The 69,819-nt window shown below is 38.4% G+C and overlaps 3 protein-coding genes across 4 annotated transcripts; all 3 read right to left on the bottom strand.

The window, feature by feature from the left end:
- Nucleotides 1-16,866: 16,866 nt before the first annotated feature.
- Nucleotides 16,867-45,325, bottom strand: LOC122066424 (haloalkane dehalogenase-like). 2 transcript variants are annotated; one of them, XM_042630227.1, is made up of 12 exons: nt 44,942-45,325; nt 44,541-44,616; nt 44,374-44,459; nt 43,760-43,853; nt 43,579-43,655; nt 43,242-43,369; nt 41,833-41,904; nt 32,063-32,133; nt 19,546-19,621; nt 18,880-19,023; nt 18,638-18,791; nt 16,867-17,178 (listed from the first exon to the last, which is right to left on the bottom strand). In XM_042630227.1, exons 1-11 carry the CDS (start codon nt 45,206-45,208, stop codon nt 18,749-18,751), a joined length of 1,134 nt encoding a protein of 377 aa, XP_042486161.1. In that variant the 5' UTR covers nt 45,209-45,325; the 3' UTR covers nt 16,867-17,178; nt 18,638-18,748. The 2 variants fall into 2 exon arrangements, with proteins under 2 accessions (XP_042486161.1, XP_042486162.1); XM_042630228.1 differs by having other exon boundaries at nt 44,541-44,656; nt 44,942-45,226.
- A 5,423-nt stretch (nt 45,326-50,748) lies between these two features.
- LOC122066423 (uncharacterized RNA-binding protein C660.15-like) lies at nt 50,749-60,398 on the bottom strand. Its single transcript, XM_042630226.1, has 8 exons — nt 60,228-60,398; nt 59,864-60,066; nt 59,673-59,762; nt 58,429-58,494; nt 57,551-57,616; nt 57,316-57,401; nt 57,155-57,200; nt 50,749-50,929 (listed from the first exon to the last, which is right to left on the bottom strand). The coding sequence occupies exons 2-8, from the start codon at nt 59,879-59,881 to the stop codon at nt 50,837-50,839; spliced, it is 465 nt and encodes a 154-aa protein (XP_042486160.1). The 5' UTR covers nt 59,882-60,066; nt 60,228-60,398; the 3' UTR covers nt 50,749-50,836.
- A 2,410-nt stretch (nt 60,399-62,808) lies between these two features.
- On the bottom strand, nt 62,809-67,487 carry LOC122066425 (triacylglycerol lipase OBL1-like). The gene is made up of 5 exons (XM_042630229.1): nt 66,861-67,487; nt 65,781-65,977; nt 64,756-64,789; nt 64,021-64,634; nt 62,809-63,261 (listed from the first exon to the last, which is right to left on the bottom strand). Exons 1-5 carry the CDS (start codon nt 67,174-67,176, stop codon nt 62,980-62,982), a joined length of 1,443 nt encoding a protein of 480 aa, XP_042486163.1. The 5' UTR covers nt 67,177-67,487; the 3' UTR covers nt 62,809-62,979.
- Between the last annotated feature and the right edge of the window lie 2,332 nt (nt 67,488-69,819).

Below are 69,819 nucleotides of genomic sequence, written 5' to 3'. Positions count from 1 at the left end.
ATAAATGGATAGAAAACATTTTTTTAAACACTTTTGCATAAAAAATTTGTTAAAAAAAGCTATTGATAATATGTATTATGCATAAACACTAAATTGAGGGTATCGTACTAAGAATTCAAGGTTTGTAGTTGTCCCATAAATGTAAAATCCTTGTTCCCAACCTTGATTTCCACTTTAGTTAGAGAGAAATATGGCTGACAGCAACTTTGGAACAAAAACCCTTCAAAAAATCGCGTTTTTCTGAAAAATTACCCATCTTGGCGATTATATGACCATAGCGCACTGTATCGGTACATACCGATACTCACCGATACGTATCGATACTTACCGATACGTACCGATATATATCGATACTCACCGATACGTGCCAATATATACCGATACGTACCGATCGATATATACCGATACTCACCGATACGTACCAATACATACCGAAACGTACATTTTACCTCAATTTTATAATTTTCATAGTCGTATCGAGGTATATCGTATCGTATCGATGTGTATTGGTGGTATATTGATACATATTGGTATGTATTGTAGGATATATATCGATACGAAAGGATTTTAAAAATTTCATGTATCGTATCGGTGTGTATCGTATCGATCGGCTAAATTTAAGATACGTATCGGAGGGTATCGTATCAGTATCGGAGATACTTAAAACCATGGTTGGGTGTGTTCTGCTGTCCTTATGCTCCGCGTCGTATCTGATCAGAGGATAAAAATCGTCTGTTTTTCCCTTTTCTGTTTTTCTTGTGTTTTGCTAGTTGTAGATGATGACACGTGTCATCAACGGTCAAGATTAATTCAGTTGGATGAGGGTTATTACATCTAGTTTGGTTTTTAATGCAATCTTGACCGTTCACTTAAAATAATGCCACATGTCGCCTTCTGAAAGTAGCAAAACAAGAAAAACATGGATGAAGAAAAACAGATGATTTTTTTCCTGGGGTGGGGTGGGGTGGGGGGGGATTTTGTTGCGGCAAAATACTGTTAGCATTGGGAGCACGCCACCTGGGTCAAGCACCGATGGCTTCGATCCCAGTCTAACCAATCGGCTTAGTCCCATCCTTCCTAGAATAAGCCACTTGACTGCAAAGCAAAAAGGGATGACGATCATGCCCAATAAATAGTCATAGTGGTTAGCCAAACCTAAGGATAAGTCAAGTGGAATGTAACGGCAGTGACCAAGCATGGCTTTACTACTCCAACTGGCCACAAATAGCTCGGTAGGAGTGGTGGGGGGGGGGGCATTTTGTTGCGGCAAAATACTGTTAGCATTGGGAGCACGCCACCTGGGTCAAGCACCGATAGCTTCGATCCCAGTCTAAGCGATCGGCTTAGTCCCATCCAAGCTACATCGTCAGTTGAAAACAATTATCTAGTTCGAATATGGTTCGACTGCCAACATAAAAAATTCAACCAGTTACCGAGCTACTAGTCTACACCAGCATAACACCAAGACCATAACTGATAGGTTAGCCTAAAGTTGCACTTGGAGTCTAGCAAAAAGTAACACATCACTAGGCCCTTGGGATAGGTGGGTTGGCCACCAAGTCACTAAACCTTAGTCGATCGGGGATGTAGGCTGGCAATTAAGCTGTCAAATTCAGGTCACTCAGCATTTGATGATTGTAGGATTCTCCAACGGTATGAGCCCCTCATTAGACATTCCTAATCTAGATCGTAATTTTTTTTTTTTTGTAGAATGCTCATATTCAATTGCTAGAACTGTTAGGGATTCTCCTCTATAGAATAATATGATCAACCCATAGTATTTAGAATACAAGAATCATAAAAGAGAATAACCATGAGTGTAGTCCCTAAAACAAAATCAACGATTTTTTTTTGGATCTTAAGAATACACAAACATGTAGATTTACCCCATCTATGATAACCAATGAGAGTAGAGGAACATCTGTGTGTAAGTTTAGAATCTCGTGAGTATTGATTATGAACTTTTATCCCATGTGCTTGAAGATTACTCCCATGAAGATGATAATAAAAAACTACTCAGTGGAGTTCCATCTGCTAAAATCCTCTGTAGCCTTTCACCTTAGAATTCTCTCACATATACACTACTCATGTGAGGGGAGTCCATGCTTCTAAAACCATGAAGGTATTAAAGTGACGGCTACAGAGGCTATTCGCTTCTATTTATAATAGAATCCCTAAACCCTAATTCATTCCCACAATGAATTGGGCTAGGAGTTTCCTAATCAGAGTGAGTCTATAACTGCTTGGGCCCAATGGATCAATCAGTATCAGTTAAGCCCACATAAAAGTCATAACAAGGACACCAATTCAAGCATTTCCTATCTATAAATACACGTTACTATACATCCATAAATATGTCCTCCGTTCTTGTCTAAGAATCACCTTGCAAGTTCTCCACCATTATGAAATAAGGTCTCTATAAAAATAAAATAAACCCATATTGGGCTGAGCTACAACAGCATAGTGAATAAATCCTACGAAAATTACATATACCATAATACACTACTAAGAAGAAAACATAAACAATTTGATAATCACAATAAATAAGATGAACAAAAATACACACACATAGCCCGCCAAGGGCTTCCTGCGGTCACACTCTGATTTACTTCTATGCCACAACCTTCCAATCAACTTCTTTGTGGAATCTCACTTCTTTCGTCCCTACTAAGTGAGAACAACCACAATTCCTCTCACTCCTCCTCCTGCTAAGTGAGGTATTCAAAATCCTCTCACTCCTTCCCTTGCTAGGTGAGGAACTATCCCCCATAATTCTTAAATACTTCCGCTCTTTCTTCCCCCGCTGAGTGAGGGATCCACCATTGTGCAACTTATTACATATAAAATTTCACAAACAATTATTCAGAATTACACAATAACTTATCCTCAAACCTCCTAAGGATAATTAAAGTAGGAATCACTCACCTTATCATATAGAATCCACAGCAATCCCAATATATGATTATTATAAGTTTCTTCTCGAGTCACACATTACCTAGAATAGAAAATCACTCAAAAAGTAGTTTGATAACTTTTAGTAAGTTCAAAACCCTAATCCCCATTAGGTATAGCTATTCCAAGTAGGCCAACTAAACTAACAAGGCTGATTCAGTCTCGTTAAGATCACCAACAGGTGTGCTAGGCCACCAAACCGATAAACAAACAGCTTGCTGGCACCCAACCCGACAGCCCCCGCCCTTAAAACCCTGTGGAAAATCAGTTTCCAAAGGTAACAGGTGAGGAACAGTTCCTCTGGTGGCGCATTGGCCAAAATAAACTGTATGCCACATTATACCCAAAAATTGATTTTGAGACCGGATCAGGTTCACATACGAGAACAATCTTGTACGTTTTTTGTCCGAGGATTTAGAATTCACCATCTCTCTCTTCATTTAATAGATTTTAAATCCATAGACAAGGGATGTATGAGATTGTTCTCATACATGAACCTGATCCAAATTCCTTCAATCCTCAACCCATGAACCAGAGCTCGTGCATAAGCTCAAATTCCTAATAACACTTAATCTTTATCACAATCCACTTAATATTGACAACAAGCATACATGATTGAAACCAATTCCTTGAATTGAACAAATAATCATCTCAAACCCTCTTTAATCAATTGGATTTCTTACCAAACCCAAAATTTCCCATTTTGCAGTATGACTAGATATCTTCAAAACTGTTGTGATCAACCCCTTGATTAATCTCAATCTTAGCTACAAAGTTGATGAACTATGCATGCATAGCAAGGATAAAGATCCTAGATGCTCCATGGCAGCTCCCACTTTCCAAACCCATCAAAAGTGAAGTTTCTTAGAGAAACCCGTCTGATATGTAGCTTGAAAACCCTACTCATCGAGTTTCACATCTTCATGCAACCCTTAATGCTAGATTTCCATCTCCCAAGTACTCACAAATCTTAACTTGTTGAGAAGCCCTTGATCTTAGCTAACCTCTCTCATCTCCAAATAACATCATAAAAGAACGATAAACAGAAGGAACCTTGGCCAAATTCGTCCTTCTCTCTCTTTCTCACAATCTCTTAACAAGGGCAAATGAAGAATATGAGTGTCTTTCCCTCTTCTTACCCTTATAGAGTACACAGTTCCTTAATTATCCCTATTAACATTGTTAAACATGTGACAAAAGTCCTATATCCTCGGTAAGGGATCAATGGTGGTGCATCCTATCTCGACAAGGTACCTTTTCTACCATATTGGTGTTGATGTACGATGTCTTGTATTCTGTCGCAGTTTAATCCAAGAAGTACTAGTGCAGGCGCCCTGACAAAACAAAACGGTGGTCCTGCTTGCCGGTAGGCGGGCCATGGGGGTGTGGGGGGGGTGCAGCCCCTCACTCGAATTTTTTATTTGAGGGCAAATTTGTACTTTTCGGATTAGGGTTTTTCATTATATATTTGTAGCGAGGTTTTCTTTCTTTGTAATGCAAGCAATACTGAGAGGTGTGAGGACGAGTGCTGTGACCTTATTCTCCAATGATGGTGAAGAGTAGAATCTCATCTCATTGAGGATGTAGGCAATCTTGTCGAACCTCATAAACTTATGTGTATTGTTTGTTCTTGTTTTTTCATCACATTCTGCATCGGTTTTAAGATTGCGTTTCTACAATTGGAGACTAAGTTCCTCTTGGATCCTAAGTTCCTTTCTATGCAAGTGGAAAAAAAATATAAATCTCCTCTCCCCCCACCCCCTAGGCGATTGGTGGAAGTTTCTTTAGAAACTCTGTAGCCACTCAAAGTTTAGGTATTTCTGTAAAGAGTTCTCCATAATAGCATATACTAGGGTAAGATATTTTTCTCGATGCTTGGTTAAATATTGACAATTCTTATGTGCTTTGTGGTAGACAATATGAAACTATTTTCCTCCTCTTCATATCTTGATTCATAAATGGCAATTCAATCTTTTCGATTGCGAATCATCTTTTTTGTTTCTCTTCTCTCAAGGGAGAAGACCTTACTTGGTGTTTCAGAATTTTTTATATCTATTTATTTCATTTGGTTTCATAAACATCAAATCCTGTATCATGCAATCCTACAATGATTCTCCAAAAAGTGCACCGTTGGATCAATGATTTGATGCTTTCTCCTTGCTCTAACATGTTTAGTTTCTCTCTCTTTAACACAGATGAACCGGACCAACATTTATGAAGATAGCCAACTCTTCCTTTTCTTTTTTTTTTCGTATCCCATTATGGTTTTTGCTGCTACTACTGAGATGTCAAAAACATATTGGAGCTGGACATATGGGATTTTGTTTTGAGGACAGTTTTTTAACATCGATAGAGGGACCACTTAAGGAAAACAACTGATAAAATCGGAAGATATCAACATCTTAGAAGGTCTGAACACAACGTATCGTAGGGTATGGACAGTCACTAAAGTTTGATTCTTAAATCAGGAGTTACTTAAGCTTATTCCACAACCTACTTAAGAAGCGTGGTTATGGACTTTCATATTTTCTTCAACATATATATATTTACTATAGTTTTATTTCTTCAAATCTATCAGCTTAAGCATGTCTGAGGCAGTTAAGTTCATCTCTTCTAAGTCGGCCAATATGTTATTTGGGAATAGCACTAGTACTTTTAACCAGGTAAAAACTCATATTTTTTTCTGCTTATTTTATTTTAGTTATCCCAAAAAAAAAAAAAAAATCATGAGAGTATAATTCCCATTATACCTACCTCTATACTTTACTATTAAGTTTGTCTCGAATTCTTGACCCATTTTAAAGATGGACCTGCTTCGACATATTTTGGTGGCGGTCTGAATGAAAAGTTTTATGAGATCTGTGATGGAAGCAGAGGGGTTGGGCCGCTACTTGGGTGTAATCTCTCTTCTACATGGTGAAACATCTTTTTCTTCACCGAGGACGTAGCACACCACATTAGTGTGTGAACCTTGTTAAATCTATGTGTTGTGCAGACTTGGTTTTGTTTATTTTTGCATTTGTTGGTATTTGCTATAACATATACCTATATATGACCATGTAGGTGCCATACTTAAATCCCCACCTCTCCCATATCATACTGAATTGAACCTAACTGACCTCTAACTCAACCCACCCAAACCAATCTCAACTAGATCAAACCTACAGTACCCTCTCCTCCCAAACCAACCCAGCCTACCCCTACCCATACAAACCAAACTCAACTAGACCAAACCTACACTACCCCTCCCCTCTCAAACCAAACTCACCCTACCCCTACTTCCTCTTTTCGGGAAACCTCTTCTTGCCCTGGCTCCCCTAATGCTGATTTGGTGCCCCCTTCCAACCACCTTCAACGGAGATTGGGAAGGCTCCATCATCCCCTTCCCTCTTTTCGAGACTCAAGTGAGACCATTGCCCCTTCTTCCAAGATTAATGCCTATTCCACACTTACAGAAAAGATTCCCATCATTTTCAGGGAAAAGATGTAGCCCCCTCAAATGCTAAAGGCCTCAGTGGCAAAAAGAAAAAGGGCATTCACTAACCTTTTTTACCTATACTAGGATTTGGGTTTCCTGTTTTGTATTTCAATTAATAGAATCAATCTTATGTTGGAATATAAGAGGATTGAATGATCCTTCAAAATAGGCAGAAGTTAGGAATTGTCTGCGGGTCCAACGTTTCTTCATGTGCATTCTTTTGGAAATGAAAATAAAGGAAAATAATGCTATTGCAGTTAGCTCCATGGTGCCATCATGGGTGTTACACCCATGCCCAAAACCCCGGGCTAATTTCAATATTTGGACACAGGTGATAACCACTGATAACTTTTGGATTGCCAGGCTTATTATATAGAAGGGAAGGATTATCCTACGTGTTGGTATGGATTAGGTTAAGATGTTGGAAAAGATTTAAACCCTTGAAGCTTTGGTGGTTAGTGTTATTGACTTCATGTACTTACCCTATATACATAAGCATACCATCACACATCGGCCCTAGGGACCATCAGTGCAGCTTACAGGGGAAGTCCTATTAGGAATGGGTATTTTTTACCCTCACCAGCCGATGCCCGCTAGTGATTCACCATTAGTAGGTTAGCATCCACCGGTGGGAATATGATTACAGTTTAGGTTATTTGGCCATGGGGCCCAAGCCCTCGCACTCGTGCACCTCAGACCACCTCCAATAGTTGGTATGACCTACCAATGAGTAGATTAATGTAATGGATCACCCATAGGTGGGCCTGCTAGTGTCGATTATGGAATTAACCCAGTAATGGTAGAAAATCCATCTATTTCCCAAGCAGTCCTTAGCTAACTTAAGTTACCATAAAAAGAGCTATTAATAGCTCATTCATGTCATACCTACCAAAGTTAAGACAAGAGAAGGAGAGAAGGGAGAAAGAGAAGAAGAAGAAGAAGGAAGGAAGGAAAGGAAGAAGAGGAAGGTGGGAGCAAGGGAGGAGATCATCTCCACTCACCTACACATTAAAGGTGAGTTGCATTCTGTCTCTCTACCTCTCATGTATACTTGCTCTCTCTCTCTCTCTCTCTCTTACACTATTTATTTGCCTAAACCAATGTGGCACCCCTAACCGAAATCCTCTCCACTCACCTTCTTGATTCAAAAATTAAATTGGGGTTTTTGTATAGGACATCTAAATTAGCTAGTTTATGTGCTCATATTTGAGTATGGAGACTCCACACATGAAAGCCAACTTAAATCTTCCAATTTAGGTAACCTAAACCCTAAATTTGAGGATTCTCTATGATATACCACCCTAACCTAACTATAAGTTGGGCGAAATGATGTAATACACGTAAAATAGGGATTGGGGTGATCATAAGTGAAATTAGAGATCAATACATGGAACCCCAACCGAAATTTCCAAAATTTGGGGGAAATGACCAAATCCCTAAAAATCCATGTAATCTAAACTACTATTTACACCATACCTAAACTAGTTAGTGCATTTAGCTGCTACATACATGAAATCTAGCCCTAAAACTCCAAACCCTAACTTGTAAACTAACCTAAAGTGGGTAAACTAAGAGGTGTGAGTAGAATCATCGCCTCAATTGGAATTTGGGGACATGCACAGTCAATCAAAAGGACCCTCATGACCTAGGGAGAAAATCTAGGCATAGAAACCCATGACTTGGCTCCACCAGTTAATCTGTTAGCACAGCACATCCGGTGGTGATCAATCGGTGAGTTTTATTGAGTGCATTTTTATTGGAATTTCTCTAGTGCACTTGCCTTTCTGGTTATGAGGTCTTGTGTGCGTCCATGCACACTAAGTTAGGGCATGCCTAACATACATGATTAGGTGGATATCCTTAATGTTAGGATACTTGCTTGTGTTTTCCTTGGAGATTTAAATCCCCTCAATTTTAATTGGCAAGAGTTATAATGACAAGTTTGATGATCTCTTCCTTCTTTACAGTGTACAACTACAATCTAGTAATCACTATACTGTCAATTCCCTACGATTCATCTATGATACACAACATTTATCAAATTAGGGCACGAATGTAACATATAAATTAAGGAATTATTACATGAATACCTATATCTAATGTTCAAAATAACTATAATAATAATAAATAAATAAAAAAAAAAAAAAGCAACCCAGTGCATGAAGCTCCTGTTACTGCAAGGCCTGGGAGGGGCAATTGTGTACGTTGCCTTACCCCCTGCTTCGAAGAAGAGACTGTTTCCAAGTTTTGAACCTGTGATCAACAGGTTGCAATAATGCAACTTAATAGTGTATAGCTGCAATATATACTCATGTCTCATTATAAGTTATAAGACATATCATTGAATAGCATCCAACACCTAAATTCATACACCACATAAGTCCAAAGTCTTATTGAGCAATGTGACTTGACTATAATGTTATTCATTGTTGTTAACATAGTCAACACACTCTCGAGTGATGCATGTTTAGTTGGAATTGGGAGTCATCACTTTAGAAACAATTTTCAACAAATGTTGTGTGTAGCTCAATTTTGGGGTCCGTGCATTGAATTCGAGTTGAAGGTGTTATCATGAGAAATATAGGTCATTGAGTTAGCTTCAAGTTGGCGAAAGAATTAGGAAGATCGGAGTTCAAGAGAGAGATATGGTCAATTAAGTAAACATTATGTTCAAAAAGTCAAGTCTTAAAAAGCCAAAAAATAAGGAATGTATTTTAAAAGCATTTTAAACGTGTTTAGAATGGGAATGCTTTTCGTTTGCCCTTTTTTCCCGTATCTTTGGGAAGCATACGACAAAACTTATTTTAAACAATAAAAAGACAAATACATGTTTTGATTGCTTTGACTAAGACTTGCGCTAAAACGTAATAGTACATCTCTATGATATGTAAGGCTAGAGTTTTGAAGTTCTTGCCATTGTAGAATGGTGGTTTATTATGTATAGATAAAGTTTGCTCATAATCACTGACATGTCTCGGAAGTACACTTTTTCTAAGATTGTGGTATTTTAATGACTGGACGATTGGGGTTACTGAATTTGCATGTTTTGACAAATGTTTAAAACTTGGGATTGATCTTATGATAGATCAGATAGGTATCGGTTGGGATTGGACTGGACCAAATAGATTTACCCCTTTCCTAAAAAAAAATTTGGTATTTTGAATCTTTTTACCCTTACCTTACTAGTGGATCAGTATTAGATGGTCAGGACTGGGCATCGTTCTTGGCCAATTCCAATCCGGGTGTTCCTGAAAAATCTAATTCGAATTTTAAAACTATTGTTTAACACGATAAATTGAAATTCTTCATTTCTGGTTCAGAATGAAATCATTCCCAAAGCCCACCAATCCAACTAAGTAATCAATTTCACTCGATCAAAAGGAGTTCTTGTTGGGATGCCTGATATGGATCAACAATTTGTGCATTGTGGTAAATTCTTATTCAAACAAAATTTCCCATCAAGGAAATAAGAATTCCTCAACCATCTCCACATTTTTTCCCAAAAGTGGGAATTTTGAGTGCTATAAATTTTTATTTTTTTTTTTTTGGTGCTAAGGAAGATTTTTAAATTTATAGTCCTAAATAGGTGTCTAGAGTAGTTATTCTTTTATTATAGCAAACTAAGAGTTGTTAAATATATCTGAACTCTTTAGCATCTAAACTGAATTGGTACTCGTTAAATTAATCTTTGCCAATTAGCCAGTGGTTGAGACAATGACTATCAATCTGGTAAAAAATTAGCATGGTTAAATTGTTGACATTGTCGAATGAGTTGCTTTGTGTTGTTTATGGTTGTCCTTGTTGGCAACCTCAGCCACATGGTGGTGATGATGTGGCCAGTTTGGATGATGTGGCAAAAAAGGATGATATGACAGTGTTCAATTTCATCGATGAGATAACAGAGCCACATGGTATGCATGAAGTGGGTTGATACATCCATGGTAGGTGGTGCAGTTTTCAGGGTCAAAATTGGTAAATTTTGCCTAATTATGTTCAGGGGTATTTTTGGCACTAAAAATAAGTTTTTTGGAAGATGGTTTCTTCATGAAAACATTATGTAATTTATCAAGTTCAATGCTTCTGATTTCTTTGTGTTTCGATATCGTATGAATAAGCTACGGCATCCGCGGTCAAAAGATGACTTTTGTGGCAGTCAGGGGTAGTTTTGGCATTGAAGATGAATGTTTTGGAATAAACTTTCTCATGTAACGATACGATAAAAATTCAATCTTTCTAACGCTTTTGATTTCTTCGCTTTTCGATTCCGTATTAGGGAATTGCAATATTGGAAAGGTTTAGGTGCATAATGATCTTTTTGTATATCTAATCTAGATGATGGGGTCTTCTAAAAAGTGTAGAGCATTGAGTTATGGTTCTAACGCTTTTTGTTTCGTCGCAATCGGAAATCATATGAAAGAGTTATGCAAGTTTTCTGGAAGCTGATCCGAAATTTCCAAAATCTGGAAATGAAAATGCTCTAGGTGTTGGTGGGGGAGGTTTAGAATTTTTATAAAGGGTTGAAGGGCTTATTTGTAATTTCTCAGAATTTGGCAAGGCATGAAAGTTTTTCTCAAAAGCATAGGGGCCTAAATATAATATTTAATGAGAACCCAATACGTGTCATTTCCACTTTATTGGGAATGCTACAAACATCTCATTGATTTATTAAAGAATTGTAGCTTTAATCATAAAGATTCAAGAAAGGGCTTCTTTATTGGCTGATGTCATTCAATGGTGTTGACTTCAAAGGGCTGTTGGTGAAGCATTAATTGAAGATTCCTTCTTCTTCGAATGACAATACGAACATGGCTTCCACTTTTTAAGATTAATGGTGGCCATTAGATGAAACCCATCTAAGGACTGAAATGAAAGGTCATTCTAGAATTTGTACTGGCAATGCTGCGTCGATCCAAGGGATCAAGACCGGTCAGAATAAATCTGATGGCTGCAGTTCTATTCCTGATTATATGATTCGCAGGTACACTAAATAGAATTCAAACGTTCCCTTCTAAGCTCCCTCAATGGCCAAACTTTGAAGTGCAATAACTTCCTCAATATTGGTCTCATTTAAGTGATCCAAGTTGCAGTCTCTTCATTTGAAAGAGCTCTATCCATATGAAGAAAAAGAATAGAGGTTAGGTGAAAGAAAAAAAAAAAGAAAATCAGTAGAGAATCTACCCCTTTTGTCTTGGTTGCAAGAATGTCTTATTAACTTCAAAAGAGGTGGTTTACGCTCCATGAAGGAAGCCTAAAAACAAGTCTTTGGTGAGAGGAAATCTATGGATTTTGTGAGAGAAGCTTCCCTCTTGTTGGTAGATCATTGAATGAGGTTTATTGCTTGATTGAAGTGCTTTTACTCCATTAAAGTGGGCTTGAGAAGGTAGTTGAGTCCGTTTGATGTTTCATTAATCAAAAGCCAAGAGAAGAGAGGGTTTTCTATTTATGCTTTAAAGTGCAAGAGGAAAGGGAGAAGACTTGTGGGATGCTATGGCCATATTAAGCTCATTTGAAGGTTCAAGTCTCCTACACTAGAGGGAAGTTGAGGATTCCAGTGTGTAGAGACTATGCTCTAAGACAACTCTGATAACACTAGACAAGAGTTGTGAGATTTTCTAATCCTAGAATTTACGTTATATGTATGTATGATGATACGTATATATGCTAGGTTAGTTGTGGATGAACTGTATACATGCTAGGTTAGTTGTAAATGAACTGTAAGTATGCTAGCTAGTTGTAGATGCACAGATAGGCAAGGCTTGACCGGGACTACGAGTGTTATTTGTGGGTGCTAGGTTAGTTGTATTCTTATATTGAATGCTTAATGGGTGCTAAGTACTAAGAGTGGGTGGTACACATTGTACCGGGACTACGAGTGTTATTTCAGCTTCGACTTAAGAAATTTGGATGTGGGTGCTCCCGATTGAGTGCAATCAAAATTAGTGTATTGAGTATATACGAAGCCTTTACAGGCACTACTCCGAGGACGTAGGCAAATTGTCGAACCTCGTAAAAATTTTGTGTTATGGGTGTGTTTGTTTTTGCATTATATATACATTTATATATTGGAAGTGCGTGAAATGCGGAAAGGGTGTGCACACTTGGAAGTGCCTATGAGAGGCTGAGTGTGTATACAACTGTGCGCGAATAGGGACAAGTACAGGGGCAGGTACATCAGGGTTTGGCTTGTCAGATATCAGACAGGTTTTTGGGCATCAGATTTGGACTAACTGATTCACCCCCTCTCAGTGACTGTCGTGTTACAATACTTTGATCCAACAAAGATTCACCACAACTAAAAATCGTGTAATTAGATCACAAAAATTCTTTCTTTTATTATAACAAACTATGAGGTCTTAATATCACTAAACACCATGGCATCAAAATTTAATTGTAAAATATTAAATTTGAGTTTAACAACAACTACTTAGACAAGTTGGTGTAACTGTGGTGTGTAAAACCCATTATCACCAAGAGGTCTCAAGTTCGGCCTCTTGGTTGTTATCTTCCCCTCCCTATCTTAAAAAAAAAAAAAAATGGTACTTATTAAACTCTTTGAATACCCCCAATCCTTGTTGTAGTTTTAATATGGGATCAAATATAAGTTTGACCCATGTTTTGAAAATGCAAGTGCACACCGTTATACATGTGCATTTGCACATGAAAGTTTTACAACAGGTGCGATCAATCGGGAGGAGCAGGAGCAACGGTAGCATCGGTAAATAGGTATAGTAGTTGTAGGAGAAAGAGAAGAGGAAAAGCGGGTCAACTGATCGAGAAGGCTCACCTCCTTGAATAAAAGGTTGCTCAGAAATGCTTACTCCACCATTCACCTTCGTTCCTTCTGCCATAACCCAAGCTCAGAGAAGGAAGAGATAAGAGGGCCCTATGGAGAATGTGGTCACAAATCCATAATAGAGACTGGGTTCGATAGGAGCAACATCCCCAATAATCTTCAGCTTGGTGCCTTCCCCGAAAGTGTAAAGATGTGAAGTGGTGGAGAGATAGTGGGTTCAGGAGCGGTGATACGTAAGAGATGGGCAGGGTCCCTATTAAATGGAGTGGCTCCCTCCTATAAAATGTTTCTATTGAATCAATGCAGTGGACCTTGAATCAATGGGATTTGCGTTGAGATCATAGTGCTTGTGTGCTCGTATGCAGCACATCCCTCTCTCTCTCTCTCTCTCTCTCTCTCTCTCTCTCTCTCTCTCTCTCTCTCTCTCTCTCTCTCTCTCTCTCTCTCTCTCTCTCTCTCTCTATGTATATATATATATATATAATTTTTCCTTTCTTTACTCCATAACACAAATAAAGTAGGTCTTGATGGAATTTTTAGCAATAGAAAGAAATTGTACCAGTGGATCGATTATGATGCCAGAACCAAAAAATTGGAAGTTAGATTAAGTGGTTCCGGTCATGTTGGTTGTTTGTTCCTCCTTTCTTACAAAATTGATCTATCAAAGATGTGGAAAGAGGAAGACATTTTCTTGGGTGTGAGCTTGTCCAATGGGAATTTTCCTCAGACCACCAATGTTTATTCTTGGAGCTTGAACGAGATATAATTGCATAAGGGAGGAGTGGAATAGAAGAAGCTCAAATGAGACAATATAATGCATAAGGAGTTCGATGAAAGCTTCTTCTATGTTTTTTTGTTAATTTTCAATGTTTTGTAATAGCCTATGAGGTGTACGATGAAATACTTAGGCATTATGAAATAAAGAACACATTTTCACTAAATATGTATCCTAACAGTGTTCACATTCTCAGTTAAATATGCATTCTGCATTTTGATCAGACTTTAACTCAGACTTGGAATTGAAAGAAGAGGTGGAATACGAAAATGATGAAGACTCGAATTTGGACTTAGGCTCGGACTTGGGCTTGGCATCACTCTCGTCTTCTCCTTCCGTGAAGAAGAATTTTGTCTTTGTGGTCCAGTTTGAATTATCCCTTCAACCGGGTGTATCAAGTCTTGAGGACTTGAAACTGTGCATTCTTTGAAGAGATCTCTTGTCCTGAGATCAAGCTATTTAATGAGGCAAGGTGTCTTTGAAACTCCCTTCTCCAGGTGATGTGAGCTCTAACCAATCGAAATCATCTGTAAATAAGAATAATCCTGAAATTAGTCTATTGGAGGTGTAATCAAACCAAGGTTCATTAAATACACTATAAGGAAAGTTTTCTCCTTCTTTGACAAAATATCCATTGAGGGTAGTTGATTTTTCCTTCTTTTGATAGTCTTCCACATCGGAGTTATATTCCAGATTGTGGTATCTCTCATTGGTGGGCAACTCAAGCCAAGTGGCTTGTTCTTGTAGGTATTTTCCTAAGCCCATGCTGTGGAAATATATATATAACTTTTTTTTTTATCATATTGGTAACAGCTGGATTAAATATTAGCTTTCCCTAGTAGAGGAAATGTCTCCTTCAGAGGATCTTCCACGTAAGTAGCTAAAACAAATGTGAAGTCGAATCCACTGAGCTGATAGTCAAAAGTAGTAGGGAACAAGATTGGTCCTCCCTTCTCAAAATTTTTAAGAGTGTTGACAAAGTCAGGATCAACCATAATGGTGACTGTCTTGTCTTCCAAGAGGAACTTGGGCTTTTGGTGCAACGAAGAAGGTACGACACCAATGGCGTGAATCCATGGTCTTCAAAGTAGCATGTTTAAAGTAGATGTATGTCAATGACTTGGAATTCAACATGGAACTTGGTTGGGCCTACTATTATGTCAATGGCTATGAGTTCAAGGATATCCCTTCTTGTGTTGTCATACGCCCTAACACTTTACATGGAGGGTTTGATGTTTGTCACATGTAGCCCCAAATGTTTAAGGGTCTTAAGTGGACAAACATTCAATGCTAATTTGCTGTCAATGAGGACATGTGAAATCCTCATTCCATTGCAATCAATGGTGATGTGTAAGGCCTTCGTGTGACCTGTACCTTCAGCCAATAGATCCTTGTCGTTGAAGAATAAGGTCGTAATGCAAAATCTACTCCTACAATCTCAAATAATTCAAGGGGACTGGTTTCGATTGGTACATGGACCTTGTTCAAGGCTTTTACACCGCATTGTGATGTTTAGTGAAGCCATTAGAAGTCCACAAATTGAGATGCTTGTTTGGGTATTTTTTAAGTTGTTTGAGTACTTCATTCTCCGGTTCAAAATGATTCCAATGCTAATTCCTTTTGGCTTTTGTCTAGCTAACTCAGTCGGGTTGGCCGCATTCAATTTAGGTGGTTTGAATGCTTTACCGCTCCTGGTTACAAAATTGTTGCACTCCACGGTAGAATTAAATACTCACTCCTTGTCAAATCCTGCTATTAGCTCATCTATCTACACATAGCCGTCAATGTAGATTAGGTCAATGCTAGGTTTACTTGGCAACATGGTTTGATTCATATCATCAATTACGAGCGCAAATCCAAGCCATCACATTGTTTGACTTTACTAAAAAAGGCCATTACCCAGTGCACAAAAGCTTCCCGCACTTAAGCATGGTTTTGGGAGGGTATATAAGTAGACAGCCTTACCCCTTTTACGGAGAGGCTAGTTCCCAGGACTCAAACCCGCATCACTGCGCAGGTGGAAAGAGCCCTTTGCCGTTGCTCCAAGCAATGGCCCTTATTGTTCGACTTTACTATGAAGGTTTATATATGTTTATATATGTTTACTTTCTATTATTTTAAAGCATTGGATCCATGTAGCTAACCCCATTCAGTTGGGATAAGGTTATGTTTGTTGTTATTTTAATAAGATTTTCCTAAAGTATCAAAGCCTGATATGGTTTATTCGCCCACCAAAATGACCAACTTAAATAGTCCAGCAAAAAATGCGATGTTTCGATGAAATTTCACCAATTTCGATGCATTTTGCTAATTTTGGTCTAATCGAAATGGCCTACCGAAACGAGATTTTGAACTATGGAACAAATTGGGAGAAGGCTATAAATAGGTAAAGAGAGATAGAGAATTATAAAATACACTGAAGCTTCATATAACCAAATTGTTTCTTTCGTGTTTTTCCCTTCCAACAAAAAGGAAAGGCAATAATCCCCTTGGTCTAGCCGGTATAGGAAGGATATCTAGTTTAGAGCCCTTATTTGTGCCATGTAGAAAGGTGATGTGGCCATTATAACCATTGGACAAAGAAGACATGGTCTGCATTAGCCATGTCATATTTCAAAGCTTAATTCAATCAACATTGGCATACATAGTCATGTGTGTCCATTTATGCTCAGTAACTCTACCACTCTTGGATCTCTCATAATTTTTCAATACTTTGTTTTGCCATTTGGAAAATTCTTTTTGGACTGAAACATGACATGTGAGCAAGGGACCTTTGCTTCTATTGTCCAAAAAAATTTCAGCCCCATCCAACCTACCACGTGACAAATATGATTGTGCAGACTAGAAATCCAGTCTAGGAATTCTGTGTTTGGAAAGCAAATATATGTTGTATTAACGTATTATTAGAATATGATGGCTTAAGATTCCATCTTGCCATGACCACAACCATTGTAGTGTGTGTTCATTTTTCACATTTATCCTAAACATGAGTATACCAAATCCACCAGCATTTTCAGATTTTGCAGTTTCCAAATAAGAATTAATACAAGACCCATTGCCTTATGTATCAGCAGACTTTTGGTATGTGCCTGGCACAAGTCCTAGAACAGACATGAGTCACAAACTACAGAAGGAACTATTTTGGAGATTATATGCTCCTTGTACCACACCTTGAGTGATCTGCACAGGATTCAGAAGAAACAACAAAGAGAATTTTCAGCCCTTAAGCTGCAGCAAGGTCATTTTCAGTAAAAGCATAGTCAAAATTAAGATATTTCCCATCAGATAAAGAATCAAGTTATTAAAATGGGTAATAGAATAAATAGTACACCACTCATTGTCTTTATAGAATATACATCACTCTATAGATTCATTTTCTATACAGAATAAAAAACACTTTCGATCATACTAACACTGTAATTGTTGTTGTTCTCTTCTTGATGATCACAACTTGACAAGTGACTATTTGATCTCATCAGAACATGCAAGTCTAGCCATTCATTGGAGACTAGAACTATCCTATTTGACTATTTTTCATTCTATCTAAAGAGTGTGAAACGTTAAATACTTAGGTCACAACATAGGATGCATGCCTAGGTGATTCCCTCTATGTGACCAATTAACTATTCAGAACCACAGAAGCAAGAAGGATGCTTATTCCATCATGAAATTGGAATTCTCTGAAATTCCACACTACAATCTCTCACATATTAATGATGTGGGAAAAGATCAATGCCAAAATGTCCATTATACTTTCTTCTCTTGGCTCTGCTTTTTCTTCGAGAACCCCCTAATCTAGTCACAACTGAGATAGATGAGAGCAGCCAAATGGTCATTCTTTTCACAATGTCTCCTTCTAATAGATAATGGATGAGTAACAGTTGGTATGATCAAGGATAAAGTATCGGTATCGGTTGCCAAAATTAGGATGCATATACGCACATAAAATGATAGAAAACACTTTTTTTATACACTTGCATATAAAAAAATAAAAAATAAAAAAAAGTAATATATAACATGTATTATGCACAAACACTAAAATAGAGAGTATCGCACAGAGAATCTAAGGTTTGTAGTTGTTTATGGGTGTAACATGGATTCTCAACCTTGATTTCAACTTTAGTTAAAGAGAAAAATCGATGGCAGCAACTTTGGAACAAAAATCCTTCTCAAAAAATTATGTTTTGCTGAGAAATGACCCATCTTGGCCATTATATGACCGTAGCGTACCGTATTGGTCTATACATATCGAATTATCAATATACACTGATACTGTATTGAAAATTAAAAACCGAGGTGAATGTATGTTTCTATATGTATCGTACGATACATATCAATACAAAAGGATTTAAAATTTTCCATGTAGCATATCAATAGTATCATATCGGTAAGGGCCGATACTGATACGTATTGGCTGATACGGTGCGATACATACAGATACTTTAAACCTTGGGTATGATTGTTAAAATAATCGAACATAGCCTCGGTCAACTTAGCTTGATCAGTAAAACAAAAATGAAACAGAAATAATTAAATTTAAACTGTAGGTTTATTGGATTGAAGCAAGCTGTATTAAGAACAGATTCAATTATGGAAGCACAACTGATAGAAAAGATGAAAATCTGAAAAGGGCGTTTACCTTATATGGACAAGCCCTTCCCGGTTTAGTCCCATGGAATTGCAGTATGGGCACAAAGTGTTCTGGCAAGCTCAGCCATGAGACATCAATTGTTCAATGCCATTCATGCATTCAGCGAAGAAATACTCTTAAAGCATCAACAACTTTCTCAGGCCTGTGGACATCGTATATATGTCAAGACTTCAAGAAAGAAGCAAGCTGTCAATGCTTTTCAATGAAAGGTTCAATAGACATTTATTTACCAATCCTCCTGTGGCATGTGGCCAGCACCTTCTATCAACTTAATCTTGACAACATCTGGATTTCCCTTCTGAAACATTTCTGCTTCTGATTGAGGCAAATACTTGTCTGATGCTCCCCAGGCAAGTAGTATTGGTTTATTCCATCTGTAAGTCCAAATTTTTTTATTTGTTGATAATTCAAAAGCAGGAGATTCAGAGATGTTAAATGAATGCAGAATCCCAAGATAATCCAGGAAGGAGATATAAAAAGCCTGACTTCTTCGAAAATTAAACCAAGTAAATTGGAGATTAAAGTTAAGGAAGTAAAGATTGGTCATCATTATTAACTTTGAAGGTGTTCTATGTCCAAAAAAATTAAAATTAATGTACATACATGCTTGAATAATCAACAAAATATGCAATCCATAGAAGTCTACACCAGTGTTGTAAAGGTTCACATCTGGAATTCCATGGTCAATTCATCATAACCTATAGCTGCTACAGTATACCAAGTCGCATGAAAAGAATTTCAAACTCCAATGTTGTTTCATCCAATGTGAACAGAGCAAACATTTGTTATTACTACCTGAATAGCATCAATGTATTGTACTTGTTTTTTTTGGGGCGGGGGAGGGGATGGGGATTCTATTTACAGTTTTCTAAAGTTTGAAAGGAAAAAAAAAATACCTTCCAGATGAAAACCCAGATGATATTCGACCTGATATATCTTTGAAGTTAGCTTTTCTTGCTGCTTCAAGCAATGCTGAAAAATATAACAAAAGAAGACAAAATGATATGGTAAGTAAAGTTATTGATGCAAAATGCCGTGAAAGTGAATCTTGCATTGCGTTTTGATATTTTCTATAATTGAATCGCTTTATGTGAATTTGAGAAACTTTAAAACTGAGGGAGGAAAAAACCTTTGGAAACTGAAGTTATGTTCAATTGCTTATTGAAAATTCTGTGACGTTTAAAACCCATGGCCTACATATGTAGCAGACATCAAGCATCCATTTAATAACAAAATGACCCATGCAAGTGTAATAGACTTGGTAGCACTTAGAAGTTATCATGGTAGGGATCAATTCTGAAAATACTTGATAATGCCAATGCATATTGGGATGGCAATTTAGTAAAAGAACAAAATCTTAAAGGGCTATTAAGATATTAGTACGGAGGGGCAGAATACAACAACTCAGCCTTATCCCAACTAAATGGGATTGGCTAAATGGATCCTTGCCCTCCAATCAGCTCTATTCAATATCATACTTGATACAAATTAGAATGTAAGGTTTGTGATTAACCAAGGGAGAAAGAGAAAAAGAGAGAGAGAAGAAGAAGAAGGAGTTGGAGAGGAAGAAGATGAAGCAGAAGGAAGATGGTAGAATGTATGTTGTGAGTGAAGTCTCACTAACACCAATATATTACTTCACTAACATATTTGCAAGACATTACACATACCTCCCTCAGGAGAGAATTACACATACCCCCCTAAGGAGGAAAAGGAAAAAAAAAAAAAAAAAAACTATGCCAAATTGCTAAACTACCCTTAGTAACATAACTAATATCTCTAACACTCCCTCTCAAGCTGGAGAAAATATCATGTATTCCCAGCTTGGACAGCATAGAACTGAACTAATGATGAACAAGACCCTTTGTGAAGATATCAGCCAACTGGTCTCCAATCCTCACAAAAGGTGTGCATATGCAGCCAGTGTCAATCTTCTCTTTAATGAAGTGTCTGTCCACCTCTATATGCTTTGTTCTGTCATGTTGCAAAGGGTTGTGGGATATACTGATGGCAGCCTTATTGTCACAATAAAGCCTTATAGGTGCCTCAGTATCATATCCCAACTCTTGGACCAGCCTTCTCAACCAGGGAAGCTCACACACTCCATGAGCCATGGCTCTAAATTCTGCCTCTGCACTAGACTGAGTCACCACAGATTGTGTAATAACCTGATGTAGATCTCCTATCAGAGACTAAGCCAGCCCAATCTGCATCAATTAAGCCTTCTATCCTCAGACGGTTATGCTTGCCAAGAAGTAGTCATTTTCCTGGAGAGGACTTCAAGTACCAGAGAATGCAGTAAACCGCATCCAGGTGCCCACTCTTGGGAGCATGCATAAACTGACTCACCACCCCCACTGCATAAGTAATGTCTGGACGAGTCAAGGGTAAATAGATAAGCTTCCCAACTAGCCGTTGATATTTCGCTGCATCAACAAGAGAAGGACCAGCATCTTCCCCCAACTTATGATCCTGCTCAATAGGAGAACTTGCAGGTTTGCAGCTTAGCATTCCTGTTTCTTTCAATAGGTCTAGAATAAACTTCCTTTGATATATATTTATGCCCTTCTTGGATCTAGACACTCCAATCCCCAGGAAATACTTTAAGAGTCCTAGATCCTTAATCTCAAACTGTTGGGCTAACTAGTTCTTCAGATTGGCTATCTCAGCTCTGTCATCTCCAGTTACCACAATGTCATCAACATAGACAAGCAGAGTTGTAATGGTGCCATTACCATGCTTAGTGAACAGAGTGTGGTCAGCCTAACTTTGAGAACAACCATTCTTCAGGATGGCCTGTCTGAACCTTTCAAACCAGGCCTTTGGTGATTGTTTAAGGCCATATAGAGCCTTCTTGAGAAGACATACCTTTCCAATAGCTGAAGGGAGCTTAAAGCTAGGAGGAGTTTGCATGTACACCTCCTCTTCCAGGTCGCCATGAAGAAAGGCATTCTTCACACCTAGTTGATATAATGGTCAATCCTCATTCGCTGCCAGAGATAAAAGGACTCTTCTGGTGCTATGCTTAGCCACAAGAGCAAATGTCTCCTGATAGTCAATCCCATACACTTGGTTGTATCCTTTTGCCACCAACCTTGCTTTGTACCTCTCAATCGTACCATCTAACCGGTACTTGATTGTGTAGACCCACCGGCATCCAACTGGAGTTCTCCCCCTTAGAAGGTCAACCAATTTCTAGGTAAATCTTTTTTCAGGGCCATCATTTCTTCAATCATGGCTTGCTTCCACTTAGGGTAGACATAGCTTCAGAAACATTCTTGGAAATAGAAGCAGATGAGAGAGCAATAGTAAATGCAACACCTGTAGGGGAGAGAGAGTCATAGGAAACAAACTATGCTATAAGATTAGTACAAGCTCTCTTTCCCTTCCTAATAGCAATAGGAAGATCTAACTCTAATGTGGAAGAAAGGATATTACCTGACTGAGGGTGGATCTCAAGAGTTGGATTCAAAGAGGACTCTTGGCAGGTCTTCTTATTCCTTCTTGTATACACAATGGTCATCTTTTCATTACCTGAACCTGAACCACCTCTTGAATGATCACTGTCATCAGTAATATCCACTTCTTTGTGTTTCCCAATGTCAAGCATAAAAGGAGAGATAGGCAATGGGGAAAGAAAAGGGATCTCATCAGTAGTTTTTTCACCTCCATTATGCTCCCCCTGAAAAGGATGCTGATGAGGGGAAAAGAAAGGTGTAGACACAAGGAATGTGATATATTTAAAGAGAAGCCTTCGTCTAAAAGAAGGATGATAACACTTGTATCCCTGGGTAGTGGAGGAATAGCCAAAGAAGATATATTTAAGAGCTTTGGGGTCTAATTTAGTCCGAGAAGACTTATTAACATGGACATAACAAATACACCAAAACACTTTGGGGGGAAGAGAGAAAGAAGAAGACTGAGGAGACAAAGTGTCCAAGGGAGTTTTGGAGCCAAGGAGTTGAGTTGGCATACAGTTGATCAAATAAGCAGCAGTAAGGAGAGCATCAGACCAAAAAGTTTAGAAACATGCATGCTAAAGAGAAGACTCCTACTGACCTCCAACAAATGGCGGTTTTTCCTCTTAGTTACCCCATTTTGTTGGGGTGTGTTAGCACAAGCTAGTTGATGGATAATGCCATGAACAGTAAAAAAATCTTAAAGACCACCATATATGTACTCCCCTCCTTTGTCAGAAAGGCATTATACACATCACTCTTGTGCTTCATCAGAACAGTCCAAGTAGCACGGGAAAAATCATCAACAAAAGAAACAAAGTAACGAAAACCAAGTAGTAGTAGAAGGCCCCCAAACATCAGAGTGCATAATGTGAAAAGGAACAGTAAATCTATTACCATGATAAGGATGAGAAGAACAACAATGTTTGGAAAAAATACATGGTTCACAATGAAAGACATGGGAACTAGGAAAAAAAGTAAATAAATGAGGTATCTGTTTCCTTATAACAACAAAAGATGAACGTCCTAAATCTTGGTGCCACAACATCACAAAATCCACATAACTGCTATCAGTACGTCCACACACATAAGACTGAGTTGTAGCCAAAAAAGGTAATTGAGGTTCAAGTAGGTAGAGTCCTTTCTCCTCACGCCCACTACTAATAATCCTCTTCATCACCAAATCCTAAAAGAGAAAATGAGAAGGAAAAAAAAGTGATAAAATAGTTTAAGGATTTTGTCAAGTGACTCACAGACAAGAGATTACGGGTAAGATCAGGAACGTGAATAACAGAATCAAGTGAAATGGAAGAAGTAATAGGAATGCTACCTTTACCAGAAATGGAGGTAAGGGAGCCATCGGCAACCCTGACCTTATCTCTACAGAAACAAATAGAGTACGTATAATAATAATGGGACATACCAGTCATATGATCCGTAGCACCAGAATTAATAACCCAAGATAGCAGTGGAAGGAATTGACGAGGAAACCTATAAGGCAGAAGCTGAGGAATCTGGCAATGTAAGTGAAGAAGATGATGAGCCTCCCAAGTGAGACATGACCCTACGGAATGCTGTAATATCCTCCCTAGTAAGGGAATTGTGCTCTGCCGAAGGGCTAGGAATAGACCCTGTAGTAGCATGCTCATCCTAAACACTGTGGGCTCTAGCTCCCCCATTACGTCCACCACGAGCACCACTAGTACCACCACGCATTCCAGGAGGTCGACCATAAAGAACCCAACATCTCTTTGGTGTGCCCAGACTTCCCACAGTAATCACGTCTGTCATCCGCCACTACACCAATCTCTCTGAGAGCTAGTAGTAAGGGTTGACCGCTCAGGGGAAGGAACATGCTTCATGGCCACCAGCCTGGTCTCCTCACTCTACAAATAGCTACACACTTCATCAAGGGATGGAAATGGAGACCGGCCCAATATCTGTCGGCTCATACTCGGGATTCAACCCACCAAGCAAAATAAGAACCCGTTCCTTCTCAAGTATCTAGTAAACCTTAGCTTCATCCTTATGATTGGACAGTTGGAGCTCCCTATAGTGATCATACTCCTCCCAGGGACTAATGACAGTGTTGTAGTACTCAGAAATGGTCATATCCCCTTACTTTATGCCAATGACCTTCTGAAGTAGTTGATAAACTTTGGCTGAGTCACCCACACGGTCAAAAGTTTTGGTAACACTGTCCTAAATATCCTTGACAGTTTCTTTCCTCATAAACCTTCTTCCAATCCCAAGTTTCATGGAAAAAATCAGCCATGTCATAACAATGGAGTTTTCAGTCTCCCACTTTGGATATGTTGAGTCATTTGGTTTAGGAGCCTTAATAGTACTTCTAACATACCTGAGCCTTCCCCTACTCCACAAGGAAAGCTTCACAGAATGAGCTCAATCCAAATAGTTGGTGTTGTCCAATGTCACAATAGAGATCTGAGTATGTGGGTTATCAAAAACCATAGGAGTAAGAGGAGCACTACTCGATACACTGGCTGAAACATCACCAAAGAGGGCTCAAAGTCCACTATTTTCAGATATGATGTGGATGAGGAGTCACAAATACAATGGGGAGTACACACTCTACCTAAAAATTTCTTCCCAGATACTCAGAAATAAATCCCACTAAGGGTAGAAACACTATGCCAAAGAAAAAACTGATTAAGGCATACTTTAAGAGAAGTAAGATAGGTCATAACACTCCACAAGACCCAACAAATACATCTCACAATCCAACATAGCAGAAATCCACCATAAAACATATTTTGGAAGCCAACAGGAACAAAAAACGGGGGAGGCGGTACTTGAAAAATAGTAGAAAATGGAGTTGTGAGCCCACACCTCTCTCCCCATAGAACCGAGAGCTTAGAGACCTAGTAAAGAGGCCTTCGGTGATTCAAATGGGACATGCACCACCTGATGGCTAGATGAGAGAGAAAGAAGGTTCACAAAACAAGGAGGGCAGTAGCCATGGGTTAACCAGAAATTAGTTCTAATAGCTCCTCAATAGCTTCAATCCTTCTAAAACCTCCTCAAGAGTTTGCTTTGACCTTCTTTCAAGCTCATCTCATAGATTCTTCAAGTATTTTCACATAATGACCACTTCTTTGGAACCCCTTTGTAACCTAGGGTTCCAAAGAGAGAAAATAGAAGGAGGGAACTTGTAATCCGACTCTCAAACCAAGATGTAGTACTCTGATACCAAGTTAGAATGTAAGGTTTGTGATTAACCATGGGAGAAAGAGAGAAAGAGAGAGAGAAGGAGTTGGAGAGGAAGAAGATGAAGGAAGATGGTAGAATGTGTGTTGTGAGTAAAGTCTCACTAACACCAATATATTACTTCACTAACATATTTACTAGATATTACACATACCTCCCTAAGGAGGAAAAGGAAAAAAAAATAAAACATAACTATGCTAAAGTACTAAACTACCCTTAGTAACATAACTAATATCTCTAACAATACAAGCCCTAAGCCAGACATGTCTTTTTTCCTCACCACTACTCCTAAGTTCATTTTAGTTTGCCCCTAGCCCTTTTCATTCCTTTAATTTGAATCGAATCACTCCTCCGTACTAGAGCATCCAAAGGCCTTCATTGAACATTCATTTTTTAATGAGAAAGCAGGAAAAGGGAAGAAGCAAGAGACAATTTTAAGGAAAAAAAAAAAGGCAACCCAGTGCATAAAGCTCCCGCTACTGCAGGGTCTGGGAGGGGCAAATGTATTCATCGTTATCCCTTGCTTCACAGGAGAGGTTGTTTATAAGTTTTGAACCTGTGACCAACATGTTTCAATAGTGCAACTTAACCGTTGCGCCATAAGCTCACCCACTATTTGAAGTTTGTCTTCAACCTTACCTTTCTTTTCTTGGAAAATAAAAAGGGTTAAAATGCATTTGGGATTGTGTCTTCAACCTCCAGCCCATGATGTGCATTGTGAAGTGTAAACGAGAGGTGGTTGTTGGCTTGCGAGTGAGGTAACCACTTGAAAGGAACCCGATTGATAGGAGATTTCAAGTAAATACAACTCCTATCCCTTTAAAATCCAACGAGTCACAAGTTATATAATGGATCATACGAAGGGAATAAAACCCCTGAAATTTCACCTAGGTAGAAACCATAAGATTTGACATGACCTGAAACTACTTGTGTTTCTCAAAATAGGGGTTGATTCGGGAAGTAACATTCTAGGTTCTAAGTTGCCTAAGGTACTGATTTTAATTGCAAGGTATGAGGAAGAAAGGAGGTGGGGTAAGGGAGATCGAACCTATTCATTTAGGGGATTGTGACTTGTGTCAACTGACAACAAACCCTCCTTTATTTATAATAGTAAGATAAGGGTTTTAAACTATTTCAATGACAAGTACGTCCCTATGGACAGTTCTACCCTTATACCCACCCACATTACAACGCTCCCCCTCAAGTTGGTGCATGGATATCATACATGCCTAACTTACACAAGATTGAACAGAAAACTTTACTACCAAGTCCCTTTGTAAGAACAATTGCTAGTTGATCTCCACTTCTCAAAAAAGGGATACATATCAATCCTTGCTCCAGTTTCTCCTTGATAAAATGCCAATCAATCTCCACATTCTTAGTATGATCATGTTGGATTGGATTGTGTGCATGCTAATGGCTGACTTATTATCATAGTATATCAGCATGGGCAGCTAAACAGGCACACCTAGGTCTTGAAGAAGACCCTGAAGCGAAAGTAACTCACAAATGTCATATGGCATGGCTCAAAATTCAACCTCTGCACTAGATTCGGACACAACTGCTTGCTTCTTGCCACGCCATATCAAAAGGTTTCCACCAATAAAAGGTAAAATAGCCTGAGGAGGATCGACAGTCATCAGGAGAGCCTGCCCAATCAGCATCAATATAAGCCTCGACCCTCATATGATCAAAAGGGGAGAATAGGAGGCCATTTCTTGAAGCTGATTTTAGACACCGAAGTATACGAAAAATTGTTCCCATGTGAGAGCAATAAGGGTCATACATGTATTGACTACTCACCAAGCTAACAACATGACCAATATCTCGTCAAGTATGGGATAGATAAATAAGCCGCCCAGCTAATCTCTGATATCAACCCTTATCAACAGGTTCACCTTCCTTGCTTTTAAGATGAGTATTAACCTCAATGGGTGTATCAAATAGCTTACATCCCAACATACCAGTCTCAGAAAGAAGATCTAGGGTGTATTTTCTTTAGGAGAGAACTACACTTAGTACACAATGGCACCTTGATACCAAGGAAGTACCTTAACTTTCTAAAGTCCTTGGTTTGAAACTTCTTACGAAGATAAGCCTTGAGTTTAGAGATTCTTGGTGGATCATTCCCAATGACAACTATATCAACCACATACACAATAAGGCAATAACTTGATCACCCACCCTTTTAGTGATCAGCATTACTCCATTTGAATCAAACTGCAACCATGGCTATGTGGAAGCGACTAAACCATGCCCTGGGAGACAACTTTAGCACATATATTACCCTCTTTAGTTTGCAGACTTTACCTTGAGTTTCCTTGCTGGAGTAGCCTAGAGGGACATTCATATATACTTCCTCAGTTAGCTCACCACAGGGGAAAGCATTCTTGACATCCAACTGTTGTAGATCCCATCCAAAATTCACTGCATAGGATATAATCACTCAAACTATGTGCATCTTAGAACCGAAGCAAACGTCTGATAGTCAATCCCATAGGTCTGAGTATAACCCTTGACCACCAATCTCAATTTATAACTGTTTACAGTCCCATCTGCATCCTACTTGACTGTAAACACCCATTTTCATCCCACATCCTTCTTATGCAATAGAAGAAAAACTAAGTCTCACGTGCCATTCTTTTCTAATGCATAATTTCCATTGCATCCTTCCACTATGGTTCTACAAGAGCCTTCTGCTAGGTTTGGGGAATGGAAATAAAGGATAGACAAGACACAAAAGCACGATAGGAAGGAGATAGGGAATTATAAGGCACAATATTGAAAATATAATGTTAATCCTACTTCCTATATGTATCAAGAGATGGATCAAGAGGGAAAAGGTCACTTGATGGGAGAATAGATTCTAAATCAGGGGGCAGTTGTGATTGGATAAGAGCAGCGGTAGTGGTAATGGTGTAACTCTCTCCTTCCTTCGGGAATACACCTGTAACTCCTTCTGAGCAAACTGGGACTCCCCTTGTATAGAATCCCCTTGTGTCCCTTTTTCAATCACAGTCTCCTCTTCCACCTGGGAAGGTGGTGGACCATCAAATGGAGAAATCAAAGGTACCTCTTCCCTTCTAGCAAAATCCCCCTGAAGAGGTGCCAAAGATGAGTAGTAAGCTTCTGTCTCATGGAATACAACATCCATGGTAACTAGCATACGTCGGGAAAGTGGGTGGTAGCACTTGTATCCCTTTTGAGTAGTAAAGTATCCCATAAAGATACAATGAAGTCCTTTGGGACCAGCTTTCCATGGTAATGATAAACCATGGGAGGTACCACAAAAGATTTGGATCCTGTAAGTAACTCAATGGGACAACGAATGCCTAGTATACGAGTGACATCCAATTAATAAAATATGTCTCTGTAAGAACCAACTCACTCCAGAGTGGGGCAGGCACATGCATCTCAAACATAATAGATGTAGCAACCTCTAACAAAATGTCTTTTTTCCTTTCTACAACTCCATTTTGAGCAGGTGTATAAACACAACTGATGAACAATGCCATGGTCCGCCAGGTCAGTCTGAAAGGAACCTTTCTTATATTCTGTACCATTATCAATTCTCAAGATCTTAATTCTAGCATCATATTGATTCTTAACCAAACAGTTAAATTGCTGGAAAAAACGGAAGGCTTCATTCTTTGATGCAACATATATACGCATGTGAGTCGAGTATAAAAATCAATGAAGGTAACAAACCATCAATAACTAATCACAAACACATGGCAATAAAAAAATTAACAACACTTCTATTATCAAAACTAGAATAAACATTGTAAGTGTGTCTAGCAAACACACAAGCATCACAAAAAAAACTGGTTTTGATTACAATGCTTAAATAAAACTGGAAATAACTTAGAAAAAGTGCCTAAAGGGGGATTCCATAAGCGACGATGCCAATTATCTAATTCTGATAATGCTACTCTGAATCTGTGTAATGTGCTTGAGTAGGTATAGCTAGTGTAGATCCAGTGTCCAAATAGTATAGGCCACCACTCACTCTACCGCTGCCAATAGTTGCCCTCATCTCCAAATCCTGAAATAGATAATGAGTAGGAAAGAAGGTGACTTTGCAATTCAAATCCCTAGTAATACTACTAATAGATAAGAGATTGATAGAAAACTTAGGAACATACAAAACAGAGGAAAAAGACAATGATGGGAGCATTTGATAGTTCCCATCCCAGCAATAGGTGAGAGGGAACTAGTAGCCACTCGAACCTTGGTTTAACTTGGGGATGGAGAATATGAGGAAAAGGAACTGGGTGACCCAGTCATGTGATTTGTGGCACTGTAATCAACTAACCAGGGTTTTGAACCAATAGATATACAATGACCACCAAAAGCAATACCTGAATGGGTAGATTGTGATTCAGTTATAACTAGCTGGGAGGCAACAGCAGATGAGGAAGAGGGCTCCATGTTGGACATCATGCAATGTAGAATAGCCATCTCATCCTATGAAAAAATGAAATAGTGGAAGCAGCAATATCAGAAGCATCTGTGGTCTCAGATTGATTCTCCTGGGACTAATTGGAATGCCCACGACCCTGACTACACCCACAACCCTGACTATGCCTAAGAGAATTGGCTGGCCTCTCATGAAGCTTCCAACAGGTCTCCCTAGTGTGCCTTTCCTTGCCACAATAATCACACTTGACAACTGGCATATCATCAGTAGAGGGAGTATTGTTCCTTGCAACATTAAAAGAAGGTTGAGAAATTGAACTGGTGCTCTGTGTAAGCTAGATCCTGTGGGATAGGCTAGAGCATAACTGTACGCCTACTTTCCTCAGGTTGAATTAGGGAATAGGCCTGCTCCAGTGTGGGAAAGGGATCACAGTTGCACATGACCCCAGATCTGATCAAACTCCACATTCAAACCGAAATCATAAACTGGCAGCATCTCATCATGCTTCTTAAATCCTACAACATTAGTAGAATTAACACGCTGATATGTCTCATAATAATCAAGTTCATACCATATACCACGAAGTTTATTGGGACACAGTCATCTCTTCCTGAGTAGCCCCATGAACTCTCCCTCTCAACTCAAAGCATTGGGTTGTGTTTCCCACTTGGGAATAGGTTTCTTTAGCAGCTTTCCAAGTAATAGTAGTGGCCAATAGCAAGAAACCCCGAGCAATAGAGGGGGTCATGAAATTCAACAAATAGGATCCAAGCAGTTGGCGGCATGTCATTTATCCTGAGAAGTACCATAAACATTAGAAGCAAGCAGTAATACCTATGAGCTACTTGGAATAACCTGGGGAACTAACAAACAGGAAAAAAGATCTGGACCACATCAAATAATAGCTCCCATCCAACTTGATGGAGCTAGCTAGGGACAAAGGGTAGTCGCCATTAAAGCCACGACCTACCCCATCCGAGAGAACTATTGTAGTCGAATCCTTTAACGCCATATGTGCTGGTCTCAAGAGTAATCACAAAGAAGTAACACCCAGATCTAACACTTCATAGAAATCTGGGAATCACACAAAGTAATCCACGAGCAAGACCCCTGGTGGGAATAAACTCACCACTGAGGGTAAAACCCAAATTGAACCAAAATAAGGTAAAGGAAGAGAGGCTCTCTAGTGGAGAGGGAAGAATGAGAGGCGATCGAGAGAGTGCAGGGCTCGCGATAAGAAGAAAAATAGAGAGAGAGAGAGAGAGAGAGAAGGGGGGTTAGGCAATCGGTGAGAGAGAAAGAGTGGAGAGAATTGTGAGAGAGAGGCAGCGGCGGTGGCGAGAGGTGATAGAGGGAGGAAAATGATGGAGAGGGGAGGAGTTAAGGACTTAGGGTTTTAAGGAAGAGGGAACTCACCCGCTCTGACATATTTAGGGAATTGTGACTTTTGCTAATTGACACCAAGCCCTCCTTTATTTATAATAGTAGTATTAGGGTTTTAAACCATTACAATGACAAGTATGACCCTGTAGACAGTTCTACCCTTATATCCACATTACAACAGATTCCAATATGGGGGGGGACTGTAGTACCGTTTAGGGTTGGGTACTAACTGGTGAAATCAGAAACTCAAGGGAAAGGAGAAGGAAACAAGAAGGTTACCTGAGAGAGAGGAAGAAGGAATCAATGTGACAAAAAGAAGAAGCACATAGCCAACCACCTGCTCAGCCAAATAGGCAACACTAAAACCCTATATTTTCATTCTTTAATCTCCATCGTGTTACAGGCATATCTAAAAGAAAAGAAATTACATCCAATAAGGAAACCAATCTCAAGAAAATACTTATGAAGCGAACTGTTGTATCTAAAACTTCCATATAAGGAAAAAGTCACAAAATAACCCCACTCCTATGCATGGCCAGGTTTGGGTAAAAATTGGTTCAATGAGGAACCAGACCCTCTCCTCTTCTTCTTTCTACCGGAATCACTCTAGCATGAGCACACATCTCTATATCTGTACATTATGTTTCTTCACACGACAACTGTTGAACACAATATGCTGAATATTATCAAATGATATTAAAGTTTTCATTCCAAGTACAAAGAAGGTTAATCTTGGAAGTTGGAACCATCAGGACCAAATAAATGAGTGGATCAAACAAAATGCTATCCCAGTATGTTCTTTTTAAACATAATTAGAAAGCAGCTAATATATGTTAATGCACTGCATTTCCTTATCTTCTGTTGCTAAATCATGAAGTTCCAGTTAAAAGGGAATCAGCTCAGAGAATGGAACAAAAAACTAACCAAATCCAGGTCCACTGCTTGCTAGATATGGTAAACGATATACATCAGCTTTTTCCAACTTCAATACGTAACTGTCAAGATATTAGTTGAGGGTAAGACACGACAAAATTAAAAGAAGACTATAATTGATATCATGTAGTTTGGAAAGACCAATGACATAACATGTGCAGTATAAGCATCCATTTAGCTTAAAAAACTGGAAATTTGTAGATTCATCTATTGAATCTTACTGAGTTTCAACTTCATGTTCCTAAGAAGAATGATTGTTGTGTACCAAATATAAATTAATGTTGGGTTTATAAAACAATTTAAAAAGGAAACACAAAAAGAATATATAATTTTCATGTTGAAGTTGTGGTGTTATTTTTTTTATGTTATGGTGATGTTTAGTTATTGTGGTGCCATTTATTATTAGTGGTGAAGTTCAGATCAAGTTGAGATTGATCTGACGTAGGGGGCTTATGTCCTCATTAGTATTAGCAATCTATAGGTATCTAAACTCTCATTATAAATAAAAGGTGATAGCTATCTAAACTCTCATTAGTTATTATAAATAAAAGGTGACCCCAAGGTTAGAGAAATGTACTCTCTTTAACTGTATGCTACATTCTCTCTCTTCTTCTTCTTCCTTGATCCTGGTATAATAGATCAAGTTTGGTCACATGGTATTAGAGATATGAAGAATAATATATATATATATATATATATTATAATTTTATAGAAAAATACATCACCATTGAGAACTCTTCGCTCGGTCCGAGGGATGAGGCATTTGCAAGCATAAATGGCCTCACTTAGAACCTATACGAACCTTCTAGCCCCAACCGAGGCACATCCCCGGTAGGCGACTACTACCTAAGTCAGATGTATCTTGGCTGATCGATTCGACATCAACAATAGAACTAGTCATCAAACAACTAATCCACTTTGACAAGGAGACTAGGGTATGTAGGTGTCTGCGCCATGACCAAACTACAGCTAGTAGCTCGGGGATGCACTAGAATCACGACCGAAAGGCTAGCTAGTAACCGTGCCTTGAAGCCCAGTAATAAGTAGCATGCCATCGTGCACCAAGGATGAGTGGGTCGGCCACCGAACCACCAAATCCTAGTTAATTGGATAATTCGATCGGCAATTGAACCACCAAACCAAGGTCTCTCGGTATTTGATGCTTGTGGGGTTCCTCAACGGAATGCACCACTTGTAAGACATTCCTAATTGAATACATGACTCTCAAGCAAGGACCAAACCTGTCCTAATCAGGAAATGATTCTCAAGAGGACTCCAAATCCTCCCAAGAAGGAAGGATATCTCCCAGTATCTCTCAGGATAAGCAGGGTACGTGGAGCTCGCATAACTGGGACGTCTTCCAATTCACTCTCCTAATAACTCTTGCTATATACGGACTCCTACCAACCCTACGAAGCATGCCAAATTGGGACTCTCTTCGTTGCCGCCATTCCTCAACTATAAATAAACAGGTAAGCCTCCTCTCAAAGGGATGAACACTTTTCTATTCTTACTGGAATTTTTGTTTGCAGAGATATCTGACTTAGGCATCAGAGAGTCCCCCCCCCGGAGCAGCCCGGTGATTACTCTCTTATGTTTTCTCCTCTGTGCAGATTCCACAGGTAGCCTAGGATGATTTCTTGTTGTAACAGATTGGTGCCCTCAATGGGAGACGTTACTAATCAAGCCACCCACTCGAACAATAAATCTGCTTAGTGGACGTTCCATATCTCCTCCTCCCGGTGCTCAAGGGGGACAAAGACGATAAGGAAATCAAGTAGGGAAGTGAACATTGAGGATCTTCCTCCACTAACGCCCCATGTGGGCTTGTCTCATCCGAAGCAGGGAGAGAACCGCCAGCAGGCGAATGGTCAAGTTCCATTAGAAGGAGGGGCCTTGCCTCCACCTCCACCAATTGCTCTGTTGAACCCTAAGGCGCCAGCCACCAATATGCAGGTAAACGACCTACTAATCCAATTATTGCAAACCAATGACATGTTCTGTAGGTTTCTTCGCTAGTTTAGGTCAGCCTTACCAGAAAGAGGACCACCTGCTGCCCTGCTAGCCAATGGGTAGCATCCTAGGGTTCCACGAATAGACGTTGTCTGAATCCCATGTAAGCCGATCAACAAAAAGATAAGGTAAGCCGCACGGGACCCCCCAACGGACGACATCAGCGAAACCCTCAACCCTTTAGACCATTGGGAGCCATCACTCATAGGGAAAAAATAGGGGAGCTGAGCGACAGAAGTGCGGACCCCATATGGATCGGCCAGGAGATCCATTTCATGAGTCCGAACCTTACTCACAAAACCGACCTACCAAGGGGTGAAAACGTCAGGAGGGTTAATCTGCCACTGAGGGTCATCCTAAGGAGAGCAAGCTATTCGGGAAATAGGTCCCCTCAGACCCTCGTTCGGGAGCATAGAATCGAACAACAATGTCGTGGGCAAGAAGAGATCCCACGGCATCGCAGTTCTCACCACACTCCAGAGACTCCGCATGGGAATGAAGTTACTCGCCTAGAAGTAGCTTGTCATGAAGGTTACAGAAGATAAAAGAGATTGAGCACGGGGCATGTTGATCCCTCGAGGGATATCGAAGCTCTAGAGCGATTCAGACCGAGCTTGTTCAAAGTCGTTCGTCCCAACAGGGACACAAGTCTAGAACGTCGCATTTGAGAGTTGGATGAGAAGGTAAGGATGAAAAAGTCAGCGACAAGCTTACTTGCTATCCCCACACATAACTGCTTATCAATTGAACTTGTAGAAGTTGAGTTCCCGAAAAAGTTTAAGACCTTTGTCCTATACGATGGGATGACTGACCTTGTTAATCAGCAACGTCACTACAACTCAGTAATATCCATCCAAAGCAATTCGAACATAGCCCTCTGACGAGCCTTTTTAGCCTCACTTAAAGGGGCGGCAATGACATGGTACTCGGCCCTGAAACCTCGATCAATCCACAACTATGATCAACTAGGGACTGCCTTTATTTCCAGGTTCCAGACTAGCATTCAGCAGTAGAAAATCACACACAACCTGTTCGGCATAAGGCAGCGTCGGGACGAGTTGCTTTGTGACTACATTATACACTTCGCATAGGCAATTGTAGCAATTCAGGACCTGGAAGATGGAGCGGCCTTCAATGTGCTCTACCAAGGAGTATGCCATGAAGAGCTCATCAAGTCATTGTCTAAAAACTACCCAACAAACCTGTTGAGCTCCTAAGAAGATGTCACAAGTGTGTACTGATGGATGAGAACCTAACAACACGTAAGGAGATGTCTCGGCCACCTCAGGAAAAGAAGAGGGGAACTGCATGCCCCAAAGAAGACGAATGGTACCCAAAAAGGACGAGAGCCATGAGTCCAGAGAACTCGCTTGCTCAGCTAGATCGAGTGCCTTCTAAGGTGCTCCTCGAGATCAAGGAGAAGAAAATCATTCACTAGCCCTGACTTATGCTGTCAAAACCAGAGGAGCGTGACCCGAAAAGGTACTGCCACTTCCACAAGGACATCGGGCACCACACTAATGATGGCGAGCACTAAAAAGGGAACTAGAAGAATTGATGCTAGGTAACTTAAGGAATACCACAAGAGTCCAGAAGCCGACAGATCGAGCCAGGAGGAACAGCGGGAATCGAGTCACCGACCGAGCGACTCACAGAAGAATGATGGGGCAAATAGAAGGATACCGAGCGACAGAAGACATGAGTACTCCAATCGGTTGACCGGCCCCACCATACATGCCATCCTGGCCTCTAAGGTTCAAGATGGCTTGTACGATTTAATTTCCTTGTAGTATGCTTGAAGAACAAAGTCAGAATCAAGTAGATAATCGACAGTGGATGTTCCAAGAACATGACTTCCAACCCAAAGTTATTTTCAAGCCTATAACACTGTGATGGAGGATGGGCAACATTTAGACACAATGGAAAAGTTAAAATCATATACATCAGAAGAATTAAAATTGGAGGTATTTCTATTACCAATTTCTATCTAGTTGATAACTTAGGCTACAACTTGCTATGTGTTACACAACTATGTGGTATATGAGACAAGCTAGATTTTGACGTTTCACATTGTTACATTAAAGATGCAAATAATGATCTAATTTTAAAATATATTAGGAAAAATAATATATATGTTTGCATATAAAAGAATCTAGCTCTTTTAATGCTTGTTTGGTTTCTAATCATAGTGAATCCTCACTATAGAATAACAGGCTTGGACATGTAAATGTCAAGCTAATCTGAACCATTGCATCGAAAGACCTTGTTAGGAATCTACCAAAGACTAAATATAAAAAACATGAATTTTGTAATGCATGCCAGAAAGAAAAACAAACCAAGGTATCCCATAAGTCGAAGAACATTGTATCTTCAACAAGACCATAGGAATTGCTTCACTTGGATTTGTTTGGTCCAATCAACATTTCTAGTTTAAGTAGTAAATCATATACTTATGTGGTTGTTGATGAATTTTACTTGGACTTTATTTATAAAATATAAAAATGATGCCTTTGATGAATTTGTATCCTTATGTAAGAAAATACAAAATAAAAAGATGTTATATTTATTTTTATTTTATTTTTTTGGTAGGAGATGTTATGTTATTACATCAATTAGAAGTGAGCATGGAGGAGAATTTGACAATATAAATCAATTTGTAGTAATCATGGTATAAACCATAACTTCTCGCTCCTAGAACACCTTAACGTAATGAGGTAGTTGAGAGGAAAAATAAATCACTACAAGAGACGGCTAGGACCATGCTCAATGAGTCTCTTTGCCTAAATATTTTTGGGCCGAAGCTGTGAATACAACTTTCTATGTGTTAAAATGAGACCCATATCATCTAAAACCCCCATATAAACTCTTCTTTAATAAACTACATAAGGTTGATTACTTTAGAGTGCTTGGATGTAAGTGTTGCATCCTTAAAACCAAGAATCACCAAGGCAAGTTTGATGTCAAATCTTATGAAGGAATATTCTTAGTATACTCTTCTAATTGTAGAGCCTACAAAATATTCAATAAAAGATCCCTTGTGGTTGAGGAATCAATGAATGTTAGATTTGACGAATCCTTGCCAAAAGACAAGTTTATACCTTTAGTAGATGACGGTGATTTTTTATCGAAGAAAAAAAGAAAAGAGTGAATGAAATAACCATAGAGAAACCTCAAGAAAAACAAGAACAATTACATAAAGAAATCAATTCTCTTAAAGCTCATCCCCTACAACAGGTAATAGGAGATCTAGAAAAGGGAATTCAAATCAGATCTAAAACTCAAGACCATACTGCATTTCTGTCCAAAATTGAACCTAAAAATATTGAAGAAGCACTAAAATACAGTGATTGGATAATTGCTATGTAAGAATAACTTCAACAACTTGAAAGAAACAAAGTTTGAGAACTTGTCCTAGGACCCGACAACCACACCATAATTGGTGCTAATTGGGTGTTTCGAAAAAAATTGGATGAAGATGGAAACATATAAGAAACAAAGCTAGATTAGTAGTTAAATGATACAATCAATAGGAAGGCATTGACTATGATAAAACATATCTTGTAGCTAGATTGGAATCCATTAGAATGTTACTAGCTTTTACACCTCATAAAAACTTCATGCTATACCAAATGGACGTAAGAAGAGCTTTTCTAAATGTATTCATTAAAAAAGAAGTGTATGTTGCTCAACCCCCTAAATTTGAAAATTCAAAATTTCCAAAGAATGTTAGAAACTCGAGAAAGCCCTTTTTGGACTCAAACAGGCTCCAAGAGATTAGTATGAGAGATTAAGCACCATCTTAATCGAAAGTATCTTCTCAAGAGGAAAAATTGATACAACATTATTTGTAAAACACAAGAACAAAGGCATTCTAATTGTTTAAATCTATATGGATGATATCATCTTTGGATCCACAAATGAAAAACTGTATCTTGATTTTAACAAAAATATGAGCAATGAATATGAAATGAGTATATGATGGGAGAATTGAATTTCTTCCAAAGGCTTTAAATAAAACAATCTGAAAAAGGATTTTCATCAACCAAAACAAATACACTAAAGAGTTTTTATAAAAGTGACATAAACAGCTAAAAATCTTTTGGCACGCCCATAAGTACATCTCTTAAACTCAGTAATGATGAATATGGAATTTCAGAGGATGTAACTAAATATAGAGGCATGATCGGAACTCTGTTAAATCTTACTACAATTAGACCAGACATCATGTTTAATGTCTGTGCATGTGCCCTATTTCAGGCCAATCCTAAGAAATCACATCTCACAACTGTCAAAAGAATCTTTAAATACCTTAAGAGCACATCTAATGTTTGATTACGGTATCCTAAAAAACCAAAATCTTGACTTAGTTAGCTTCTCAAATGTAGACTTTGTTAGCTATCATATGGGAAGAAAAAGTATTAGCGGTACTTGTCACTTCCTTGGCTCATGTCTTGTTTCTTGGTTCAATAAGAAACAAAATTCTGTAGCACTTCCACTACTAAAGCCGAATATATCGTGACTAGTTGTTGTTGTGCTAAAATTTTGTGAATGAAACAAACCCTAAAAAACCTTGGAATACAGTTTGAATCATGTCCCATTATATGTGATGATACTAGTGCTATCAACTTGAACAAAAATCCAATTTTGCATTAAAGAGCAAAGCACATAGATATCATACATCATTTTTTGCGTGACATCATTCAAAATGGTGATGTCACTCTCGAGTACATCAAAACTAAGAAGGAACTCATAGACATTGTCACAAAACCACGTGAAGAAAGGTTTTGTGCCCTAAGAAAGGATTTAGGGATTTTCAACCCATTTGATTGATTTTATTGCTTCACTATACTTGTAGGGGATCTTCCTGTGATTCGTCTTTTACTACTACATTATTTCTTATCTTACCTCATTTTTCTCTTTACTGTGTTGTGTCCTTTTATTCTTTTTTTCCCCCATATCGGATCCATGTAGCCAACCCTATTTAGTTGGGATAAGGTTATGACTGTTGTTGTTTGTTGTTGCTATATACTTCTAGACCTCCTTCTCTTATGCTTGAACAAAAATAAAATAAAAAATCAAATAAATTAAATTCTTTTTTGGTCTACCGGTAACCACGGGTAGTTGCCGGCGCCGCTTCAAAAAATCCAAATAGGCCTTTTTGGATAGGCTTTATAAAAACCCCTTTTGGGATTTTTTCAAGCCTCTTCACTTTCAAACCCCCAAGCTCATCTCTAAACCCTAGAAAGCCTTTATCTCCCATTCTCAAACTCTAGATCCTTCAATCTCCTTCTCTTCCATTTCCAAACCTCAATAGCTCCAAAGAAGAGAAATGGGAAGAAGAGAACCGCTCAATCCCCTTTGATTATTTTCAGTGGTTTATTTATGAGGAGGCAGTAGAATATTGGGATCTCTTTGAAAAGAGAAGCGTCAAACCAGGTAGAGACATCGACACAGTTTCACTTAGCAAACGCTTAGGAGTTTTAGGGTGGACTAGCATTTTGTAATGTGGATTCAAATGCTACCCTAAGTTAGTTAAGATGTTCTATTGCAATATTCTTGTGGAAGGATATGAGAACACCATTAGAATTATGAGTTTGGTAAAGGGTGTCCCTATTATTTTGGGATTCAAGAGTTAGGAACCATCTTGGATGTGGAATCCACTGGATACCTCAATTATTTGGTCACCAAAACCGATCATTCAGAGTCAATGGACCAGGATGCTGTCTACGACACCATAATGAAGGACTATAAGGGTATAAACACCACTAAGGGCAATGACCTCATTGATTTTGCCCGGATTGTGCTTCATTTGGTGTCCTACAACATACTACCCAAGAGTGGACATCGGGACGAGCTTAGGCCCTTCCAACCTACATATGTGCTAGGATAAGGATTAATTTTTTATACCTTATCATCCGTCATATGGTTTACACAAGTGGGAAACACTACAATAGCCACTTCCCCTATAGTAGGATTCTTGGACAGAAATTTACTCATTTTGGAGTACCCACTCACCATGAGTATTCCAAGATTCCTCGATCTGCTATAGACAAGAAAGTGATCCATCTGATGGGAATCAAGACTCCTCACATGCCTAAAGAAGAAGAAGGAAGCAGTCCCTCCAAGAGCCTCGTCAGTGAAGAGATGCTCCAAGCACAAATGGAGCAGCTTGAGTCCCATATCATGGGTTGTCTGGACACCATTGATAAGATGCAGTAAAAGATTCTGAAAGCCATTCAGGACTATGGTGACAACATCAACAATGGCAGTGGCAGTGATGAAGACTAGATTCTATGATTTTTATTGCTTTCTTACGTCATCTTTGTTATGAAGCTTATGTGAATGCTCTCTATGGATGCATTTCGAGTTGAACTTGAAGTTTTGGTTGGTTTTTGCTGCTAACTACAGTATTTTGGATTATATGGTAATGTTGGCCTTTGGATTTTTAATTATAGTATTTTGGACTCTTTTGGCACCCTATCAGATGCCTCTCGGTAAGGTCTTCGGCTAGCCGAATGCCTACTAGATGGTTCATGGACTTCTCCAATGGCTACTTTTTCAAATCCCAGTGGATCTATTACCTTAACATATATATGATCCGGTACCTGGTAGAACTAAAAAGTGTCCATTTAGAAACAATTTTGACACAATCTTAAATATTTTCTTACTCGATTTAAGACCTTTAATCACCGATATAAATACACCACTTTAGGCTCAATAAATGATAATTAATTTTCTCTTAAGCATCATTATCAAAGAAGACAAAAGTGAGAAACGGTGATCATTGCTTGAATTTAAGGTTTATCCTTTGTGCTCTCTTTTCAAAGAACTCAAGCGCTTCAACACAAGTCTTCCTCATCATTTGGCAATCTATGGGGAAGACATCTAGGTGATTTACTATTCATCATTGCATTCTTTCATATTCATATCATGCACCACACGAGGTAGTCCTAACTCATTATTCCACTTTAAATTATGTTTGTCCAAGAGTTGGGTTGACTCTAGTATTGGACAGTTTTGTTGTACACTTTATTCTAGAATGTACATAGACAAAGGTGTAGGATCATCCTCAAAAGCTTGTGTAAGGTCCCTCTCTAATTGTGAAGAGATTAAAAGATCGCTCTCTACCTGTAAAGGAGATTTTGTAAAGGATCCTCTTATCCTGTAAAAAGAGTCGTAAAGATGTTGCCTCCCACCTATTGTATTAAAAGGGAAGAACTTGTGGAATACCTCCCATGTAGAACTTGTGAGAAGTGGACTAGACTCGAGTTAAGTCGAACTACTATAAATCTTAGTGTTGATTGTGATTGTTTTTATACTTGTATTCTGCACTTTTAATTACAATCACATCTAAGCTTTCAAAAGGCGAGAAATTTTTAAATCCACTAGTGATAACCTATTCACTCCCCTCCCCCCCACCTCTAGGTTATCCAACATGAACTTCATCTTCAATGATCATGAACTTCATGTTATCATAGAAAACAGTGACCAACCAATAAGTAACATGGTAATAATTCCAGATTCATTACATATTGGCTCAAAATTTACAATTGCTCCTTTTCTAACAATACGTTCTTTTGTTAGTTCAAACAGGGTAATTTGCAATATTTTTGAAACTCAAAATAAAGCATCATCAGTAAGGAGGAACTTCAAATTATCTCTAAAACATCAGTAAGTAAAAGATGTTATATCGATATAGTTAACTATCATAATTAAGGAAAGGAGAAGATATAATTGTAGATACATACGGGCTACCTGCTTCAATAAAGCGCTCAGCCATAATAGCATTCTGGCATGTAAATTCACCAAAAAGTGGAATTCTGAAAAGCACATAAGTCCATAAGAATATAAACCCCCAAGTATATTTAACTCAAAAAGGTATACCTTAAAAAAGTGCGAGGGGAAAGTGGAGAAAGACAGTAAAATTTAAACTCACACTGCCCATAGACTGAGACCCCATGCATCAATATGTGAAGAACTGCAAACCTGTTGATTATTTTATGACTATACAATGCGGAAGTTCAGTGTACTTACCGGCTACAAATACACAAAACTTACATGCATAGGCCTTCTCATGATCATTTATTTTCTTATGAGAGCCAAGATCCCACCATGATGATTAAATGAAGAGAGGCCAATTTTATGGTTCATGAGATCAATAAAAAATTCAAACTTTTAGCACAAGATTCTTCATTGAGATGGAGGCTCAAAACTGCGCTATCAACCATTCAAGTAGATTGTGCCCCAATGCAATGAATTTCTCATTTGCAAGTATCACTCATATTAGATATACAGAATTCAAAATATATATCTTACCAAAAAAATTAAAATATGTATAAAAAAAAAAAACAAAACAAAAAAAGATATAATGATATTAACATATGAAAAAAAAAAAAAAGAACTGATCTCAACTTAGTAAGATGCAGGGTTTCAAGGCCCATGTGGCTCGTCCGATCCTTGTACGAAAATTAGGGTTAGGGCATGTTTTGGCCAATTCTAACCGATTTCTCACTGATCCTGACTGATTCCGATCTGGATCCTGATTTCTGGGTTTGTAAACCCTGGTAAAATGGTCAATGTAAGGGAAAGGGGATGTAAGAAAATCGAAGAATAGACAGAAGTAACAGAATGGTCATGAACCTATACTAACTGGTAACGCATCAGACATTGTGCATCCCAGGTTTTCCCTGAAGTAGTTGTCATCTATCCTAATTTAGCTACCCAAAGAAGATATCAGCTATGGGGTTCCTGGATCATGGAAATCAGATATAGGCCAGGTACCCAGAGATTTGCTTGGACAGGAAGTGATGAGTCGAAGTTGACTTTAATGTGCTTTGTCCTATCTTTTGATTCTTCTCTTGAAGAACAGACTTAATGGTGCCATTAAATGCAAGAGTATGTCTCATCAAGTGTACCAAAATAAGAAACATAATTTATCTAGAAAAGTCTGTACCAACAACTATTTCAGAAACAGTAGGAGTTATTGTTGTAAACTTGTAATCTTGTTTCACATTAAGATCGAATGTTTAGTTAATAAGAGCCCATGGATAGTTGAAGGAAAAATGATTCACATGTGGTTTATAAAACAACTGGATGATGCAAGGTACACATTTCATCTTGATCCAAAACCATTACTGTTAGGAGGAAAACACTAAACCTTAGCTGTTGAAACAATCCAGGAACTGGAGATGTATCTGTCAGTGGACTGTTAAGAATTGCAAGCTTTGAAACCCTGCTTGGGTTTTTCAAGGCCCAGGTCAATCCATATGAACCTACAAGAAACCCCTACAAGGATAATATGAAAATATATTTTATTTAATGCTGATGTAGTTCAACAATAACATTGAAAAGAAATGATCATTAAGTTTCTTTTAATCCTTATTTAGTTCATGCAAATTAGATGGTTTGAAATGTTTTCAACAGTCACACAAACACCCAGTGTAAAGACACATAAACACCCATCACTAAAAAAAAATGAGCAAAATTGATCAAACCTGAACCACTAAAAAAAATGGAGAGCTAATATCCAGCGCATCAAGTATTTTATTAAATTCCACATGGAACTCCTCTTCTGTAAAAGTAGAGAATCATTGAAATCTCAAAAACTGGATGTGCAGTCAATAATAAATATAAGAAATTCTGAATTATGGTTTACCATCTGAAGATTGTACAAACCTGTGTAGTTAAATCCATAACCAGGCTGGGGCTTGTCACTAAAACCAAATCCTATCCAATCAGGTGCGAAGCAGTGGAAGCCAGCATCTGCCATCTAGTCAGGGTAAATTTTGAAAAAACAACAAAAACATCAATTAGAGGATGTTACAGTTATTATGTATACAAGAAATGGATTATTGGGATAACTTTTATATTTTTGGAGATTCATGATTCCCATGCGTAAGAAATTTTCCCTGTTTTTGTAGATTTTTATCGATTTAATGGAATGTCTTTCTTCAGTTTGAGATTCATAGGCAAGATTCCATGCCACATCTTTCCTGCATCTTCAAGGGTGATTAGATGGGATGCTTTACAAGCTATAAATTATGGAAACTAGAAAACAGAGCCATAAGATCACATGTACCTTCAGACTGAGTAATGCACCTATACCAGAAGGAAGATAGAGAAAATACTAATGTTTCTTTGAATGATAGACAAAAAGTTACATGGATAACAACTAACAATAACTTGCAGTATGCTATTATTTTGCTTAATTTTTTGATAGGTTCAATACATTAATGTTATATAGACTAGAGTGATCATATGATATCTGAAACAAAGAACACCTATAGGACCTGAGCCATAACCACTCGATAGCTATAAGATTGTGCTGGAGCCCCATGAATGAAAATGACAGTGCCACGCCAGCTCTCAGAGGATCCTGCAGAGCTAAGCTTGAATCATCAACATCCTGTAAATAAATAAAAGGGAAAGAAAAATGTTACATAAATATATTATCTACCTGTTTCTCTCACAAACCATACAAACTCCCCAGATTTGATGTAAGAGCCATAATCCTTCCCCTTATCTTCTATTCTCTGGATTTGAAAATCATGTGAGTTATAGCTATTCTCAGCACTGATAAGGAAAGAAGTCAGACCAACTATCAGAATCATCAGTCATTGCATCATCTCATCCATACATATAGAATAGAATACTAGACATCTGTCAACAACAACAATAGCATTAATATCAAAGGACTCCAAGTAGCTTAATAAACCCAACTGAGTATAGTATAAATTAGGAGATAATATGAGGAGGCTGTTACTCAGATCAAATCAGAACATTTATAGAACCAAGAAAACGACGAACCCAAAAAGAAGAAGTCCACGATTTTGTAAATTAAACAATAAATTCTCTTACATAAAGCATCTGGCCGACATTCCCATCCTCAGCCGGGACATCAGGAAGCTGAATAGCTCCTCGGCTAGACGGATTATCGGTGACAAAACCGAAGGGATTAAAGGCGGGGCCATCGTCTTCTTTCCTCCCGTCATTTCCGTTCTTCTCTGTAGCAGTAACCCTGATTACTATATTTCTTCTCCAATTCTTCTTCTGCTTCCTCATGGCATCGCGTGCCAATATTGAGCTTGGAAGCTTGAAATACGGCGAAAGTAGAGAACAAGCCATGAAGAAGATTACGGAGTTCGGAGTTCGGAGTTCGGAGTTCGGAGTGCGCCCTTCACAGCAACGAAGAGAGGCTTTAGTTAGTTAGTTGGTCGGTATTTTCTGCTCTCAGTTGTAGGTTCCAACTTTCAACTTCTAAAGGATAAATGAGAAAAGATGACTGGCACCAAAATTGGCTACCTCCAGCAATTGAGATGTAACACGTGTCCAAAAATGAGGGGAAAACGAGTCCAAGTTTATGAGTTTGAGTCATACTACTGATCCCAATAAAGTAAGGTAAGTATCATAACAATCAATATCACGAGAACAAGAAGTAAATCATAGCCATGCATCATAAAATCCATCACCGTACAATCCCATTAACTCATGCCCATCTCCATAAAAAAGAGGATAAAAATCGTCTGTTGTTCCATGTTTTGCTAGGTGCAGAGTGCGACACGTGGATGGTGCATCACCAACGGTCAGGATTAAGAGGGTTGGTTGAGGTTACCAAAACCGGGTTTTTTTGTTGTGAACCAGACCGAGATTCCAACCCAACCCGTTTCCTCCTCTCTTCTTCTTCACTCTTCTTCTTCTTCTTCACCCTCTGTCTTCTTCTTCTTCTTCTTCTTCTTCACCCTCTGTTACCCAGAGCCTTTCCTTCCTCTATCTCACTCACTCTCCCTCCTCAATCCTCCCTTTCCACCTGGGCTGCATTTAAAAAAAGAAAAGAAAAAAGCATGGGATTTCTGGGCAGCGGATCTACCGCTTCTAGCCGTCGGCACCACGACCAGACCGAGATTCCAACCCAACCCGTTTCCTCCTCTCTTCTTCTTCACTCTTCTTCTTCTTCTTCTTCTTCACCCTCTGTCTTCTTCTTCTTCTTCTTCTTCTTCTTCTTCTTCTTCTAACTGTAGAAACGCAAAAGAGAACACCACGGAAAAATAGGAGAGAGAGAGAGAGAGAGAGAGAGAGAGAGAGAGAGAGACTGAAGAGGAGAAATGGTTTTGCTTTTGCGGAGGAAACTGGAAACCAAGAAATTCATCTTTCTTCTGCTACTCTGATTTCTTTCTGATAAATCCAGCGCTCTTAAGCTCTTAAGCTCCTTCATGTCCAGCGATTGGGCAGCGAGAGTACGGAGATCCATCGTGCGAGTAACCCACAACCCATAATCTTGGTACCGAGATCGCCAGACTGCAACAACGATCTCCTTCCTCTTGATTGAGAAATCTCTGTTTTTAGGGATTTTGAATTCAAACTTGGTTATGAGTTGTTNCCGGACTGCAACAACGATCTCCTTCCTCTTGATTGAGAAATCTCTGTTTTTAGGGATTTTGAATTCAAACTTGGTTATGAGTTGTTTGTCAGAACCGGTTCCACTCCATACGGTTCGAGTCATCCATTGATCTAAACCGGATTTAGTAACAACAGAGCAATCAAAACAATCTCAACCGCAGATTTAAAGGAGGACACGTGTCGTGTTCTGCAGCTAGCAAAACACAGCAAAACAGGGATGGGGAAAAACAGACGATTTTTATCCACCTTGGCATATCTGTCCTGGAATCCCACCCGTACGTTTTTGGATCTGTTGAATGATCCGTTGCCTGATCCAGCATCTCAACAAATTGACCGGACTATCCGGACCAATGACCTGACCATTTGGCTCGACTAAATCAATACGTGAACCAGACCGATATAGACCAAATTTAAAATTGAATCTTAATGGTTTGGAAGGATACATTTTGTACTCCATTGATGGTTTGGAAGGATGATTTCTGTCCTCCCATGTTGATTTAAGAGGATGAATTTTTATATTCCCTTGATAGTTTTGGGAGGATAGTTTTTATATACTCTCATGAGTCATAACAGTTCCGGAAAGATGGTCTTTTATGTTAATGGTTTGGAAGGATACATTTTGTATTCCAATGATGGTTTGCGCGGATGATTTCTGTACTCCCATGTTGGTTTAGGAGGATGAATTTTTGTATTCCCTTGATAGTTTTGAGAGGATGATTTTTATATACTCTCATGATAGTTTCGGAAAGATGGGTTTTTTGTTCTCTTGCTCTTTTTATTTTAATGTCACATATGCTGTGATTTTCAAAACTTGCATGATGAAAACATGTTTTGTAGTCTATGTGACTTACCGATTATCAAGTTAGACATTGTAGGGTCCGTTTGATAACGTTTCGTTTTTGTTGTTTCTGTTCCTAGAAACAACAGAAACAGCCTAAAAACCGTTTGATAAAATTGTTCCGTTTCTCTTGTTTTTAGAAACATAAATCAAGTTTTATATCAATTTTTGTTCTTAGAAACGCAAGTGGAGAAACAAGTCGCCGTTTCTGGAAACGAATGAAATCCCTGCTAGGAGTTCGGCATCACCATCATCACCATCGTCTCTGCCACTGAAATTGCGCAGCTGCAGGAGGAGGATTTGGGGTTTTGGTGTTCTGGATGCATCTGACATCTTGTATAAATGCTTCTTCTTCTTTGTTGTGGTTCCAATCTTCGCAACTCTTGATCGATCTCATTATCGAAGAGGGAGAAAAACGGTGAATCTGCCGAAGAAGCCATATGCCTATCGTCCAACGACAACCCTAAACCCATTGAAACTGATCACATTTGCAAAAAATCCAGAGGAGAGAGATTACAAGAAAGGAGGTATTGTCAATGAGATTGATCGACGAAATTTGGAGGGTTGAAGAAGGTGATAGGTGTGGACATCTGACCATTGACGAGCAATAAGTTCCGGGAATTAACAAATAAATAAGTCTCTTGAACATGCGTAGACATGAAACTGATTGAAGATTGAGGATCGAAAAACAGCAGTGGAGGAAATTTGCATTTGTTAGGGTTTTAAGAGAATGAATTCTATTAATCTTCTGATTCACTTACCTCAAGGGTTACGATTAGTGTTGTTGATGTTGCTGCTGCTATAGGAATTGATGCTATTGAGGCATGACCATGGGAGATGGACAAATTTGGGGTCTATAGTGAAGAAATTCATGGAGAGGAGAGTTGCAAAGTTTAGCAAAGAAGAGAAGCAAAAACATTTCCAAAAACTGGTTTTACCAAACACCTTGAATTTCGTTTCTATTCTTAGAAACGGAGATTTATGTTCCTAGAAATGTTATTAAACGGGCCCATAATGTTTTGAGTGACTCCGTGATGATTCAAAATACCACAAAACCTTTTAAACTAAACATTTAATATAAAACTACTTACATAAATCAAAACTGTTTGGGACATAAATCATCTAAAGAAATAGTTTATAATAATGTTTAATTATTTACAAGGTAGTCCATAAGAATTGGATATGCACCATGGTTTCAAGTATCAGTATCGTATTGATATCGACTTAGATTGATTCTGATTGGTTACCCGCATCGTTTGAGAGCCCTCAATACCTGATCGATCTTGATTGGTTACCCATATCGTTTGAGAGGTAAAACAGTATAAAAATGTATTTTTTTCAAAAAACAAGGGCAATAGTAACCAATATGCACCGATCCGATTCGATCCAATCCAATCTGATCTAAATAAATATCATATTAGTATTGTCAAAAATCGATACCAATATCAATATCAATACCAATACCGAGAACTAAATCCTTCATATGCACCACTATCATGCATTAAATTTTCAAATAGACATTTTTTTCCCGGGATGTGACAATATGAGTCAAGAGGGAGAATATTGATTGGTGTGGCTTAATTTACCACACCAACCAGACTAATGGTGTTTAATGAATCCTCTCTATGGGAGTTGCAGGATGATGACTTACAAAGGCAATCAGAATCACAACAAAATCTATGTATTATCACATCAAATAGGTATTCCCATCCAACTTGATGAAGCTAGCAGGGAATGTGGGATAATTACCGTGTGAAACACGACCGACTCCATCCAAAATAATTGATGCAGTCGTATCATCTGACGCTGTCATAGTTGCTGGTCTTAAACGGAAGCCACAAGTAAGTGAGAATAGCAAAGACCAGAACACTCTAAATTACATAAACGCTCTCGCATCACATAATCAATAAAGAACATCTATGTGAAAAGAACATTTCCTGAAACAGAAGTGCAACCAAACGGGCCCTAAATGACAAAATTACAGGAATTACACAATCCGAAGAAGAGGTAAGTCCGCAACCTCTGCTTTAGAGGCCATACTCTTGGATGATTACATTGTTCACCCATGGTAGTTGACTTTCACATGACCAACACAATTACATTAATTCCTTGAGCAGTAGGAAGTCATTAGATCATATACTGAAATACTTAAAAAAATACTTAAAACATACAGACCTGAAACTGCGAGGACAGGTGAATGATATCATCAAGTAGAAGTGGGACAATGAGCCATGGCCAATCCCTTGAATCTTTGATCACTTGGGTAATGAATGCAAACTTCAGTCAGAATTCCCTTAGAGTGGATTCCCATCCTTAGAGCATCCATAAGAGCACCTTTGATTGCCATTGCTTCCATAAATTGGCAGTTCTCCAATCATCTCCATCTGCTTCCTGTCACAAAGTTGGAATTGCATTCATGTAAGATCCATCCTGGTCCTCCTCCAGAAGTGTAATTGTTAGAGTGTTTCATCTGTGTCGACATTGCAATCACTTGGGTTGTAAGATGGCAGACCAGCCGACGAGATTTGGGGTTCAGTTGGTTCAAGTTTTGTATTAATGTCCCCCGAAATTCATTTGTTGACTTCAGTAGTTCAGTGTCCACTACAACATTTTTCTTCATTTCAGCATTGATTATTGTTGCTTGGAACAAAGGGAATAACTTCTTGACATAATCCCCAGAACAGTGCTTGTTGTTAAGCATGGTGGCCTGGCTGCTCTAAACTAGAAGAATGCCATTATCCTTGACAACTCATCTGCTGTTCGAATTGCTTAACATACAATGGCAAGAAATAAACATACGAAAAGGTCGTGTGACAAAAATAGTACTCATTGCTTTAAATGAACCAGTACCAGTACCTTTCTCACGGTACAAGATGAGAGGGAGAGTTACGAAAGGGACTTTAAAGTTGAACTCTAGAGAGCTAACATAGTTCAATACTTTGTTCTCCCAACACTCAAAGGAGGAATGGCTCCTCCCCCCCACAACCTCCCCCACTTTAGCGGTCCTGTGTCTGCACCCTTTCTTCTCTCTGCTCCCTTATTTATTTACTCTTTCTTCTATCCCCCTACTCTCCAATGTTTTCCCCTCCTTGTTTCTTCTTTTTTTCTTTTTTCTCCCCCCTTTCAAAAAGGGACAGGACAAAGGAGGTGCCAAATCGATTTGAAGCCATGGTACACCCATGGCCGAACCAATGTCCACACCTATCAGCTATGGACACACGATTCAACAAGAAGATAGACAGATCTGCATAACATAAACATTTTCTAGAATTCTATATCTCAATAGAATTATGAAAAATGGATATGTACAGCAATTTTATGTCAAGCATAAACCTTCCAGGTCAAAGCATGCATTGATAGAATCCTTCCATCCCTTGTTTCAACCCTCAACCCCTTTGGACCCCTCACCCCTCCCCCTAGTCCCAACCCCATATCATAAATGGTCATGAAGTTGACAAGTAAACATATGAAAGAAAAAAGTACCAAAGAGAGCAAAACTGCCTCTATGTTTACGACATCTACATATGAGATTCAGGGAGAATTAGTAAGTCCTGACCAGAACTTTCAAACGTGATAAACCCAATCCCACGATGTCCTTTGGAACCTTGATCCTGTAAAACACAGAAAACAATTAAGTTAAAATCCATATCTTTTTCCCCAATAGTCAATAACATGTTTCATATACAAAGCAATCTGATATGTAGATCAACCCGTGGCTGCAAATGGCACAATCAACAAAAACCCAAAAACAACCTTCCCACTCCATCGTTCTTCATGTTTCCAACCATTTTTCGTTCCCACTCTTTTTCAGATATTTTCAGTTACAATTTTTTTCTGAAGACAATTAAAGCTGGCCATCACAAGTTTGTTTCCAAACAAATTTCAGATCGAGGAGTGAATGAACCATGTTTTTATTCTGTAAGACAATATCTTTCCCAGTTCCTGCATGAGAAATATCAAATAGCTATCAACTTAACTTCGAGAAGAGTGAGCTCGTTTTCCCTTGAGGGTGATGCAGACCTGGGAAAAACCCTAAAATTGGATCCCTATGTACCCAAAAGTATAATAGATAGCTCAAGTCGAAGATCAAAAGGCAATTCTATAAATAATCTCAAATTCCCATAGAAGGGTGGCAATTTTGTAAGTAAGCAGAATCTAAGAAGGGTCAAAAAGGAATAAAAGAATAAATGACACAAAGGGGTTTTGATATATTGATTGGGGGTAAACTTGGAATGGTAAACAACGTAATGGAAAGATGTAACAAGGAGGAAAACGAGGGGTAGGCCTGTAACAAGAAAGAAGGTAATGATGACTGAAGGACAAACCCATAAGACCTAAACTATTGTGAGAAAGGGTAAAAGGCACATCGTCTTCAACCTGGTTCTCAAAACAGAGGCAGGAGGAAGCACTGGTTCGAGTCAAGAACTCCATAGATAGGCTTCTATTGGTCCTGGGATTTCAAGGTTAAATCGACATTTCAGATCCCTATCGAATGCATATCAGTACCAGCCCAAGTATTAACCTTATAGAGAGGCATTTGATGCCTGAACTGCAACAGGTGGAAGAGGGCAAATCTGAATAATACAATGGTTACACAAGAGTATATTAAGACTCAAGATAACCCTATTCCTATTCTGAAACTGAAACAAAAGAAGAATCTAGCTCTAAAATGGAAATAAAATCTAACTCTAAAATAGAAAGAAAATTGACTCTAACTTGACTCCAAGTAGCGTGATCAACATCTAGTAAACAAAGAAAATATATTTTGCAAGAATTACAAAATAACCCAATGTAAATCCCTATATCCTACTGACCCAAAACCCAATTGGATTTGGTCCATCTCGGTCTAAATCGCTAGAAGGGCCAATCCAGTTCAGCCGCGATTCTGCATCAGAGGGTATCTATTTAGTGGACTCTTGAAAGCCAAACCAGTCTTATTATCCCAATAAATAGGCTTAGTAATTCAGGAAAGGAATGCGACACCAAGATTCACCTTGCTTTAGTTTTCAAGGATTTACTAATGATCAAAATTTGGACGTAGCACCACAACCGAGGGAATGAACCATATTGTTACTTGGTAATGCACTATTATTCCGAGTCCCCGGCATGAAAAATGGTTATGGTCATAATAACTATGAGAAAAGGGAGGTCATTTAGCTCTTTTTAAGTGCCTAATTGGTAAATTCTTAAAAGCCAAAACAATTCTTTCATCCCAACAAATAGGCCTAGTGATGCAGAAAGGGAACGTGAAAACAAGTTTCACCTCTCTTCTTTAGTTTTCAGGGGCTTACTAATGACCACAATTTGGACTAGCACCAACCCAAGGACATCTAAAGGAAGGAATTTGCACCGCCCAAAGAAGAAATCTCTCCTTACAACCACAAATAAAGGACATTTTTTTTCTTCTTCAATGAATAACAAGTTCTATTGGATGAAAAGAAACAAAAAATTCAATAAGTAAATTCAGATTCTTGAAGTACGAAATTAATTCTGGTCCTCAAAACCAAGAAATTTTGGTCAGTGGATGGTTTGAGGCCCAAATGGCCGAATTAGGTCCCCAAGACTTCTAAGAAACCTTATTTTAGGGCCCCTAAACATAATGGAACCTTTAGATTTAAAAAAATAAAAAAAATTAAATAAACAAAAAACCCTCAAAATGGTTCTTAGACTTCGGACCTTATGTTGGTAGTACTAGTATATTTTGTACACTGCCATATACATTCAAAATAAAGCATAAATTAAAACAAGGATACAAATAATTCAATTAAAATAACTAAATTAAGCATTAGGAATGAATATTGCACAGAAATAAAATTATAAATCATTTCATAATCATCAAATGTTATCCACAATTGTACGAGGCTGATTTGGTAAAAATGAAAAACAAGTTTTACTAACCTTGAGTCTAAACCAGCAAAACCAACAAAATAACCCATTTCTTTGGAAATTATACCTTTTATATTAAGGTCTGTATTGTTTCGACCACACATATCGTCAAAATTTTGCTGAAACAGAGAAAGTTTGACCAAAACTATGTACTTTTTACATATTGCATGGTGTTTCACTTCGCTAGCGAAACTGATATATTTCACAGAATTTCACCAAAACCTTGAACATTGCTATATTGCATCACATCATGGTAAAAACTAAAATCTACCAAAAGAGACTTGCAATATTACACGAAATACAACAGGACGTCAAACCATATTTTCCAATCTTTGCATCACATTATAATAAAAACTAAAATCTAGCAAAAGAGACTTGCAATATTACACGAAATACAGCAGGATGTCAAACCATATTTTCCAATCTTTGCATCACATTATAGTAAAAACTAAAATCTACCAAAAGAGACTTGCAATATTACACGAAATACAGCAAGATGTCAAACCATATTTTCCAATCTGGGCAATCACAAGGTATACAGTAGGAGGGGTAAGATCTTATGGAATCCGGTGCCTTTTGCTGAAGGAGAGAAACAAACTTACTTTTCAACAATATGGAAGTGAGGTGCAGATTATCAAGCATATATTCCTTTGCCTACACACACTCAAATAATATGGGGGGATCATAATTTCAACACTCAGTTCACAATGGAGTTGCTCTTTTTTTGGTACAACCCTTCCGACATCCAGCATAATCATATTTATGCAGTCCAAAAATCCAGATTATAGATCTCAAATGCAAGCAGGCCCCAACAATCAACTCTATACTCAAGAAAGCAACTGAATTGTTAAGTGAATAAATCAGATTAACAGAAGGGAGGGGAAAAGAGATGAGATTGAACTTCTTAGGAGGAAGAAGCAAGGAGAAGAGAACAGAAGAGAAGAAATCAGGTTTGGAATACAATCCCGTATGCACTGATCAGCAGTACCAAAAACCTTGACTATCCTGACTTGTTGGGCTGTGCCTCTTGCCCCTTACTCTCTTCCCATCTTTTACCCTCATCTTTCTTTTCTCACTTCTCATCCTTTTTTAATTTTTATGTCTTATTTTTTCTCTTCCTTCACCTTTTTGTTTGGACTTTTTTTCTTATTTTGTTTTGTATGGATCCATGTAGCCGACCCCATTAAGTTGGGATAAGGCTGAATTTGTATTAAATTTGGGAAAAGGTTCTCTAAGCAAGCAGGGTAAAATGGAATCTCCCACGCCCCTAACTCATTGACCATTTGATTCCCTTTGTTGCATCACATCCTTTCTCTCTCTCCCACTTGCCGTGCAACCCAGGCCTATCCCTCCCTCCTGCCGTCCCCATGACTGCAACTCCTGCTCACTGCTACGTCATGGATTGGAGACCAAGACCATACTAGTCATATCGTCTCCATTGCCACCCACACGAACCATCGCCATCAGCAGCACTGGTCTCTAAACTAGTGGTACCATGGGAGATTTTGTTCAGGGTACCAACGTGACATGTAGCAACAACTTACATGAGCAAATATTCAACACGAAAAGGGGTTGAGTTATTATCAGAAGCCTTGTTGCTTCTCCCCTGCAAGTAGAGTTTCCCTTGATGGTGTCGTTTCCATGGTTTGGGGTCAAGGGTGATGGGAGCAGTTGGCAAGGAAGGGGCATGCAAAGAGTCTGCACAAGGGTGGCTGGGGCAGGGTTGCACAAAGTGCATGAGAGCGACGATTGCAGCAGCTGAACGATGGGGGCAACCGGTAGGCTGATGGTGTGGTTTGCAACGGCAAGAGAGGGATGCAACGGCAAGCTGGAGGGAGAAGGGGAAGAGAGAGCAGTCTGGTTTGCACCATGAGTGGGAGATGAAGAGATGGGAGGAGTCTAGGAGAGAGAGAAAGGAGTTGCAGCGGCAAGTGGGATAGAGAAAGGGGAGACAGAGAATGCAATATCAGTAGAAAAGAGTGGGTTGCAACGTCAGATGATTGAACGACTGTGATGCAACGAAAGGAGTCAGACGGTAAATGAGGTGGGGGCATGGGAGATTCCATCCTACCCCGCTTGCTTACCTTTCCGATTACATATATAAAGACATTTTTTAAATTCCTAATTTAAATCTTAAAAAATAACTCCAAATTACACTCAAAGTAAATAGACTTAAACAAAACTCTATATAGCTATTAATTATTCTATTCTAACTCAAACAATTAACTCCTAATCACTCTGCACACCTGGGCAATAGCCTAGCAGTTTAGCACTACTCACTTAAGAGTGTGCCCAAGGGTTGGTCAGTGGATCAACTCCTTTTGAAAGTGCACCGGTGCTTGCCATGCCCCACTAGTCCTCTAGTCCATTCCGCCCACCCCCAACTCCCACCCCTTGGGAGTACCCACTTTCCCTCCGGACCACCATAGTGGTGGGTCCACCTTGGCACCAAAAAAGAATCACATGTAGCAACTTTTTACCCACTTTATGTTCTTATAAATCAAGGCCCATTGTAATGAAACTCGAAAACAAAAGGCCCAACCTACAATAAAACTACTCAAATGTCAATTTTAGCCCATTGGGCTACCACCAACACATTATGGGCCTCAGACGCTTGCACATGGGCCTCCATACAATCTTAATGTCTAATACAACTGCATTGCGTATCTTAAATGGCCGATTCCTTATTATGTAACAAGGATATCGACATGAGAGCCTGTCTCTAGCGCTGGTAAGTGTCCATTGCCATGTGAAAAAATGATAACATTACTAATTATTTGAAGGCAAAAAGGGAGCAGCTAATACCTTCAAAGGCAACCTCAGCCGTTATTTTCTGCCCTGTCAATCCAAACTGTTAAATGAGAAAGGACCTATATCCATCAAGTGTCAAATTTCACTCCCTAATTCAATTGGATGGCCCACCATGTCTTGAGCAAATACCGTTGCTTTTCAATAGTCCAGAATCATCCAACTATGCATGGTTTTTAACAACTTCTGTCCATTTAATTTTAACGCTTGGCAGGGTTCATTTTGGCCCAAAATTGAAAAACAAGCAGGGGAGGTTGGGCCCTACCTCCCAAAGAAATTTGGCCCCAGCCTATCACATAGTAGGAAATCATGCCCAAGTTGCTTTCAAAGGCAACGCAAATGAGTAGAGTCCACCTCTCCAGTAAAAAATAACTTAATAATACTCATAAAAACTTGAATAAAACCTAAAGATGACCAAAATCACAATATTAAACCAATTGACTAAGTCTCAGTTATAGGTTGGTGAATACACGGTGGGTTTAAAAATGCTAGAGCAAACAATGACGTCCTGTATGAAATCTCTGACCAATTACAGTGAAGAGCCCAATTATTTGCCTTGAGGCCTTTGATCATAGCTGTAGCAAAACCACCTCTCTCTTTTGATTTCCACACTATTTTCCATAAAAGCCCCTAGTTCCCAAAGGATCTGTTTGAACCATGTCAACCCCCTTGATTAATAGACATCCAAGGAACCAAAGCGAATTAAACTAGAAGATAAGGTAAGCCAGATTTGATCCATGTGTCTGCCCACCCCTAGAAAACAAAGCAAGGCAGCTAACCTCTTACCATATCTTCTTATGACTAGATCCAAAAACAGGAACATACCTGGATTTTCACCTAGAGGTAAACTAAGATAGTCCATCATTTAGTGGGAAACAGAGACGTTAAAGCATTTTAAAACAAATGAGATGTAATAATCTTTTTACAATATTTATTCCTCCAGAAGCAATAATTATTTACATTGTATTTCCAACTTCTCAAGCGTAACTATACTTTTAGATGATTCTGTCAGGTCCTTCTAATATTTCCAAAAGTGCTCAAAAGAGAGGTCCAATAAATATATCTAGTAAAGAAAAATTGAATTCCCAGTAAACAAAATGTAGAAGAAAAAATATATAATGCGAACAAATCTATATACCAACCTTTGGCATGTATAAATCAGTAATCTCACCATATGTCTCAAAGTGACTGCAAGCAAGTCAAAAACACTTTGTTGGTTCTTTATCACAGGCTTGTATATCAGCTTTCAAAAAGCTCACAACTTAAGATGAGAAAGGATTCCATTTTAACTAAATATACATACCTTCGAAATGCCGCTTCTGTGACAGATTGGGGGATTCTAGCCACAAATATCCGGGTTACTTTCTTTGCTGGTTGTCTCATCTCTTCCTGCCAAGTAGCAGCAGAAACAGTAACAAACACAGCCAAGAAAAGAAATAATGAAGAAAATAGTAAAAACAATAAAAATAATAATAGTAATAAAGTAGCACTCAACATAATAATAGAAATGCAGTATATCAGGTTGAGGGAGCCAGAACCTTAGGCGTAGCTATTTTCACTTCCAGCGATCGATTACCGAGAATGTGCTCACTTGAAAGAGCATTCTGCAGCCAAAAACAGCCAAATAACATTTTGTGCAGAAAACATTGGCAAAAATTCATTACACACACACATAATGATATAAGAACATTAAAACTGGAAAGATAACAAGAGAACTAATATTAATCTACCTTTTGCTATAGAAATAATGTCTGCAAAGAATAAAAAGGCATTTCATTTCAACAATAAATTAGTCATGAGCCTTTAAATTGTCTCGATGAAATAATATCTTATTATCTGACAGTCATAAAGTTCACATATACAACTGTCTAAAGGGGTAGGAAGGGGAGAACAAAATTTGCATGCTGAAAAAGCTCGAGTATGATCCAAGGATTGCTATATGACAGATATGTTGGTGTGTACTTTGTTTTCTGCAGCATTTTTTTCCAATGAAAATGACTTGATTAAGGGAGGCAACCACACCCACCCACTGTTTCTTATACAAGGTAAACCAATTGCTACAAACTCATAACTGCTTAAATACCTTCTTGTATCCAACATGAACATCAAAAGCCAAAAATCCAGAAAACAAAGGAGTGCTGTATAGTGTTCCCTTTAACTCATTCATGATGTAATCAAATTCCAAACAAAAGAAAAGGCATAAGGTCTTCTGGACAAGCATGCCTAGTTGTGCCATGTCGATTGGGGTACTCCCACCACAGGACACAAAATAAAATAAAGAAAAGGAGGGAGCAGAGGAGAAGAGCAACAAGAAGAATAAAATGCGAAATCACATAAGCCACTCAAAAGGTATTTAAAATATCAGAAACAGTGGATACACACCCAAGAGCAGAGATTCAATGAAAACATATCCTACCTTTGCATCTTCAGCAGAAGCAAATGTCACATAGCCAAAACCACGAGATCGACCAGTGTGCCGCTCCTGGTGGATATAACCAAATAGAGTGACAAAGATTTCAGTTAAGAACCCTAAAATAAGGCAAACAATTGTTACATCATACATCACCCAACCTAATCAAGAACACATAACAGATGAAAGATCAACACTTTGGCTAGAGAAAGAAACAGGAACAAATTAAATTTCAACAGTGTACACCGTTTAGTTGTAGGATTTGAATTTCAATTAGAGATGGCAAACAGAGAAGGTGAGAAATTTGAACAGTAAGAAAAAAAATAGAAGTCATTGCAATTGGCTTATTTTACGTCTACAGTGTATTATTCATCTTTCATCAACAATTAATAATAGACCGAAACTAATTAATAATTGTGTCCATTTTGATAAGAAAAAAAAAATACCGGGTCAATGAGAGCATGGCATGGCAACCAAAAACAAAGCTACCAGGAACTTGAAACACAGTGAAGGCATTGAAAACAAATAGAACTAACATAAGTATTGATCAACTAATATCTTTCCGGCAAGGCGGCAAGGGTGAAAGAGGTGGGGCAGGGAAAGTCATGAAATAAACATAATTGACTGACTGGCTTTCATAAGGTGAGCATCCCATACAGAATGGAATAATGCTCACGGATGGACCATTAATGGCTTAGAAGATAAAGTTTAAGTGATTCCTCTGTAAATGATAGTTGTATCCTTTTGACTGTCAGTTGAAAACCCAAGAGAAACTTTCAATATCATTATACACTCCTTACTCGCATTATGGGTTACATGGTTTCAATTTCTTCAATCAACCATTTGTTCCTAGAATCAATTTATAGTGAAATTTTTTAATGCCACAAACCAAAACCAAAACCAAAACCAAGTAACAGACTTCTTTCAAAAGATATTAAAAGGGAACTCAGGCACCATCACAAAACAACAAAAGGGGGGGCTCCAACAGTAAACAAAAAACTTACAGAAACAAAACCTTTGGGACTAAAAAGTGGCCTATTACATTAGGAAAGGGTAAACAATGCGTTTGCAGAAAAAGGAAATGTTGAATAAACAATTCATTAAAACGCAACAGAATGAAAGATAAATAGTCAAGAAGAAACGACACAGAATAACAAAGCTAACACAGCCACATAAAAGACACTCATAGAATTCAATACCGAGACATGGGAAACACGAATATGGAGGTTAAGGGTAGACAAATAACTAACCTTCATCACGATACAATCTTCCAATTCTCCAAATTTGTTCATATACTCCCTCAGCCCGTCGGTATCAACATCCCAGGGAATCCCAAGAACCTATTTAACGGGGGTAAGTTCTCTTTTCATTCTTTGATCCATAAATTTAACTTTTTCCCATGAGGGGGACAAAAAAGGAAAAGGGCATAGATGAAACTTACCACAAGCTTCCTATCCATGAGATTTGAGAAGGCGATTCGAGGGAAGAAGAACAAGAAATCGAGTTACAGGGAGAAACCCTAACTCACTTCCTGTAAAGAAAGATCAGAAGACGCCCTCAATCTCTCTCTCTTCTCTCCCTCTCGCTCACGCACTCGCACTCGCGTTCTCACTCCTCTCTCTCTATGCCTCTCACACTCGACCCCTGCACACAAGCACATCTCTTTCTCACGCACACAAAAAAAACCGAAAAAACTAACCATTTTTTTTTTCCTCTTAGATCTTTGCTTGGAATTTCAACAACTGAGATCCGGAAACGGAAGGAAGATTAAAGCATAAGAATGCCGTAGTTACACACTCACTAACCTTTTCTTCAACCCTCTCTCGCAGATCGCTCGCTCGCACTCCCTTATCTCCTCAAAATCTACCTCTCCTTCCGCTCAGCTCCCCCTGTGCATACCATCCACTCGGGCGACCCCTTCTTGAAATATCCTAGCTTTCGACGAATGGCAGCTGCTTTCCACTCGTGTGGCACAACCTCACTCAGGTGAGGCGCAACCTCACTCGGGTGAGGCGCATCACTATAATTTTTTTCCTGCCCTGTCCGTTGTCCTTTCTTTTTGATAAAATTACATGATTACCCATTTTTTGTATCCCTCTATAAAATTATTCGTTTAAGGTTTAAATTAATTTCTATCAAGAAAAAAGTTTAAATTAATAAAAATATTTAAAATTTCAATTAATGAAAATACCTAAAATCAGGTTTGGGTTTACAAACTACAAAAAATAATGATTCTTTATCTTCCACCTATAATCGAGTATTTTTGATAATCGAAACTTTGAGTGGGTAGTTTTGTAAGCTAAACTTAATTTGAATTTTTTTTTTATTTTTTGATAATTGAATATTTTGTGAGAAAGGGCTACATCTCTTGCTTATTTGAGCTCTATATAGCAACATTGTGCTAATCAAAAAACATTGCTTTTCTATATCATTATAAAGATTTTGAATTACCTTCAAATAAAACATTTAGGGGGATTTTATAAATCTAAACCTAATTTTGGGTTGCTAATTGAAACTTTAGATGTGTAATTTTGTAACAGAAAGACCAAAAATGGGTAAACATGTAATTGCACCCTTTTTTTCCTTATGATAAAACCATCCGTTCCATTTATCCTTATGTGCTTAAGAGTTTGTAGCGAGAAGCAAACATGGTTCTAAGCATCGGTATTGGGTGATCCATATCGGTTTTGCATGTTCCTATTCCTAATATCTGGTTTACACCGTATTGGTGGAATAATACATATTAGTTGTTAGAATGTCAAAAAAACCAGCCTCCTCTACATATATGTATTAACAAATAGGCGGCGGATGGTGATACAAAAACTGAAAACAAAGAATCCCATGATAGGCAACAATGAAAAATAAGGTTTTTGGTGTGGCAGTGGGTACATTGTGACACACAGAATAAATCACACTTGGGAGGGAGAGCAGGGCAATCCGATACCAATCCTTTTTGATACAATATTAGTTTTTGGGATAACTAATAATTGATTTGATATCATGCACTAAAACATCGATGCAAGGCGTATAAAAATATATTTAGTGATTTATCAAAAAATAAATCCACCAAAATAGATTATCAAAATGAAAGATTCAAGTCTACTATGTTTGCCTTTTCATCGATGAGTTTTACACAAAAGAATAATAGGTATTACGCATCTACCAAAAAAAACCATTGGTTGTACTCATGCCCTCGAATACCTATTAGTTGGACAAATACTTTTTTCCAATTGGTTCTATGAAGTTCGATCTCTCGCTCCATTGGTTTGAATGCAGCAGAGATATATATCAATAGATTTTCAATGGAGAGACAAAAAAAAAAGTGTTTGGGGGGTGGGGGGTGGGGGGGGGCATCATAAAGATGATTACGTCCATTACTACCTTCCCTTGGTTTTGAACAAACATTCATCATTTTTACGAACACCTTATGGATAACAAAACAAGATGTTTACAGTTTGTCACATCATAAGCACTATGAACATGTTACATGAAAGGGGGTTTGCACCATGAAGATTTTATGTCCCTTGATCCTAAACAAACATTCATCGTCATTATATATATCGTATTGTTGTCAAAATAAGGTCTCTACAATTCATCACATCAAATAGCATTATATACTTGTGCGTTCACCATTGATTTAGGATATCTAGGAAGGTACCTATCCTAATAATAACGGTGGATTGACCTTATTAAAATTCTTCATGTTATATATTGCATATATATAACGGGGAAAAGAAAAAATAGAGTGCATTGAAAATCGAAGAATTGAACCGTAGGACATAAAAAATGATTTTTTTTTTTTTTTTTTTTTGTAGAAGGACATAGAAAATGATTGGCAGATCAATCAAGTTAGATAAAGTCCTTAATTTCAAGATAACTTTTAAATTATATATAAATTCTGGCCTTTACCCAAAACTCAGACATGGCCTGGCCCGACTGAAGCCCGCTGAGCTGGACTTGAGCCCAAGGTTGAGCCTGGCTAGACCCAGTCCAAAGCTAAGGGACCCATGAATTGGGCCTAGGGCCTAATGACTGGTGCCCACTCCAGCCCAGTTGCACCCCAAATTTCTGGTTAATTTGGAGCCTTATTGATATATATCAAATCATCTGAAAATCACTATTTTACGTTTTTTTCTTCCAAGTAACACCGTTGATGATATCTATATGTTGTGCATCATATTGATGGGAAAAAATCCTCTACTACACCAACGATCCTCCAATCATTCATCCAACGGCTAGGAGGAGTTGGACACACATCCTCAAGTGTTGGGATGCATATCCAAACCCTCCCAGCCTCCCAGGCATCGGATGTTGGTTGAGTTGGATGCCCAAGTAGTTGGAGAGGAGCCGAATCCCTTATTGAGAGGCTAATATACCAACGTTCAATGCTACAACTGACAAATCAATTATATATTATGCATGAGTAGTTGTACATTTCCCTTTGGACAATACATCAATCTTAGCAAACCAAACCAAAAAAGAAGGGTCCAAAAAAAAAATAATAACAATGCACATAGCTCTTATTTAGATCTTAATTTATTTTTTAATATTTTTCTCCTAATTCAGGCCTTGTTGCTGAGTAAGGTCTTGGCGTTGGAAAGATGTAATCGAGGAACACAATCTGGTAGAGTTTACATAATCTTGAGGTCCATGGGCTGATATTCCTGGAATTATCAATCCAAGAATCCTAAACATTCTCTGACTCCCTCCTTCTGCGTAATCTGCCCCTTTTACAAATGGAATAATGAAGCCCCTAATCAGCTCCCACATTGCATTTAAGTGTGTTGGAATTGCCTCCACTATTGAGAAGTAATTCTTGTTTGGCTCCTCTTTCACAATCTGTTTTACAAGAAAAAACCAAGGTCATCAGGGTACAAATCAATGTAATGTGATGGCTTGATGCATGTATGTGTGTGTATGTGTGTAGGGGTGTCAATGGGATGGGATTTTTAAAAGCCCAACCAAAAATCCTTGCCCAAGCTCAGGTTCTATTAATTCAGGTAGGCTAGGGTGGGATATCTAAGCCCATACCCAGCCTTGTCGGACTCAATCCAACGTAGTTTGGCCATGATTGATCCTGATTGAGTTGGCCTGAGCCAGCTTGGCCTTGATTGATCATGTTAGCCCCTAATTGTTGTCATTTTAGGGCTGGGCTATCCTAATTGACCTTGGTTGTCACTCACAACAAAGGATGTGAGTTTTGAGTGGTGTAGTACATCAATGATGAAAAAACAAAGAATGTGAACACTAAGTGGGTGAGTGGTATAAAGATTTATAAGTCGGGGAAAAAAATGCTACCCGGTTGCATTCTCTACACTCAGACATAGGGCACCACAAAAAGACGCTCTTGTTCCTTGTTGGATGTCTATGCTTGCACACTCACTGGCCCAGTGCTGGCCCAGTGGCCAATGATTTATTCATATACATATTACATAGGGTTAGGTTGGGCCGGCCCCAGCTTAGCCTAAGCCCGACCTTGGGCCTCAAAATCTCAGCCCAAACCCTATTCTGGCATAGGGCGGGCTAAGGTTGACGGGGTCAAATTGACAACCCATGAGAGAGAGAGAGAGAGAGAGAGAGAGAGAGAGAGAGACTAACCTTTCCTTGATAGAGGCTATTATAGTAGACGCAGGGTCCAAAGTGCTTATACAGGAGTGTAGAGTCATCATAAGGCAACCTTGGAACCATGTCATTAGAATAGACAAACCTTAAATATTCTACACAATGCTCCTTAAATTGTTTGTTCATGTATTCTCCAAGCTTCTTATCACCAACTCTAGGCTGCCCAAATGTATAAACCCCTTCCAACTTCTCCAATAACCAAGCTTCATCATGTAAAGACAATATCAAAGGGAAGAGAATAGCTAATGCAGCCCCCAAGCTATGCCCAGTCACGATGACCTTTGCCTGTGGGTTCCTCTGTAGCATATCTCTCAACATTTCCCTGATTGCATAATAAGCAACAGAAGGGTGGTTTTCACCTTCTTTTACCTCCTTTGGCCATCCTTGGTTTTTTTGTAACCCTAAAGCTTTCATGAAGCCAGCATGGATCTTTCCCACATCTTTGAGCTCATACCAGGAAAAGTCAAAATCTGTGATCCAATCATATGCATTGAAGGGTTCAGTGCCTCTGAATGCTACCATTATAAATTCTGGGTTTGTCTCTTTATCTTGGAACATGAAGGCCTGTGTTGTTATTTTTTGTTCATAATCTACATACAACATTAAATGTAATATAACCAACTAGAATGATAGAAGGAGAAAAAAAAATGTATATAATTAATAATATATATTATAGAGAGAGAGAGAGAACTACTTCAATATGGTCCTTACCATTCCAGAAATTATAGAAGCCTATGAATTTCATCTGCAATAAAAACAACATTCAGTTATAGATACCATCAAATTGCGAAGAAAGGAAAAAAATTACAACACATAAATGTGAGCCCACATTGTCTGCAGTGAGTCGAGAGATGCACTGAGCATCCAACGGTTGGGAGGGCCTGACCATACACCCCAACCTGTGGATGCTCATTACACCTCACCACCTCACTGTAAACAATTTCAATTCCACAAAAACAGCCTAGTGGGTCAAGAAACAAGAACCATTAGAACCAGACAGGCCCCTAACCCAAAAAAAAATCAAAAGGAATTCTCTCCATCAGGTCACACACCCCAACAAGTGGAACACATGCACAATAAGCAAAGAAACATGGCCAGAAATCAGAATCACCTATAAAGTCATATTGGATGGACCCCACCTCTTAGCAGAAAAAAATAAAAATGGACCCCCCCTTCTCAACAAGGAATATATTCAGAGGAGTTTTCTTCTCCTTTGGAATAATAGATCTACAATACAATAGGTGGGTATCAAATATGAGGGATGGCTCAATCCTTGTCTTATTCCTAAATATACGGAAGTTCCTCTCTTTCCAAGTGTGAACAATAGTAGTAAACAACACCAGCTAATTGACAATGCACCCAATAGAATCCCCATTTTTCTTCATAATCCATTAAGCTTCCATGATTATATTACTCCAAGACCTAAGGAGAGCGCATAACCACTTTATGTCATCCAAAATTGGTTTAGTGAACGATTGGCAAAAAAAAAAAATCTCTATTCTCGAATATCGCCCAAAAATAACAACAAAAAATGGGCAACGAACACAGTACTCTTCGTAAGTTGATCTTTAGTAGGAAGACCATCAACTAAGCAATGCTTATTTTTTTTTTACTAATGTTGGTTAAACTAGAGGAAAAGAAAGAAACATTTCTCATAAAATTCAAAAAAGATTGTAAACAATCACAATCATAATAATAAAATTTGAATTTGTCATCAAGAACCTAAATTATAGTACCTTCCAGTGATTTGTGACAACATTTTGTATGAAGGCTTTATTCTCATAAGATAGTTTAGAGGCCATCATAGAGAGTTCCCAATAATATCTGCTGTCACCTTGTTTGATGCTCTTGTCTAAATCCAATCTTGTATCTAGAGCCCCAATACATGATGCGAAAGAGGCCGAAGATTTATCAGCAGGTGTCACAACATACCCTGCACACCATTAACCCATTTTTTTGGTGAATGATTAATATATTCAACAAAGCTCAAGAACTTTCCCCCCTTGCCCCGTAAAAAAAAAAAAAAAAAAATAGAGGAAAGAATTATAAAGAAGAAAAAAGAAGGAAAAATAAGAAATAAATGAGAAAACTCCACAACAAAAACAATGGCCTATCTCTACATGCAGCTGAGACAAGCTATAAGTAGGGAAATCCGAAGAGGATACAAAATGATTAAGAGTTTCCTTAAATGTCTCACAAAGTTTTCTTTTTTCCGGCACACCCCACTGTCGCTCGTTGATCTTTTGGAAGCATTGCTTGTCGTATGGGGCTTTGGCCTAGGGGCTATGATCACTATCATGGAACACATTTTTTTTATTACCAAAAATATCCCACAAAGGTTGAAGTTCAAGAACTTGGTTAATTTGAAATTATATATGTAAGGTGGTCATAATCATGGTATATTAAGTTATAGAAAACCAAATTAAATTGGTATAAAGGCAAAATTCATAGATGTATAATTGTATGATTAATAACCAGAAAAAAAAAAAAAGTTTTATCTTTGGATGACGAAAAATGGCACAAGCTTAAAGTATAGTACTTGGGAATTTTGCGTGCCTTGCAATTTTTCTTTGATTTCTTGATTACACCTTTTTGACTCTTATCTTCTAAACTTTTCTCTGTGAGAAGAAATTCCCACCTCTACAAGGTTCTGCACTTAATAAATGGATTAATGGGTTGGTATGTGAAGTATAACAGAGTAAAGAAACTACATTATACTCCCATTCCATGCAGCTAAACTGGTTTAAATCCAAGCTTAGCTTAAAGTTCTTGAGCAATATCTGAAGAACCAAAGATAAGAAAGGGAGAAGACAAACCTGTAATGAAATTGAAGATAAGTTCAATGAAACCTCCATTACAGGAGAGAAGGTTCAGCCACTGTTCATACACAGAACCAAACTTAGACATGGGCTCTGCTGATAAGAGAAGAATTTTTTGTATGAGGACAGAAACAAAGATGACACATCGACGTCGAAGATCTGCCTCCTTCTTGCCTTCCCTGTGACAATTTAAAAAATTTCTTTTCTCTAAATCACTGGAAAATAAGAGATGGAATAGATCCATAAAACTTGCTTCCTTTGGCTTCATTACAAGGTAGTTTCCCCAGATATCATCATTGCAATTGCTAGCCATGGATAGAGAGGAAGGGGAGGGGAGAGCAAGGCAGAAGAAGAAGAAGAAGAAGAAGAAGAGAATGGTGTTCTGACTTCAAAGTCTCAAACTCCACTCATACAAGGCATTGATGAACAAAGGAACAAAGGCCTTGTACTCATATTTAAATGTGTAAACTTCATATAACGCGCCAAAGAGATTATTGAAATGCTTATCTTGATTATGGCATGGTCGTTTAATTAATCAGAAGACCAAGAGAGCTCACTGGGATGACAGGTATTTCTTTGATAAGCTGGACTTTGAATATGGGACATATTCTTCACACATTTGATTTAAAATTAAGCAAATGAACTTATTGACTGTTGAAAATGGGTTTAATGTGTTGCTGAAAAGCATAAATTAAGGTAGTTGGGGTCTCCATTGACTTGGTAGTGACTTTGGGGGTGCTATTATTTATTATTATTATTATTATTTTTTTTTTTTGCTAACAACGGTTATTCAGGCCTTCGGCTTGACTAGTTCTGTGTACCCATATATTGACCCCACAACTGCATGGATAGGGTTATACCGGGGTTGATTGAGAACCATTCAATTTTTACCGAAAACAGTGAAGACCACTAAACTCCCCATGCGAGTGGCCCAAGGAAATAAGAGGAGTCGAACTCAGAACCACACGCTTCTTGAGGCGAAGTTCCCTTGCCAACTTGACTACTCTCTTGGGCTTCGATTTGGGGTGTTGAGTCTGTGAATCAATACTATAATTGTTAACCAATAGATACCTCACCCAAGTCATCCATAATAACATAAACAAAAGTCTTATGTTCATATATTAAATGTGTTCAAGTATATCTTGAATCATTTCAGGATCCTTGAAAAGCTTAATTATATATCTTAGTGATGGGCATGATTAGTAAAAAGAAGTTCATTAGAGCCAACTGGGACTGGTATATCTGTTTGTTTTTCTACCAACTAAAATAAGGTGAGGCACATGGAACCTTCATCAGGCTTTTAAATTACCATTAAGTCAATAAACTAAAGTACTTAGCAGTTTTTAAGGGTTAAGATTAAGTACAAATTAGCACAAATTAACCGAGGCAGTTGGGGTTCCATTGGCTTGGCTCCTTCTGGGGTAGTGCTAGAGCTTGTGAAAGTGTGAAGAAGTAGAAGAGAAGGTTCAAAGAAAGTGATGAAACACACGCATAGAAGAGAAAAGTCAAAGAAAGAGAATGAAGTACTGGATATACTTAGAAATGACCTACTTAGTACTTACCTACCAAGGTTACTCTCTCTCTCTCTCTCTCACACACACACACACAGAGGCAGACAAACACACACACATGGGTCCTGAATGATGGAGATATATTCTAAAGGAAACAAAGAGAAATGTAGATGGTGCACTATATGATTTGGCACTAATTTACTATTTAATTCCATATTCTTGTTTTTGATAAGGTCTTGATTCAATATTTAGTGTCATCTAAAATTTCAAAAGGTTCTGCTAGCATGGGCCCACTGTGGCACGAAAATCTATATAAAACACTAACATGATGAGGTAGGTCATCACACATGAAAAAAACATGAGATCAGTACTGCATTCATCCCATGCTCCTTTGATTATAAATATCCTGCCAGACACAGTTCATGATATTATCCTTATTCCTCTGCAAAGGCTTGAGATTTGAGTATAATTAATTATCACCGCCCAAGTAGTTTAGAGAGAAAAGGACTTCATGACATTCAGTTTTCAGTCATTACAGGAGGTTCTAATACAATACATATATGGGGATGGAAAATTATCTCTCCATATTGGTAGAGAACCCAGACTTGAATTTTTAGGTAGAGAGCGAGAGACACGTTTTTTGGAATTTAAATGTAAATACAATAATGGTTGAGGGGTGATGGTCCAATGTTCCAAAATATGTGGCCCTCTCACATTGATGTCATGAAAAAGCCAGCACAATACCCATACGGAAGGAAATCTGAAAGGCCCATTCCACCAACTTTCTCCAATTGCTTATGCCCATTTCTTATCCCCAGTCTTGAACTTTTCAAATGTGTTAACTTTTGGACTTCTCTTTCAGGAAGACGATGGAATTAGAAGTTGACTGACTCAGTATATAATAGGGAGTAGGGGAACCGCCACCCCCAAAACAACCCAAATATTTTGATTAGGTTGGAGTTAGACATTAATGGTCTGATCTGGATTGGGTAGACCTGGCTAGTTCCTAAACATGCAAGTCCCTGCCCAATTGATCAATGTTCAATGTTTGCAAACATGTAGATATGATGAAAACCCACTTTGATACCATGTAGATGTGTAAAGAAAATTATAAGTTAATTAGTAGCTAGTGTGAAATTGAACTCCGCACAAAATTCAATTTGTAAACCCAATCGTGAACTTATATGATGGTACCTAGGTATTGGTATCAAATTGGTTGTATCATATCAGTATTGGTTGAAACTGATATCAATACTTGACCAATCGGGATCAATTATTAGTATTAGTTTAAGGATAAAATCATAAAATATATATATATATATATAAATAAGGAAAAAATGACCGATCTACACGGAATTGAATAGTGAAAACTAAATCCTTAAAAGTTAATTATAACAAAAACTTGAATCAATATATCTTTTATATTTATTTTTGGTTGCTCAACA

The sequence above is a fragment of the Macadamia integrifolia genome, unplaced genomic scaffold, assembly GCF_013358625.1.
Source record: "Macadamia integrifolia cultivar HAES 741 unplaced genomic scaffold, SCU_Mint_v3 scaffold2385, whole genome shotgun sequence".
Lineage (NCBI taxonomy): Eukaryota > Viridiplantae > Streptophyta > Magnoliopsida > Proteales > Proteaceae > Macadamia > Macadamia integrifolia.
This window is presented reverse-complemented; position numbering and strand designations above follow the sequence as displayed.

Bases quoted from the DNA above. Each gene is read 5' to 3' on its own strand.
- LOC122066424 (XM_042630227.1), bottom strand. From the start codon at position 45,208: ATGGCTTGTTCTCTACTTTCGCCGTATTTCAAGCTTCCAAGCTCAATA. The intron at 43,370-43,578 runs GTTTGATCAATT...TTATCCTTGTAG, and splicing joins CATTTTTTTTAGTGGTTCAG to GGGTTTCTTGTAGGTTCATA. The intron at 32,134-41,832 runs GTATGTATCTAC...ATATCTTGACAG, and splicing joins TTTATTGAAGCAGGTAGCCC to TTACGTATTGAAGTTGGAAA.
- LOC122066423 (XM_042630226.1), bottom strand. The intron at 58,495-59,672 runs GTTAGTTATTTG...TATATCCACCAG, and splicing joins AAGATTGTATCGTGATGAAG to GAGCGGCACACTGGTCGATC. The intron at 50,930-57,154 runs GTTGGTATATAG...TGTGTTTTACAG, and splicing joins CTGATTTATACATGCCAAAG to GATCAAGGTTCCAAAGGACA.
- LOC122066425 (XM_042630229.1), bottom strand. From the start codon at position 67,176: ATGGCTAGCAATTGCAATGATGATATCTGGGGAAACTACCTTGTAATG. The intron at 64,635-64,755 runs GTAAGGACCATA...TGTTGTATGTAG, and splicing joins CTTCTATAATTTCTGGAATG to ATTATGAACAAAAAATAACA. The intron at 63,262-64,020 runs GTTAGTCTCTCT...CTTGTAAAACAG, and splicing joins ATAGCCTCTATCAAGGAAAG to ATTGTGAAAGAGGAGCCAAA.